Source organism: Rhipicephalus sanguineus, chromosome 5 (genome assembly GCF_013339695.2).
Source record: "Rhipicephalus sanguineus isolate Rsan-2018 chromosome 5, BIME_Rsan_1.4, whole genome shotgun sequence".
Lineage (NCBI taxonomy): Eukaryota > Metazoa > Arthropoda > Arachnida > Ixodida > Ixodidae > Rhipicephalus > Rhipicephalus sanguineus.
Window position 1 is genome coordinate 118,780,061 of NC_051180.1, and position 72,089 is coordinate 118,852,149.

The 72,089-nt window shown below is 46.7% G+C and overlaps 1 protein-coding gene across 1 annotated transcript; it reads left to right on the forward strand.

The window, feature by feature from the left end:
* Positions 1 to 966: 966 nt before the first annotated feature.
* LOC119394937 (uncharacterized) lies at positions 967 to 44,874 on the forward strand. The gene is made up of 4 exons (XM_049416022.1): positions 967 to 1,033; positions 1,181 to 1,436; positions 40,142 to 41,102; positions 41,242 to 44,874. Exons 1-4 carry the CDS (start codon positions 967 to 969, stop codon positions 44,872 to 44,874), a joined length of 4,917 nt encoding a protein of 1,638 aa, XP_049271979.1.
* The last annotated feature ends 27,215 nt before the right edge of the window (positions 44,875 to 72,089 follow it).

The window sequence follows — 72,089 nt, forward strand, 5'->3', positions numbered from 1 at the left end:
GAGATTGCAATGGAGGACAATGATCAACGTAAAGGGGAAGAAATGGAGGTGCACGGTACCGAACCCAGGCAATCTTACAAAGTTCAAAGAAATGCAGCATTTGTGTTCTAGCCAGGCGCGAAGATTTTCGAGTCGTTGAAAGAAAAGAGAGCGTGAACCTTAAAGGCAAGGTGATCAGTACAGTCCACAATATCGCTCCTTCTAAAGAGAGACGGAGTCGATGCGCATCTTTTCGAGTAGTACTTCACTCTGCCGTCACCTGCTGGCGTTGCTCTCGAGCTAACCTGTGCCTCCACGACTACCTCGGCTGCACGGCTCCACGTCTACCTTGTTGATTACTTCATCACCCACGGCATCCCGTTTGTAGACGTGATGGACCTCCACGACGCTGCCGGAAAGAATTCTCCGCCTGGAGCGAATGTGCAGCGAGCCGGAGCTGATGTCAAGGAAATCACGGAAGGCGCAGGCGACGCGGTGGGATTGTGCAACGAGCTGTCCGGGGTAGAGGCGGCCGTGGAGAACGTGAGTGCTGAGCAACATGCTCATATGGACGAGGAAATCGTCGGGGAAAGCGTCGACGAGCTGGAGGAAGGCGAAGCGGAGGTCAGTGAGTCTCCGGATGGTGAAAAAGAGATCGCCGAGGTCGTTCAGGTAGATGGAGCGAAGGAGGACGTCGTAGGTGAGAATGGCGCGAGAGAAGACGGCGTGCTGGACTGGGAGGGAGCAGCGGACGGCGTGGACGGTGACGGTGATATTCAGGAGAAACAGAAGAAAATTGTGGATAAGGGAAGGAAGAAGAAAAAGCAGAAAATGAAAAAGAAAAACTAGGCTGATGACGAGCTTGAGAAGCTGCTGAACGGGATTGTATCGGAAATTGAGGTGATCCATGTGGAGCAACTGAAGAGAGCCGTGGAGGCAGTGGCACGCGTTCGCGAAAACACGTCGAAAAACAATCCGGGCGGTGCGATGGCGCATGGCACCGAGCAACACACTAAGAAGGCCAAGGCTGAACCGGCCAGGACACATCCCCAACGTGGGAAGTCGCGCAGGTGGGCGCTGTGTGGGTAACATGGAGGCGGCGCGTGGTAAGAAGGCAACTGTCTCCAAGTGAAGAAGGACGAGAGTGAAGAGTAGGAGGAAGACGAAGAGGCAGCCTCTGCTGTGGAGGCCTCAACGGCAGCCGCCAACGAGGATGAGTCAGCTGATAGCGAGAACAAGAAAGACGAGAAGGACGAGGCAAACAGTGACGGGGATGCAGGCAAGGCTCGGCAAGCAGATTCCGAGGATGCCACGACTGATAACAAGGAGGAACCAGAGGTCAACAGCAAGGCGACCACAGACAGCGGCAGCAAGGTGGCTGCCACGTCGACAGCCGACACCAAAATGGATGCTGGACCCCCAGTTGCCAAGGACAACGCCAGGACCATGGTGAAATGGTGTAGGAACTGTGCCGGCGTCTGGTTACGTACACCACGTGCGGTCCGCCGTGGCCAAGGGTAATGGATACCGCGTATTCCTTCCCAGTTTCATCGGAGGGGAAGGGCACTACGGAAGCGGTGGCTGCGAGTGTGCCGATAGTAGAAGAGAACGATGGACATGGGTACGCTCGCGGCTCGTGCTCAACGGCCGCTGACGGTCTGTTGCTGCCGGGCTATTGAGGCATAAAGAGGCATAAAGAGGATAAAGGAGGGCGCAAAATTATAAAATCTCTCTTAGTGACACTACCCCCAACTGCCGGTGCTGTGGCACTCACCCGGCGACGCTTTCGCATATGCTGTGGGAGTGCCCGGCACAGTACACACACACTAACACCACGACCCTTTCGTCGAGGCTGCGCGAGGCTCTGCGGAGCTCCGCTCTTGACGAACGAACCTGGGCGACCCAGCACGCCCGTGAGGCGGCGTTGAGGCAAGCCCTTGACGTCCCCTCATGGGAGGCCTAGGCCCGGCCACTTAAACCTTCCGGTTCCCCTTAATAAAGTTTATTCTCCTCTTCCTCCTCTTAGTGACAAAAATATGATGGGATCTATTAAAACATGATTAATTCAAAAGTATGATATCCGTAATGTAATCTCCACTCGACTTGTGTCTGCTGACGTTGAGATGTTTTGTGCACTTGCTGTAATAATGGTGTGTGGGTATATGCATGTTGTTGAAGACGACGCATGCGTATACGGTCACGCATCCTTGTATTTCTCATTCTACGCTCCATCCAAACACGAACACTCTTCTTGCGAATGTCGCACGTTTTACGCGTGTTTCCACTTGTACGTATTGGGTCCCAGTATATTTTGAACATATGGGCTACTATGGGCGCTAAAGTGTGATACGTATATATGCGTTGTTATCGCACCGCACCTGTCGCCTGCTGTCAAGCACGCACAAACGCACATACTGGGTTCAAACTGCGCATTCAACCGTTGTATCAGGAAGCAGGTCAATACCGGGCAGCCGGTACGCCCGGCTGATTCATGAGGATTTAATGAAGAAGACGTCAGCCGATTCGTTGGTACTTCAGTTCAGAGCGGCCTCTTATATCACCTTTTATGCACAGTGGGAGGTCACTGGCACCACCCACCTTGCAAAACCAGACATGCTCCTAGGAGCGATGTATAAAACTTCTCTAGATCTGCCCCCACACAGTGCCACACACAGCCTCCTCCAATAGGACGTGCAAAACACCATTGGCAGTTCTAGGTGCTCAAACACTACTGGGGGTTTGCACTGAAGTAAAATGCTCAAATGACTTTTTTAATATGGGCGCGCTACAGGCAGGTGTGAATGGCATGCGGTTTATATGCAGTCAATGGACATTCATTTCGGTTTCTCGGCTCCCATTGTATTTTTGAGTGGCAAGGGCGCGACCTTGGTAACGCTTCGTTAACGCAATTAGGGTGTTGTGTAGTGGAGTTGCGGAGACGGGGCACGCGTTTTGTGGCAGAATTTGTCGGCATGCCTGTGGAAACAAAATCCGCCAAAGGTCAATGAAACATGTGGTTGGCCCTCTTCCTTCAGCTGTATTTTTTTAGAAAGGGTACATTTTTTGCTTTTATCTATTCTATTTATTTGAGCTTCCCTGCTCTTCGCCCCAAAAAGGCAGAAAATTCCGATCGCGGAAAATGTCTGGCGAGGAGATACATTTTATAGAATGTTGTTCATTGCATGCTTAGAAGTATTCAAATGACATGATTCGGAATAAGCAGGAATAAAGATTAACGCGGGATATCTCAGTAACTTACGATTTGTATATGACACCGTGCTCTTCAGCAGTGATGGTGATGTCCGAAAAATGACTGAAGGCTTAAACCGACAAAGCGATAAAGCAAGCACGGAGGTCAGCGAAAGGAGAGAGTTCGCGGTTGTCGACCAGAGCCCAACTGAGCTTGACTACATACACTGAGGTCTACCTCTACCGACCTTTAATCTTAGCGCTGGAAGAGCTCTCCGAAAGAGTATAAAGTTCGTTCCACAGGATCTGTTTTCATCCATCTTCTCGCAAAGCAGCGTCAATGAATGGTTGTGGCATCCCATCTTGTTTTTCAGGCATTCATGTTCACTTTTGTTTTTGCTGGCCTTTCAAAAAACCGCTACGTTCTGTTCGTGGGCTTCGTGCGCACCTACTCTATTTTTCAGGGCCTGTCCGCCTGACGTTACGTTCACACACTTTGATGGCGCCATTGTAATTCCGTCCGCAGAGGTGAACGTTGGGGGAACGGAGAGAGGAAGCTACGCGATGGGAACGCTACAAGCGCGCTGAGCGAGTAGCAGCCCCTGAAAAAGAAATAAGATGGAAGACGCCGGCGCTTTTGTGGGGTGTCAAAGACATTCGACGAAGATCGGAGTAGCTTTGAGCGGTCATGCTTGCTTCGCGATTCTATTTCACGCTTGGCGGGAGAATGAAAACGAGTGCAGAAAAAGAGCCATCGCAGATTTAGCCCTAAGAGCGAAACAGTAACGGCGAGTAGGAGGAGTGCTATAACGTGCAGGACGTTTCGCATGCCTTCCGTTCCTTCGTCGCTAGAGGAAACGCCTGTGGAGGCGCGAGTGCAAACTGCACGTAACTGTCATTTTGAAGTTGGGATTTTGTATGCGACATCATCGAGGAATACGGGGTGAACTTTGGTACGGTACCGTATATCGAGTAAGGCAGGAAAAAGAGCCGGGTTACTGAGTTGAGAAGAGGCAGGGGGTTTTCGGGTCAGCCTTAATCTTGTGAGAGGCCTCGCATGAGACACTGCGAGAGAAAAAAAAGCAGGACCAATTTACGGTGGCGCTGTCGTAAAAGAGGGCGCAGTCGTAATTTTTCTGTGGAGAAGTGCGCGCGTAAAAAGAGTAAATATGATAACTTTTGACGGCTACGGTGTCCATGCATGCAGGCAGTAAGAGTTGGGCACCTTCAAATGCCTATAAGACACGTACATATTTTTATTCCGCGTATATAGACCTTTTTGTTTAATTTTCAGTCGTATTTCTTATTTACTTTGGGAAATTGATCAACACAATACCGTCAGACGTAAAAGAAGAAGAAGAGACATAGGAAGATGCCTTTCTCCTGCCAGTCATGTAAGAAACGTGCGGCGTTTTTTCATATACCACAATATAATGTTTCCGATGAATCCCTTATGGATATCCTATTAGTATCATTTTTAAAATTTGTCAGCTCTTCTACGGCGACTGAAGAAGAAACCTGTGAGTCCATCCTTCCGTCTGTCCGGTTCAGCATGCGACGTCACACCGAAATCATTACTCGCTGCTGCATGTGCCGGAAAATCGTACCATTAACATGGCAACAATGAAAATTCAGAGCCTTCTATAAAACACGAGAACACCGATAATCCACTTTCTATGAAGCTAAATAAATGCAAGCGCTACCGATATGCAGTTTGGAAAAGCCTCCGTACATGCTCTGATTTATGGGCGAATTTCTTCCACATATTTCATCAGAATTACAGGCAAGTGCAACGTAATCAGTTCGGAAGGCGACTTTCTAAGCGTCCGTGCCGTCCTTTAACTAATGCCTCTGAACTATGCAAAAACGCAAAAACCTTTCTATGAATGCTTGATACATACAAATACGTTTATTGCAAGAATAATATTAATATGAACACTATGAACACTGTGTGTGTTCGCATCGTCGGCATGATACCAATAAAGTGCTCCGAAACCATTGCTATATGTTTCCCTTGCGAGTGATGTGTAACAACAGCCAATGAGCTTTTAGATGCGATAGTATCTTATGGCGGAGTTCAATCCAGTGGTGGTGGTGGTGGTGGTGGTGGTGGTGGTGGTGGTGTGCGGCGTGACCGCCCTTACTGCGCATGCGCATACCCTCTCCACTCACCCTCTCCCCCCTCTCCACTTTCTCTCTCCCCTCCCCCTTTCCACTCTTCCTCTGAAACGCGGGCTAAACATGCCGAAATTGCCCCGCCATGGTGGTCTAGTGGTTATGGCGCTCGACTGCTGACCCGAAGGTCGCGGGATCGAATCCCGGCCGCGGCGGCTGCATTTTCGATGGAGGCGAAAATGTTTGAGGCCCGTGTACTTAGATTTAAGTGCACGTAAAAGAACCCCAGGTGGTCGAAATTTCCGGAGCCCTTCACTATGGCGTCTCTCATAATTATATCGTGGTTTTGGGACGTTAAACCCCAGATATTATTATTAAACATGCCGAAATTCTCCTGCGCAACGCCGCGATGAGCACCAGCGCATGCGCGTCCCCTCCCCCTCTCTCTCTTCTCCTACGCTGCCCCCTCTCGCACGCCTGCCGACTGCGTTCCCCATAGAGTTTCCTACAATACTTACTAGAGGGAACTCTGGCGCTAGTGTCTATGGGAGCTGCAATGCATCGCGCTTCAGCCAGCATGGGAATCATGGGTAGCACACGGATTTGTCTAAACTTCGTTCTTTCGGCTCCGTTTGGCTCCGCGTCGCCTGCATCCGCTTTGTCGCAAAACGAAGTTCAGCAAAAATCAGCAGTTTCACTTCACCACTTTAACTTCTTTAGGCTCACCGATTCGAATCTGGTCACGAAGTTCACAACGATCCATTCTTTTTTTTCCGAAAGAAAACCAAAAACATAGCAATAAAACAAAGCCACAAGTGCGTTCGAAGCCCACAAGCACGAAGACTAGGCAAATCCGTGTACTACCCAAGGAGGTCCTCCTTGGTACTACCCATCATTCCCATGGTGGCTGAACGATCGCAGCGCCAGAGTTCCCTCTAGGTCATTTTAGGAAACTTTATGGCGTTCCCCGCTGGCCCTGTGAGAATTAACGGCCAGGCTAAGGGAAGACAAAACGCGCGTAGCGTTCCTCTTCGCGTTCCACGACGCGAGGTCGATAGCATGCCCAAAGAACGCCAACGGAACGCGATCGTGCAAGTGCTCCGGCTTCGCATCGCCTCATGGTCCCCTTTAGCGGGAAATGGTGTAATTTTTATTGCGAAATCCAGATATGGATGCTCTCGGCGGATTTTTGCCGTCGCCGTCATATGCCGGATATGTATATGTATGTATATTATATAAAAGCCACAAATAAAAATAATTCAGAAGAAAAATTTTCCGAAGCGTGCGACCGGGGATTCGAACGTGACACCCCTCGCTCCGCAGCGCTAGACAATTCCGCCACGCGCCATTCGTCATCCAGCATACAAACGGCGAGCTATTTATATACACCAGTTACCACTGACAGTACGCAGATCTCGGAGGCGCTTGAGCGTGTTCATTCTCATTCGCGGGATGGCGTGAAGGGCGCGCTTCAAAGGCCAACCCAACGCAGCTAGTAGCAGCGTCGGGTAGGCTGCTGGCTGCTTTTATGGTCGGAGGAGCAGCAGCAGTGGCGGGAGGGGGGGGGGGGGGGGCTCGCAAGTCAATAATATATATATATATATATATCTATAAAATGGAATGCGTAGTTTTTTTATCGCATCGTTCGCAGCACCTCTCCGGCGAACTGTGCCCGCTTACCATTGCAGAGGCAGATAAGAGACTTTTATGTAAATCAGCCCAACTGAGTGAACGAAAGTCTAGGCAACTCTGGAAACCAAATACAACGTGTGGGACTCATTCGGAAAAGTGCACTTTGTCTAAATGGCATTCTATTCCTACCGAAATTTTAAATTTCGCTCTCACTTTTAGTGACAATGCGTTGCTGCATAACACGTTGCCTGAGAAGTGGGCTCTCATAATTTTGCTCTCCAGCAGTTCACCTCCAACATTAGTTCTTCCAGGATCTGGTTTGCGGCCGCAATCGCTATGCAAGCTTTATATAATTATTGGAAATAAGTCTTACTACGACTTTCGAAAAGGAAAGCTTTATTATGAAATCTCGTATATTTACGTTAGCATCACTGCATCATTTCTGTTCTGTCACGTCGGGAAGTCATTTAGAAAACATCAATTTATTACTGTAGATATAAAATACAGAAACTAATGCAGGAAATATACACATGGCTACATTTTACTACGTGCATGGGTGCTCCTTTTTTTCCTCGCGTGTTCGGAGCTCCATCTACATAATCGGTGGAGCAGAATCCACGTCAAACGTTATAACTTTCCTATTCCCAAGATACGCTCATTGATTAAAATCCGTAGAAATGGAGATACAATCAAAATTACATCGCGTACGCACATTTTTCTTGCGTGCTATACTTCTCATTGTTGGAGCAACCTCGCCCGCAAAATGTGCCAGCTCACTATTGCAGAAACAGAGTAGCGTTACGTGAAACAGACCTACATGTATTAGCTGTGTTATAGAGAAAGTAATCAAGTTTATGGTCTGTGAGTGCGCGCTGCAGCGCAGGAATACGTACGTAATTTTGTTTACCCACCAGGCAGGCCCGTAGCCAGGAAGTTTTTTTTTTCTTTGGGGGGGGGGGGGCACTTGGTGAAAACTGACTATTTGAGAAAAAAAACCTATTTCCATTATTTAGTTTTGGTAAAACACCTACTTCAACAAAATTTCGGGGGGGGGGGGGGGGCTAGGCTACGGGCCTGCCACCAGGTAGTTTCGCCCACCTTTCTGCCAGGCGTTCCACTAAAAAGCCTCTGTTACGCCTTCGTAATACTACTAATGAGACTTATTTACAAGAAAATCTAACATGCGCTCGGATTGGGAACCTAATAACGCGTGGCGCATGTAATTAATGTTAGGATGAACTGTCCGTGAGGGAATTTATGAGGTGCTATCTTGACCGTAAGCCAGTGACTAGAACAGTCAATTAAGTGTAAAATTTCGGTTTGACTGTAGGATGCCACCTGATGCTGCTTAGGCGACGCGAAGTTTTGCGAATGAGCCCCTAATGCATTTGTTTATGAAGGAGGGTGAAATAACCCCGCCAGCCTTTAGATGGGCGAAGGAGCGTGAAGGGATGCCATTGGGGGTGGGGGGGGGGGATGCGTCGCACGAGCAGCAAGTGCGAACTCTGATCATTAGGGTGCGATCGCGAGCGATGGCGCGCAAGCTACCTCCACAGACATCAGTAGAAGGAGAAGGAAGAAACAAGCGGAAAGACAGGGAGGTTAGCCAGTTCTTAGACCGGCTGGCTACCCTGTGCTGGGGGAAGGGGTAAGGGGGATAAAAGATGATAGAAGAGAGATGTTAGAAAAAAGGAGAGCCAGAAAAGGAAAAAGAAAAAAAAAAAGATGGGGAAAAAAAAGGAAACGAGAATATGTCACTTCTTAGAGTCTGTCTCTAAGACCAGTTGTCCGCAAGAAGCGCAATAATGCTTTTAAAGCCTTCTGTGCTGACGATGGACTCGGCCAGGGTCCCAAAACCCTTTGTTCCGACAAAGGGCGATTATCAAGTTTATCTAGCGCATTGGAAAGTTCTTGTCTTGGCGCACTGAAACGGGGACACTCACACAGAAGATGGGAGATCGTTTCTTCGCAGCTGCAGTAATTGCATGTGGAGTTGTTGGCCATTCCAATCAGATAGGAGTAGGCATTCGTGAAGGCCACGCCAAGCCACAGGCGGCACAGAAGCGTCTCCTCAGCTCGCGATATTCCTGACGGAAGACGGAGCTGGAGATTGGGATCCAAGCTGTGTAGACGAGCGTTGGAGAATTCAGCCGAGTTCCACTGGGCAAGTGTGAGTTCACGTGCCAGCGAACGAAGTCTTGTAGCTGCGTCGGTTCTGGAGAACGGTATATCTGCGTAGTGGTCACTGTCATGTGCAGATCGGGCGGCCTCATCCGCACGGTCGTTACCGTATATACCACAATGACCCGGTATCCACTGATACGCTATGTTGTGTTGTTTCTCGACTGCATGGTGGTGGAGAAGCCTTATAGCAGCGACTAACTGCTCATTAGGTCCATAACGAAATGGCGACATAAGACATTGAAAAGTAGATGACTCCTATAGGTGCTGTGCTGTCAACGCAGGCTTCGTGTTGAGACTACAGACGGCACGAGAACAGCCTATTCTTTCTGCGGTTGAGCAGACGCTGTACACGCATGTGTGTTTAGGAGAAGGCTTAGCTAGAGACCAAATTCGTCATTTTAAAACATTAAAAATTCTTGGCGTGGCTTTACTACTGCACACACCAACGGATAGCGGAGTTGAAGGAAAGCCTCAGCGACTAAAGTCCCACGCCGCTTTACCATGCTTTACTCTCTCCCTCCCTAGCTACCCAACCGTCGATTCCCTTTCTTGTACAGATCCCCCCTTTTCCCCCTCGTCTTACTAATTCCTTGCCTTGACACTCCATCGTCTTAGCATGCTTTACTCTCTCCCTTCCTCCTCGCCCTCACCCTCACTTCCCTTTCCCAATTCTGCTATGCTAAGCTTTGATTCTCACCTGTGCTTAGCTTATGATATGCTTTACCTCTCGCTATGCGCTTGCCCCTCTCTGTCGGCTTGGTTTTGGTGTAAACGACATCGCTCTACACTGACTTAGCTCAACTATTACAGCTCCGCTATATGTGACGTGCCAAATTTGCCTTAGCACACAATCATTGCGCCGATCTGGACGAAGCTAGTTGGAACTTTGAAGAAAAAGCTAAGTTAAATTCTGTTGACGGTATCGAGGAGAATCCCAAATTCAGACACAATTTCAACAAACATTGACGCAAAACCATAAAATTCATTGGAAAAGAGTACGATGCAATATATATTTGCTATTATTAGATATCAATGTTTTGCTAATTCTCCTTGTGGAACATCACGAGGAAAAAATGTGAAACCCCATTTTTCCCCTTTCTTGTCGTCACTGCGTCCTTTACGACGAAGCTGAAGTACATTGCTTACGAGATCGGTACCACTGCACCTATGGTAGCGACGGCATGGGGAGTTAGAAACGCCTGCCGGCATATGAGTTCAATTAAATAACTGCTACTGTTCATGGGGAGATCTGGATGAAGCGTTTCGTATCTCTTGGAATATGCTGATATGTTGATAAACTCAGGTATCTGAACAACTGTTCAAAACAGTGCATTCTTAATCTTGCCCGTGATGACAAGCCCGTCACGACCTCCATCATTCGGTTCATTCGTCCGTAGTAATTGATGCCTATTTATTGATTTTGTTAAAGCATTTGATAAACTTCCCCACACTCGTTAGTAATCAAGCTAGACAGCCCTAACACAAACCGAAGCGTTACCAACTCGATAACATTTTTTTTTGTGTGAGTGTTATCAATTTCTGACTGCACATGCTTGTTGATCTTCACTAATTTAAGTTAAATGCGGTTTACCGCAATGCTCAGTACTTGTACCGATAATGTTTCTGATCTACAATAAGAACAATACTAACAACCTGACATCTACGAATCGCTTATTTGCCGACGACAGTGCGATTTTTAGTCAGCTTACCAACAGCAAGGACCACACCGCTTTCAAAAATACCTTAACAGCTTTTCCACTTGTTGTAATCAATGGCAAATGAAACTTAAATCTTATAAAACAAAAGTTATAACTTGGCGACTATCACCCCCCTCCCCCTCTTTGAATTCCTGCGTGATTAACGTAATGCCTAGAGAACACATTTTTTTTTTCTATAAAGTATGCAGGCGTGCAACTTTCCGCCGACCTGCTATGGAATGCCCACATTCACGCAATAATATCTAAAGCATCTAGAAGATTTTGATTCATCAGACGCCACTTACATCAAGCTAACAGGAAGACAAAACTCGCAGCGTACAGCTCACTGGTTCGCTCTAAAATGGAACATACCTCATTCATTTAGAATCCACATAAAATACACTTAGTTAATATACTAGAGCCTATCGAAAATAAAGACGCCCGATTTTTAGCTAGAAACTACTTACGTCATTCGAGCATCACTGAACCTCGCATCACTAGAGAAAAGAAGATTGCCGGCACTGCAACCTCATTTTCACAAGCTTTATCATAATCATTCGTCATTTGGTACCTCTTTCATATTCCCTGCCCACCGCATTTTCTCGCGCCTACATGATCCCGTCAATGCTTTAGTGCCGTATGCGCGTACTAACCTCTTAATTAAGTCGCCCCTGTTGTGTGGAATCCTTCATTGAAATAATCTGCCCTAAGATGTGTCGATAATGAGCGACGACGCATTTGTATAAATGTTAAACAGTTCGCTTAACATTGCTTAATAATTTTCAGTTAACCAGTATGTCTAAAACCTTGTAACATATTTTGTATGCGTTAGTGTTATTTATTGTCTGCTTTATTTATGCTGCTGTTAACGAGCGCACAAATGTTTTCGCTATAACCTCCACCCATGTTCACTGTACCCCCCCACCCCCCAATGTAATGCGCGTCAAGAGCCTTTAGAGTATGTGAATCAAAAAGGAAACTGCACTGAGCTCATAAAACAAAGACGGAAAGACATATCGTGGTAAAAAAAAGTCGACGAATTCCACGTCCACGTTAGTTGAACGCAGCTTATTACATCTGCCGCACTGTTCGTGTTCCCGCTGCCAAAAATAAAAAGCGTCCTATTAATGAATAATGTTATAACAATCAATGTAGAGTATACTTTAGCTGAAATCCTGAGCACTGTCTTCTTAACTGGGCTTTCACTCTGACTGGCTCGAACCTCGATTTTCAACTTTCAACTAATATAAAATAAATTTACTCTGCAATAGCACAAGTTATGAACGTAACAATCTCCTTGTGTTCGAAGAATAACGCGCATAACACTACACTCGTTTGTGTTTGCTACAGGCAGGGCTGGGCAAAGATACTTTGAAATTGTATCGCGATACGATACAAGATACTCAAGCAAGAAGTAGTTGAGATACAGATACAAGATACTGCCGCAATAATTGTATCTGATACGATACTTGGCAACTGTATCTTGAGATACTTCGATACATTCTCAAATTTGTTATTACAGATCCGTATAATGTAGTAGTAAACGCCTATACACGAAAATGTATGCTTGAAAATTTCCTAACTGTAACCTATCTTGTTTCACTTGAATGAAATGTCTGTTAGTATCTCAAAAGTTTTGCCCTTCTTGCTCAAAGTACATTAGTTTCCTTTCAAAACAACTTACTGAGACTTGTTTTAGCTTCTTCAGAGGACAACTCTTTATACACTTCGCTGACAGCGGTTCTTGCTTGTCATTTTTGCAATTGATGGGAGTCGCTGCTCACCTTGCCGACCAGCTAGCGGGTTGCCATATAATCACAATAACGTCAGTAAGAAGCCTTCGCACGACGGCGCAAATACCGGATTGGACTTTTCGCTTGTCCGTAAAAGACAGTTTGCACAATATATATCCGGACAGGTGTACAACAGCAACAACGCTGGTAGTGACCTTTTTTTCGTTTGTAGGAGGGGGGGTGGGAACGCATGGTGTATACAGGGTTTGAGACCGTCCACTAGCGGCCCGGCCGGCATACATGACCGTCTCCGTCCCGTTTGTTTTTATTTTCTAAATAAGTGTGTTCGTGAGCTACACAGACATGACTGGTCTCAAGCCTTTCTTTCGTGAGGAACATGTGGTCACAAAAACTCTATATTTCAGTCGGCGTCCAGATTTCACTCGTTGTGTAAATCAGTATCGATGTTTCTCGAATCCTGACTCCAAATTCCCTTCAGAAATGACCTATATATGAGATATGGGAAAGGCTTCCTCTCAAATGGCGACGTCATTTTGTTCAAAATCTCTCCGACCCCACCATCTTCACTGCCCGGCCCTTGGAGCAAAATTTCACGACTGAGGCCCGCTGGCTATAAGCTGAGTTTGAGACCCCTGGTGTATACGTAGATGACGTAAAACTGCAATGAATTGCCATGTTCTACTTAGCTGCTGGCGTAAGGGATTCTTTGTTGATATACTCACGTACAACGCTAACGTGCAATCGCTAACGTACAAACAGAAATATCTCAGACGCATTGTGTAGTTGCACAAAGCGTCGCAGGACACCGCCGCTATTCGCGCTATTGCCACTTATAGCTCCCATTACGTGGCGATTAGTAATACGAAAAATATTTAGGAAGGCCTAAAACAGGAAAACAAATATAAGTAAAATAGACATGTGGTTGTGTGTCAAACATTCACATTGAGTGAGTACAGAAACATAATACAGACGGCATCCTTAATAGCTGTGAGCATGAAGTATCGTCAGCTTACCTGTTGAGACAATAGAGAGAGAGAGAGCTCTTTATTAAAAAGCAGAGAATTTAGCCGGTGTGTGTAAATTCGCTGACTTGCTACTCTGCGTGGGGAAGGGGACTGAAAGACACAAAGAGAGAGAGAGAGATAGAAAAAAATATAAAAAGTTCAAATAGAATAAAAAAGTTGTAAAAACACAAATTGAGTTTTTTTTTTCTCTTGGGCGGGGACGTGCGCTGACAGTGACTTATTACGTGCTCTCAAGGTGCCATTAAAGTCTGTCGAGCTGACCGATGCTCTCTAAATATATGAATAGCAGTTTCATCGCTTGCCTCTGTTGCGTGGCGCAGGATAAAGGGCCCAAGACACAGTCAATTGATAAAGTTCTGTTGGTTAGCATATGCATGCAATGTTCATAGAGCGCACGCTCTTCGGCATACGCTCGGCACTCAAACAAAATATGCTCGACAGTTTCTATGGAGCCACAGTTATTACAGTACGGACTTTCGGTTTGACCGAAGCGGTACCGTAAGCTGTTTCCATAAGCACTGTTTAGTCGAAGACGATGGTACAGAGTTTCGAGATGTCGAGGAATTCTGCATGGGAATGTTGTTCTTAGATGTGGGTCGATAGAGTAGAGGAAAGCATAGTGATGTGTCGAAAGGTTCCAAAGCCTCTTGTTTTCTTCGGAAGCAAGTCTCTTAGCCAGTTGGGAAGCATCAGATTTAGTGAAATAGGTTCGCCTATAATTTCGGGTTTGAAGTCCTTTGCGTGCCGCTTCATCCGCTTTTTCGTTGACCAGAATACCGCAATGAGCTGGTATCCACTGAAATGTGATAAAGTTACCTGTGGTAACAGCCAAGTGGTGTAAGTACGCTATATCAAATGAAATCGGGTGATGATTTGTTTTCTTTAAGAGGTTGAACAGTATCTGTAGAGCTCCCTTGGAGTAGGTGAAGACCACCCATCGGTTCGGCGTTTGACGTAGGATATATAGGACAGCTTCTTTGATGCCATGAAGTTCTGCTGTCGTCGAGGATGTCCTCCTCTGTGGCCGATAAGATAGCATTCGTCTTGTGGAGGGGACATAGAGGCCATAGGATGAAGTCTCCTGAGTGGTGGAGGCGTCAGTGTAAATATGAGTATGCTGGGTGTAGTGCTCGGCTAAGTAGAGGAGAGTAGTCTGCAGCAGTGTGGTCTGTGAGATGCGTCTCTTTGCTCCATTGATGCCTGGTACAAATGGTTTTATATCAAGAGGCGAAAGTGTCCAAGGAGGAAATCTCGGAGGCATTGTTTGCAGTGGCTGTCGAATAGCAGTAAGTTGCAGCATTTGCACGGCTTGTACAGAAAATTCTTCTTCCCTTGTAGGAGATGTCGAAAATGAGTGCGCATGGTTTCTTGAGTAGAGATGACTTCTAGCGGTAGACATCCTGCTTCCGCTACAGTTCCAGAATTTGATGAGCTCTTCGGGAGGCCTAGACAGATTCGTAGGCAGTTGTTTCGTCCGGCTTCTAAAGTTCTCTTGTTTGCTGGTGATAATCGGTGAAGCACCGGTAGGCAATAGCGTAAGGTTCCTTCAATATACGCTTTCTCAACTAGTACCAAAACTGAGTGCCTATGGAAAATTGCCTGAAACGGCGCGTTGGGACGCTCATGAGCAAAACGGAGCAATCAGTAAAACAACGTTTCTCGAATACCCTTCCTAACATCTTTAAGGTGGCTCCTAATGATTTCCACTATAATAATGCAAACTCAATTTCGCTATTTTCTTAAGCTGTAAGCAGTATATTTTGTACTGTATACACAAGGCACGCCCACATAATAATATACTTGTTTTCCAAATCACCTAGGCAACGTGTAAATGCGTAAACAGTAGCGGAAATAAAGCAGACAGAAGAATAACGCAGAAATCTTATATTGGGAACGCGTTACAAAAGACATACAGCAGTGCCCAGACCGGAAAAACAGTGCAGAGACCTAGGTAATGTAAATGATGCAGAATGACAGCTAAGAAAGCCCTTGTGTTAATAATCAAATTATGATTTCATAAATTCTTTGAATAAATGTAGATGGAAGTGATACATACGGTACGCCAAGATATTTTCAGCTAGGTAAACGCTTGCTCTATTTCATCTAGCATCGGTACCAGTGGTGCTGAAGTTGTTAGAATCTTATTTGCAAATAAGTCAATTCAATGCATGCAAGTCAAATTTACATCCACGAGATCCTTCAAATCGCTGATATGTAAAATCCACGCGACGCAAAGCAACACTATTCTTGCACGCATCACATTTCGTTACGGAGCAAGACGCAAGAGAATCATTAACAACGACACTGTAACAACATCAGAATTTGCGCGATAGACACCGCACGTAGTGGAGTACGCGGCGCAGGACAGTGGCTAAGAGCAAGTGCCGCGGCATTGGCGCAACTAAAAAGAAAAGAAATCGAGAAAACAAAAGGTACGTGGGCTGAGCGTAGACGTCCGCGTGCTTGTCTTCCTGATCTTCTACCCCCACTGGATGACTCTGGCGTAAAAATAAAATAACGTCACTGCCCTTAGACTTATTCAGATGGCTTAGTGGCACCAGTACCAGCTTGAGAAGCAGAGCTTGGCCAGCAATTATTGTTTCGCATGGTTGGGTTGCGATAGAAGAATCTTGTATTTTAAGATACACGATACATTATTGAATGTATCGGAAATACAGATACAGATACTCGTCTTGCGAGACGTATCGCGATGCAGATACAAGATACCCAAAGAGTATCTAAGATAGTATCTAAGGTACATGTATCTTCGATACTGCCCAGCACTGGCTACAGGCCCGCACTATTGTACGAGTTTTAAACAGCTAATCATCACCTACTGGGCTTTCTAACTAGATACTGTACAGTGAAGACTGGCGTATCATATTACGTTAAGTCTTAAGATAAATATGTCACTGCGATAAGAAACCACAAACCACTGCGATAAGAATTCTAAAAAGTAGGGGTGTGCGAATATGAAATTTTTCGAATACGAATCGAATACGAATACCCACCTTCGAATATCGAATCGAATATCGAATATCAAAGGAAAAATGCCTCCACAGTAACAATATTTTATTTAACATGTAGCTATTTGAAAAAATTGGCCGCGTATCTGCGTGCTTCGCTGCAAATGTCGTCTAAAGACGATAGAAGAGGCGCTGCGTGAGATATGGACGCCATCTGGCAATACGTCGGGAAACATGAGTGCTGTGTTGCGGGCTGGTAGTCCCGGCGCAGTAGCAGGCGAAGACCGGCGGTGACCAACGCGACCGGTGGGGACGCCGGCCAGCCCGAACACGCTGTTTGGCGCGATGCGCCGAAGGAGAAGAAACGTCCGCACTCAACGAGCACTCTCCACAAACTCTTACTTACATGTCGCCTGGGTAAAACAGGAATGCCAGAGCGGCGCCCCCTGTCATTCGTACAATGCAATACTGAACCGAAACCGAAACACAACATGAGCTTGTGCAGAGGGCACGGAGGAAGACAAGTTTCAGCGCAGTCGCATTTTCAGCGCACATTAAGAAACTAGGGTTGTAACATTGTAGGGCGAGTAGGGCCAGAGGGACCGTCACGACGAAAACCTGCCTCCTCAGTCGTATTCGCCTGGAACGTTGGTGTGGCTTCGCGTTCCCTCCTCCGCTCCTGGCCTTTCCTCAAAGCTACTGCCTAAGTACGAAGGCCCCTACAAGTATGAACAGCCGTACCAGTTCAAGATGGGTGGGCGGTAAGCAAGTGGTTCAACTTTGGCCGAGTGGCTGAATCGGGTGACGTGCCGACAAACAGAAAGACAGACAGACAGAAAGACAGACCAAAATTTCTGCGTTTAAGTTCCCCAAGAAAGACTATCGTCTTTAAAAAAAAACGTTAACAGCCTGACTGGCAACAAAACATACACTGCTATCTCCAGAACACAATGTCCAGGCTAGCACAATGCACATCACAACACAAGCAAATATCACGGCAGAATGAAAGTAATGACTAGATGTTATCAAGAAGAAATATGAATTGCTCCACATGATCAGGCAGCAGGCGCTCCCTTCTAACAGAGACAACCCCCCCCCCTGCCACTGAAAAGGCACGCTCGCTTGGAGGTACATGGGGCACAGCTTTGCCAGACTGGGGTATCTGAAGGTGCCTACAGTCCGCCACCAGTCACGTGGGTCGCTGTCTTTCTTCAGAAGTGTTCCCGCATAGTGAACGAGTGGTAGTGCGGCACGTTACGGCCGCATAATATTGAAAATGTACGGTTACATGATCGCCAACAGCGCTGCACGTTGGAGATGCACCAGCAATAAATCATACGTATTGGGGCGCTCGTCGCAGGCAGATATCGTGCCTCCGTGTACTTACGATGTTTATCGCTCCTCTCGGCAATGTTTTTAGCTATACGAACGCAGAAGAAATGTGGAAGACGAGTTATTTTATGCACGATAATCGAATCGCATATTCGACTTTTTCGAATGTTCGAAGTTATCAAATATTCGAAACTTTTCGAATCACGATTTTCGAATCGAATACGAATATTTCGAATGTAATATTCGACGAATATTCGAAACTTTCGAATATTCGCACAACCCTACTAAAAAGCACTCATGTTATGCCCTCAGAGAAAGAAATTCCCTGTAAAAAGAATGAGATTTTTTCTCCGCGAACACCTTTATATCCGACAAAATGGTAGCCTTGCTCAAAAAGAACTAGCTATTTTAACAGCGAAGCTCTCAAAATAGCTAGTTTCATGTTAAATAGCAAATCGTGTTAAATAAGACATTGTCATGTTAAATAGCAAACCGTTCCTTGTGAGTCAATCGCAGAAAACTATCATCTTAACGTGTATGTGTCACAGAATTTGGGCAGATCCCATTACTCCCCGCTATGGCGTGGCCTGTAATAACCCTGAGAACGAGTAAAGAGAGAAAGAGAGAAAGAAAGAGAAAGAAATAGAGGAACGAACAGAAAGATGGAAAGAAAGATATAAGGAAAGAGACAGAACAGTTCTTGCCGAAAGAAAATTCTTCTTGAGGTGGTATTCGAACACGCGTACCCTCAATCCGAAAATGAGCGTCCTGACCACTCGGCTATCCAAGCACGCTAGCAGAGCTTAACATAGCCTTGTATAGTGTAGTGTAGCAAGGGGGTTGGAAAGGGAAGTGAACGTGAGGAGGAGAGATGCGATGGTGAGGACGGAATGGAGTAGCGGAGAGAAGTGAAGCGTAGCGCAGAAAGAATGAGAAAGAGAGAAATAGAGAGCAAGAAATGCAGAAAAAAAAGAGAGAGGCAGAGAGAACATCAACGTTTGAGGAGAAAAGTCATAGAACAGAACACACACTTACAAACACTTTATTGCTCAGATGGCGGGTGTATGGGTACAACCAATTGTACATCGTTATGCTCTTGCTTTACTCTCTCCCCTTTTCCTTCCCGTCGTCGTCCCCTTCACTTCTCTTTCGTGCACCTTTACTATAGCATACTTACATGACTATGCTACGCATGGTTTTGCCTGAATGATGCCATACATAGCTATGATGTGCTATAACCTCTCCCTTCCTCCTTTCCCTCCTCCCCATCCTCACATCACTCCTCTTCACCCTCACTCTCCATTCGTGCCCCTTTAATAATCTATGAAGGAAAGAAGTGTTCATTTTAACGGCTCGTTTTCTTTGTTATACACAATATTAATGAGAACCAACAGACAATAATGCCAAGGAAAGTATAGGGGATGTTTTTAGTAATAAATGTAAGGTAATTGTGAAGAAAGAAAAGTGGACGAAAAGATAGCTTGCCGCGGGCAGGGACCGAACCTGCGACCTTCGAATAACGCGTCCGATGCTCTACCAACTGAGCTACCGCGGCGGCCATCCCCCCGTCCACTTTATAGGGTATATGTGTGCATTTAAACGTGGTAGCGTCAGTCAGCGCCGCCAGTAGCCATGACGGCGAGTGTGGAACACTCTTTTTCTGCCTGTTGGCGTCCCGTCGCACGTGAGCTTATACCAGCTGGCAGCTGACCAATAATCCCTCGCATACTACCTGAAAGCATCAAGTCTGCCAGAACGAGACCCTCGCTATGAATGAAGGAAAGAAGTGTTAATTTCAAGGGCTCGTTTTCTTTGTTATACACAATCTTAATGAGAACCAACAGACAATAATGACAAGGAAAGTATAGGGGATGTTTTTAGTAATAAATGTAAGGTAATTGTGAAGAAAGAAAAGTGGACGAAAAGATAGCTTGCCGCGGGCAGGGACCAAACCTGCGACCTTCGAATAACGCGTCCGATGCTCTACCAACTGAGCTACCGCGGCGGCCATCCCCGTGACCATCCCCCTGTAAGGAAACGAACGACTGTGTGCGTAGCATTGTCCGTTTCGAACTATCCTAGAACGCCTACTGCAGGTACAGTTGCGAAGTGCCCACTACGCCATAGGTCTTCCTTTTGCTAATCAGCGAAGCGCCACTACGCGTTCGTAAGGCAACACGTGAACCTATGCAGCTGCTCACTTTCTTGAGGCTTTTGTAGCTGATGATGATTAGCTGAAACATGTCTGAGCGCTTTGTAATGGGAGGGCCTTTGAAACACCAACTCGTTGCGCAACTCGCATGTTTTTACGCCTGGCGCGGTTCTACGCTTCTGCCACGCAATATTACATGCATTAAGGAGATTCCTTCCACTACATGTTATTCATATAGCGTTTTTTTTCCCAAGCAGTTTCAAGCAATAGCGGGGCTCTGTGGTAGAACACCTGCTTGCCACCAACCTAGGATTTTTATTATTCAATTAATTTGAATGTTATTTAATTTTTCAGCGCCATACAAGATAATGATTTGTCGCTCAATACCAACGACTCCGACACCGACACAGGAATTTCTGCGAGACGAGCTCTTTAACGCTATCGCGTTACAGTAAAGAGAAACAAAGAAGGCCGCGCAGCTTCGCACTTCCTTCGTGCTTGGCACTACTAGTGCGAACCTACCTTAATTTTTAGTAGTAGTAGTAGTAGTAGTAGTAGTAGTAGTAGTAGTAGTAGTAGTAGTAGTAGTAGTAGTAGTAGTAGTAGTAGTAGTAGTAGTAGTAGTAGTAGTAGTAGTAGTAGTAGTAGTAGATGGAGGGGCTGAGAATACAAAGTTGATGGAGGGGCTGAGAATAAATGTGACTATCCGCTTGACTACGTTCTCACGCCCCCATATATACATGAGGCAGAGGCGGTGACGGCAACGGAACACAAGATCTGGCGAAGATACACAACATAAAAAAAAATAGTAATTACAAAATTTCAAACACACTGCAGGTTGCGGTGCTTGCATAAAAAAACACAATGCAATGGACGTATAGGGAGCTTGCACGAACGGCGGCGACGCTATGCACTCTGGGTAGGCAGCCATTTTTTGTCAGAGCCGACCGCGGAGTGCAGTGGCGCAGTCGTGTTTGCGAACGTTGGCGTAGCTTGCAGGTGTGATCAAGAGCGAGCGCGACGCTAATTCAACTCCAAGGAGCGTCGTGCACGATGCCAGCTACACTGGAAGACTACACCGCAACGTTGTGCCAAAAAGACCGCGAGCGGTAGGAAGAAAAGACGAGACTCTGCGGGCTGCACTGATACACGCTCCGTCGGACGACTGTGTAAGCGATGTGAACTTGTGGCCGCGCGTCGACATCTCCAATGTTCACGAGTTTCTCGTTTTGAGGACGAGATTTATTACCGGGGAACAGCTGAAGTCGAGAAAGGCCCTCGAGGGCCACTTTACGAGCCGCTGGGAGCCGTGGGCGAAGAAAGGCGCCGCTGACACCGTGATCGTCGTCACTCAAGTAAGACGTGTTAATTATTTGACTTTTTCGTAGGTGCTAATGCTGTTATTGGACCAGTTCAATAAGCGTACCATTTTACACACATGTTTTGCTTCCTTGTTCTTGCCTCGATGCTCCTCTGAGCTTTCTCATTTACGCCAAGTGTAGCGTAAATTTTACGGCACCTTCCCGTAAGCTCTTGGTGAGTAGGGGTTAATGCGGATCTGTCGTAAAGCCGACGCAAGTCAGCGCAGAGAAATAAACATCAGCACCTACGAAAAAGTCAAATAATTAACACGTCTTACTTGAGTGACGACGATCACGGTGTCGGCGGCGACTTTCTTCGCCCACGGCTCCCAGCCACTCGTAACGGCCCTCGAGGGCCTTTCTCGACTTCAGCTGTTCCCTGGTAATAAAACTCGTCCTCAAACGAGAAATTCGTGAATATCGGCGATGTCGACGCGCGGCCACAAGTCCACATCGCTTACACAGTCGTCCGACGGAGCGTGAATGGGTGCAGCCCGTAGAGTCTCGTCTTTTCTTCGTACCGCTCGCGGTCTTTTCGGCACAGCGTTGGGGTGTAGTCTTCCAGTGTAGCTGACGACGCTTCTTGGAGTTGAATTTGCGTCGCGTTCGCTCTTGATCACACCTGCTAGCTACGCCAACGCTCGGAAACACGACTGCGCCACTGCACTCCGCGGTCCGCTCTGACAAAAAAATGGCTGCCTACCCAGAGTGCATAGCGTCGCCGCCGTTCGTGCAAGCTCCCTATACACAAGCTTAGATCAAAAGTCTGTATACATAAGCTACAAATACACTAAACACAAAATTTACGAGTAGCAGTGGTGGTGTTTTCATTTTGTTTATAACCTTCTTTTTTAATTTTTAGGCATGCAATTTGAAGAAGTTTCAAATGTCAGGAGTGTTAAAGTATTGGCGAAGTTGAGAAAGGGTGATATCTGCTATATCAATACCTGCAGAATATAGTCTGTTTAATTGATTTTAAGTATTCCACGTGAAGATTACTATGAGTTAACAGTGCGTAGACAACGCGCAGAGCCATATGCAGCTGTCCCTACGAACACGTTTATTGTGTTAGGAAGAATGTTTGACGATGAAGGCACTACTAAATGAATGTGCACTGCTACGGATGAGGAGTGAGGCCTCCCTAAATGTGGAAAGTGGCACCTAAAACCATATCATCCACGATGGAGCACGGTGTGTCTGGAGCCGTATAGTTCCAGGCGCCTAGGAAATGGTATCCTGCAAAGCCTCCGTGCTTATTCTGGCCTGGGGGCGAAACTAGCGCGCATAATATCTTAGCATTTCTGGAAACGGCAACATAAAGCTTCCATAACAAGTCTTTTTAAACTTCCGTCACGCCTTTCAGCTTATGTCTTGTAAGTGAAAGCAGGTCTGCCTGAAAGTTGTTCAATATATGTCATTGGCACCAACCTAATATTTATTAGCAGACCAATACGAACACAATATGTGCGCTTGCGCCATAGGCATGCTATCCAACAAGAGCTCCCTGTTCACCATTATACTCCGTTTCGCAAGTTTTGGCATCACTGCCAAAGGTAGAGGTTACATGATGTGATTTTAGACACGTGACTAGTTGTTACGTGGTGTAACTGGATTTTAGTCCCGTGATTAGTTACGTTATATTAGGCGATCTTTAGTCACGTGACTACTTGTTACGTGATGTTACGCGATTTTAGTGACGTGACTAGACGTTACGTTAGTTCAGTCACTTGACCAGATGTTACGTGGTTTTTGGCGGGAACAAGTCACGTGACTAGCTGTTACGTTGTTTTGACGGGAACATGTACCGTGACCAGCTGTTACGTGATGCTACGCGATTTTGGTCACGTGAGCAGCTACGATATGTTACGTGATTTTTAGTCACGTGAGGTGTGCTTACGTGATATTTAGTCACGTTATAAACTGGCCCACCACAATTATTGAGTTCCATGCCGGACAAACTGGCGCACGCGTTGTTGGAAGGTGGAGACGCTGACCGAGGGAGCGCGTGCCGGTTCATGGTGATCATTTCTGTTCGCACTACCCGGCGCAACGGAAAGCTTAGGCCGCTCCGCTAATAAAAAAAACAAAATCGAAATTAATTTGGCGACTGCCTACACAGTAGGTATCTTCCACCCGTGCGATCGTTGAGCAACCTCGGCTTATTAGTTGGATTGATCCACCGGCGAAATAATATAACAGAAGCAGCGCCCGCCACCACATGCGAGCTCAGTGAAGAGGTCGCAACAACCAACTCGCCCATTTTGTTAGTGGAGGTCCCCTCTTCACAATTTCAGCACCAAGTCACGTTTCTCTGGAATTCGAAGAAGAAAGGGTCAAGGGGAATTGCACGCCTTGAGGCGATAGGCAAGGGCCCATGAAGAGTGAGTTCGAATTCGCCATCTCCTGCCGCCCACCGATACATGCTTGATAGAAAACTTGGGACGAAGGAAAAATAAATATCGAAGGAACGCTAGACGTCCCCTGTTTGGCAAACAGGTGCACCGGAAAAAAAGGGCGTATGGCAATAGAATTAGGTATAATTCTATCAAGCGCATCACGCTTGTACGAAGTGAACGCCGTTGTGAATCACGGGACAATCCCCATTCGGTTTCAAGTTCCACCAGCGTTGCTTAGGTTGGTGCAGTGAAAGGACATTGCACCAAATCTAGCCTTGAACGGTCGAAATCGTCATGTACACAACGTCTAAACACTGATCGCATGTCAAAGTTAGCAATAAAATTCACTAACATGCCTAGCGAGCTCGTTAATATCTCCCATACCGAGGCAGGCGGGCAGCCAAGGGATGTGTGAATATGACATTTTCAAGTGCGAAGCGAATTCGAAAAATTCAAATCGAGTGCGAATCGAATCAATCATTTTCGAATACGAATAGTACTACTACTAACTTCCGAAAAAGAAACATTATTTGTCGACCAGTTAGGCACGGAAAAGTGAGTTTGTCATAAAGCAAATTATATAAAAGAAATTTATTATTTGTGCAAGACTATTGCTTGACACTACCGCATATGCTGCCACACATTGTTGTCATGAAGAATGGATAGCTTTCTGGTATGTTCGGGAAGCAGCAACACCGTTATCCATGTCATCACTCCTCCAGACAACGAAAACAGCCGCTCACTAGACATAGTGGTGCTGATGAGTTAATACCGCAGTGACAGTTTAATCCTCTAGGTATGTTTTCTCACTTGGTATGGGCAACGAGATCTGATCGGCACGATGTACACTCCAGGTGCTTCATCTTAGGATAATCAAGAATAATGCTGGGTTTCCTTATTTTTTAACACGAAAGTGTTTTATACCGGGGTCCACCAAAACTTTCATGACGTATTTCCGTCACAGAAATACGTCAGCAAAATAAATGCCATCAAATAGCAAAGAAAAAAAAACTATAAGAAAAAGTTCCGTTGGTAGGAGTCACACCCATGACCTCCCGGCCCGCGACGATGGCTGGCGGGCGTTTAGCCCACTGAGCTACCGTCTATTTTTTTTTCTTTATTGAAACTGAGCTACCGTCTAACACATAACGGAGGCTACATGAACGCGTCTTTTACCTTTCACACTTTCCTGGATAGACGCTATGAGCGTCCCCTTTAAACGGGGGGGGGGGGGCGTGTCTGCCACCAGGCTCGAAAAAAAAAGAAAAGACGCGCCGTTGCTACGACCCTCCCATTCGGCGCGTTTCCAATAAAGTGTAATTTCGTCAACGCTTAAACACATCGAGAGGTGGTTCGCTTAAGCCTCGCTCATAGCATCGATCCATATCGAGAAATAGCTCTCCAACGCTAGCCTGGCCGTCGCACCGGGTTCCCCGCTCGCCCTGAGAAAATTAACGGCCAGGCTAGAGGGAAGATACGACGCGCGTAGCGTTTCTCTTCGCGTTTCGCGACGCTTTGAAGGAGTGCATATCGAGTATCAGTGTTTATTATGTGCTTGTTGCTGTCATATTTGCGCGGGGTCCACCATATGCGGTGTCCACGTATACGTTAAGAAATTCAGCTATCGTAAGGGTTCAATCATGATCATGGGCGTTAGTCGTCGGTACGGAGATATGCCACTAGGCGTCAACGTGAGTGCGTCCACATCAAGCCGTGCTATATCTGCAAAACAACAGTAGACATTGTACAAGCTCTCATATACCAATGCATTATAAACACTAAACTACTACTGTGACGACAATTTTCACTTTCGTGCTATACCGATTCCTAGGACGGAGAGATCAGCCATCTTTTTACATTTCTTCTTATTTTTGCAGTGCCTCTCGAATTATTTCGGCGCTTTTGTTCGGTATAATTTTGGTACCCTAAAAAAACAACGTGCTCAGCCGCATACACAATGTCATGTTTTGGCCACTACACTTCAGTAGTGGCCCAGCGATTGCAAAAACGCATAGCAAAAAGCCACTATTGCATTGGCCGAATTATGATGTATATCAACGAAATTTATTGGCCAAGTGTTCCCACTTCAATAATAACCGCATTCCTCAACTTTGGCCACCAAACGTTCTTTTTCTTCTAATAATCATCGTTGCCTCAGATACTTTTGCAGCAGGCGTCTTTTTTATTCGTTTGTTTCGATAATTGAGTGTAGACAGCAGCTCTGAATAGGTCGTGCGACAGTATCCTTATTTACCCTTTTAGCAAATTTAAGCTCAGGTAGTGTCTCCAAATAATGGTCTTTTATATTCCTTGAATGCGCAAAACCTCTGGTATCATAAAAAGTGGGCGCGGTGGACCGGGAGCGAGTATGTGGTCTAACAGGCCATTCTTCTGTCTTGTTCAGGTGCTTGTTCTTGGATCCGCCGGCTTAACACATCGACGGGAACGTGCGCCTTCCGGAATAAAGCCGCAGTTCGAACCAACCGAATTTGGCAAGCTTCATCGGTGTTCACTGTCATCGGAGGAGCCACATCGTGATATTGCCAGCAGTGTGATATCCGTGCTTCTTGACACCCGTGCGCAGACGCAGTCGGCACCCCATGTGACTGCCGCAGAGCACCTTATAAGGCAGCATCGACACTACTCTTTCAGTGGGCGCGGTGGACCGGGAGCGAGTATGTGGTCTAACAGGCCATTCTTCTGTCTTGTTCAGGTTGGTGATTACTTCAGCTCAATTAAGAGCGACCATCGTGGTCTATTGGTCCTACCGTGCCCACAACGCTTAGTTAGCTGTGCAAATGATGTCTTTTGTGTGTGCTTGCTCTTTATTTGTGGTGACGTGGAGTCAAACCCCGGTCCTTCAACTGAGGCCTTGCTAAGTGAATTGTTAGCTGGTCAAAATAAGTTAGCTGATGAAGTGGCAGCCATTAGAGCTCAGCAGAATAATATGGAAAAGCTCATGGCTGACTGGGTCGCTCGTTTTTCGGAATTAGAAAAGCGAGTGGCACGTGTTGGTATTCTAGAAAATACAGTCAAGTCCTTGGAGGCGAAGTTGACAGATATAGAAGACAAAAGTAGGCGTTCTAACTTGGTGGTTTTCGGCATACCGGAAGAAGCAAAAGAGACCGATTCTATGTTAAAATCTAAAATCTTAGACGATGTATTTTCGAAGAAACTTGACGTTCAGTGTAAATCAATCGGCAGAATTCACCGTCTTGGTAGATCCGGTAAACAACGTCCTGTAATAATTTACTTTCAAGACTATAACGAAAAACAACAAATTCTAAAGAATGCCTACAAACTCAAAGGGACTGTCATTTCTTTGCAAAATGATTACTCGCACACCATAAGGAAGCGCAAGCTCCTGTGGGACAGTGCAAAATCGGAAAAACAGCAGGGAAATAAAGTCAGTCTAAAGGATGACAAGCTACGTGTCAATGATGACACATTTATCTGGGACGACACCCAAAACGAGAGAATTAACATTCGGACCCACGGGTCTTCTAAACAGAAATGACTTGCCCCTGAAATCTGCAAGGAACTACGACTACTTAATATTAACGCGCGCAGTATTGTAAATAAAAGTGACCAACTCGAGGCAATTATTTTAGGATACGCCCCTCACATAGTGGTGATAACCGAGACATGGTTACATGAAGATATTGACGATACGGTTGTTTTCCCCCCTTCTTATCGGGCTTTTCGTCGTGACAGGAATACGAGAGGAGGAGGGGTAACTATTTTGATCAAAGAAGATATTCCAGTCGTACATTTACGTCAGCCTGAAAATATAGAATGCGTTACTTTAAAGATTACATGCTGGAATATGTCATTGTTGGTGTTTGGCGTGTACCGCCCTCCTGATTCATCCCCTCAGTTCTTACATGACCTCTGCGAACACATGTCTTCATTTTCTCATGACAAAATTTTTCTTGTTGGAGATTTCAACCTGCCAGAAATAGATTGGGTAAATGAATACCTTTGTCCCGACCTAAATTTAAATTCTAATTACTTAAGTAATATCATGTTGTACCCCAACTTGAGGCAGGTTGTCAATCAACCGACACGTGTTCATGGCAAGTCAGCAACGGTACTTGATCTTGTCTTTGTCAGTCAAACAATCAGTGATTTTTCTGTATCGGTTGAACCAGGTATATCTGATCACTACATGGTGTATTTTTCCTGTCTAATACAGTCTTGTAGCACCAATCCATGCAAAAGGGTGACTGTTAAAGATTTCTCGCGCGCCAGAGACGAGAGTGTGTCGGACTTCCTTGATTTTAGTCTCAACAGTTTTCATGGTGACGATGTTATCAGTCTTTGGAAAAAGTTTATAAACATGTGCATGTACTGTATTAATAATTTTATTCCTGAAAAAACAAAGAAAATGGCAAAGAAAAATCCCTGGATGACGCGAGAAGCGCTGCAACTAAAAAGAAAGATTAAACGCTTAAGACGACAAGGTGCCTCTCGTGATACTATTCAAAATATCCAACCTAAATTAAATGAAATAGTGAAAAACGCAAAAGAAAGGTACTTCCAGCATACGCTGCCAGGTTTTATGCGAAATGCCCCGGAAAAGTTTTGGAGGTACTTAAAAGAAAAAACAAGGTCAGTTGACCAAATTGTACACGAGGGATCCCTGGTCGTCGAGAAGCAAAGCATTGCTGATCATTTTAACAAATATTTTCATAGTGTTTTTTCCCGTTCTTGTGATCTGCCGTTAATAAAACATATGCCTCACATTGTTCTACCCGATATAGTATCGCAACCAGGGGTAGTTTCTATGCTGGTCAATCTGAAAACTAAGTCATCACCTGGTCCGGATGCCTTACCGAATGCTTTTCTGCGCAGATATGCAGAAAAGTTGTCCCATTTTCTAGTTGTCATTTTTCATGCATCTTTATCTTCTGCAGTTCTTCCTAGCGATTGGTTGAGGGCACGTGTCGTACCTGTGCCTAAGAAAGGAGATGCAACACTTTTAACTAACTATCGTCCGATTTCACTAACATCGTCTTCGTGCAAGCTGCTTGAACATATCATAGCAAACGAGATTAACAAATTCCTTTCTGATAGAAATATTCTCTCTAACTACCAACATGGCTTTCGTAAAGGCTTTTCTACGGTTACCCAACTGACTTCCATCGTTCACAATTTTGCGTCTGTCCTTGACAAATCTGGGCAAATTGATGTAGTTTTTTTAGATTTTAGGAAAGCGTTTGACCTTGTATCGCACTGTAACCTTATAAAAAAACTCGAAATAATTAACTTGCCAGCATATTTAATTAATTGGATTTCTGCCTACCTGACTAACCGTAAGCAATTTGTTGTTATCGATGATAACTTTTCGGGTGAACTTCCGGTAACTTCAGGAGTCCCACAGGGCAGTATTTTAGGACCTTTGTTATTTTTAATTTACATTAATGACATCACTAACACAATTACAGAGCCCGTTCAAATCAGATTGTTCGCCGATGATTGTGTGGTGTTCAATGAAATAACTTGCAGTGACGACCAAGTTGCACTTAATTCTAACCTTCAAAACATCGTATCCTGGTGTGGTAAATGGAATATGGAATTAAATGCAGAAAAGTCTGTCTATATGAAAATCACCAAAAAGGTTAAAAAGTTATCCTTTCCCTATAATATCGCTTCCAAACCCCTGATTGAAGTTAATCAATTTAAGTACCTAGGTGTAACTGTTACTAACAATTTATCCTGGAATACGCATGTCTCTAACATCTGCAAGTCTTCTTTCCGTAAGCTCTGCTTTTTAAGGCATAAATTAAAACAGGCTCCCCACAACACTCGTCTAACAGCTTATTACTCGCTAATCCGTCCAAAATTAGAATATGCATGCACTGTGTGGGACCCTTACACCAAACGTAACACTGACGCATTAGAAATGATACAACGCAAAGCAGTAAGATTCATTTTCTCCAAATACCGTTCAACTGATTACCCATCAACCCTAATGCTAACTAATAGCATTCCAACATTGCAACTACGGCGTAAAATTCTCAGACTAAAGTTCATGTTTTTGCTGAAAAATAACAGTTTATCCCTTAACCCGCAGCCTTTCATAACTCCGCTCGAAGCACGCCGGACAAGGCATCGCCATGCTGAATCCCTAACGCCTTATAGCATTAAAACCAACCTATTTAAGTATTCATTTTTTCCGCGTACAATAACAGACTGGAACAACTTGCCTTGTGAACAGCTGTCCAATATTGACGCTATTGCACAGTTAAGTTGTTAAGTTTTCTGTTTTTTTTATATATATATGCTTTGTATATGCCTTTTTGTACATGCCTTGTATATGCTTTGTATATGCTTAGTTTATATGCCAAGTTTTGTATTGTTTCCTTTTTTTTTCGCTCCATACTTACAATGTTGTTTCCCTCTTGTTATCATTATTTGTATTTACCATGCCCCTCCTGCTTGGGCCCTTACCTGGGCCTGCAGTATGTCATAAATAAATAAATAAATGACTGCTGACTGGAAGTAATATCTTGTTTCAGTTTACAATTTCTGGCGTGAGCGAAGTTCGAAGAGCGAAGGTTGAAGAAAGAGGTTTTCAAGCCGGATCTAGATGGGAAGCTGGACGGAAATGGCCGTTTTTTACCGTGTGAAGCCGTATAAAATGAAAGACTTCGTACAGCCTTTTCATGAACAAGCCTATTCACATATTTGACACCTGTGCACCGCATATAACACGGAAGGATTACATCCAGTGCCCGATCACATTGCACTTTAGAAGAGTAGAAGCTTGGGCCAGCTGGTTATGCATACTTGGCAAAATGAAGCGCAATAAACTGGACAAAAACGATCAGAGAGAAAGACTAAGTGCTGCTAACAAATGTCAACATTTATTCGAAAGTATCGCCACAGCTCCACAATATGCGCATGAGCACAATACATCTGATGGTCAGCAAGAAAAAAAAAGGCAAGGCGCAAAACAAAAACAAACTTGATAACACTAACATGTGGCAAATGAATGCGCAAGAATGTCTGATAGAAATGTGGCACGTAAGTACGCCTAGGTACGCAGTTGACTGCGTAAAACCTTTGAACCTAAAGGCGCACTTCAACACTCTAAGTAATCGTCGAATGGCTTCAATAAAAGAGGTTATTGCCTCACGATTCAACTGCGGCAAAAATGTTTAGACTCTGTCTAGTACGAGCGGAGTTACCGGGGTTTATCTCAGGCTGCAAGCGCTTTCTCAGTTCGTTCGTACTAGCGAGCGCGCTGAATTCTAGACAGGAAGGGAATGACAAAGGGGCAAGAGGATACGCCCGTTCGTCAGCGCGCGTTAGGACCTTGAGCACTTTCTCACCTTTTTTTCTTCGAAAGCACGGCTAACTTTCAGTGCGATTGCCAGCACGCGCGCGGGCACGTGGCGGCATCTTCCTGCGGCCGTTATAGCTTTTTTTTTATTTGCGACATAGACTTGCCCTTAAGGGCATAATATTTGTTGTGTATATTTATATTAAATGTGTGCCGTTAGGCTGCTGTAGCGAAGGCCAGCTTGCAGGAGATGACGGGAGCATTCCGACTGTAACCCTTGGCATGTCCATATAAGGTGGTACGCAACTGCTTGCATCACCGGAACAGAACAGTACGGACATTTAGCATCCACTGGTAAATGCGACCAGTTCCATGTTGACATAACAGCCGGGGTAAGGGTCACCCGTGCCCGAAGCCTCCTAAGCACGACATCCTCCGCCCTAGTGAGGTGAAGGGGAAGAGAGCAGACGCACGGTGGGATAAGAGCGCGTGTATCCTGCCGGAGAACATTTTTACGGGCACGGAGTGTATTTAGGGGTTGAGGTAGAAGGGGAATAGATGGGAGGTCTGTATTAGGAGGGCAGTGTGCCTGTTGGTCAGCAGCAATATTGTGAGGGTTCACAGCATGGCCTTGAATCCAGTGCACCCTGATGCAAGTGGCTGTATTACGGTTCACCTTATGTATCGCCTCGCAGATTTCCATCGCCTTGTGAACTTTCTTGAGTTCCTGAATAGCCGCTAAAGAATCAGTGGATACGTCAAGTTGCTTAATTGTAGGCAGCTTAGAGGTGACAGGCATCCCGCACTGCGTCATGGATGGCTTGAAGTTCCATTACAAGAGGACTGGCTTCCGTAGATAGATAATGCTGGTGACCACTGATGAAATTATGCGTGGTACTTAGGAATGATGTCCTCCCGCCGTCTTGCAGGATAGCAGCATCTGTATAGACTTTGCAGGTATTAGCGTATGGTGCTTCGATGATAGAGCGTTCGTCAATAATACCTGATGTATCGCTGCGCCGTAACTTGGTTGTTTACTTAGATGTGATGGTGGTGAATTCGCAGGGACACATTGTATCGGACTGGTTATCAGTGCGAGACCCGCGTTGAAAGTGAGCATGCAACGCAGCAACAACCCGAACAAATTGTTTTTTTTCTTATTTCCCGCGCGTTTTCCCTTTGCGAAATTAGCTCTGCAATTGTGTTCAGCTGGGCGTGCTCCTGTAAAGTTGGTATCAGAGTGATGCGGGGTAACGCTGTTATTGTGTGCATGGCATCACGGTTAATATTCTCTAACTGTGTCAGCTGTGCCAAAGTTAAACGTTGAAATTGCGCCTGGTATAAAATTCTTGGATGCAAAACTGTGCGTACGAGCCGTCGAGCTACATCAGTATGATAGATAGATAACTTTATTGTACACCGAGGGAGGAGAGCCGGGTTTTACCCCGACGCCCCTGCGGGCCGCTCCCACGTTGGAACAGGCAGGGAGTACCTGCCTGCGGCATCGTGGGCCCCTTGGATTGCCCGAAGCTGACGGTGACGATCCGTACTTTTGATGGCGGAATAATCCCTTGTCTTGGGATGATTTGCGCCTTGAGTTCCTTGGGTATGTGGGGGCAGTCCCACATCATATGCTCAAATGTACACACACACCCACAGTCCGGGCAGTCAGGAGATATATTCATATAAATAGATACATTAGCTGGGCAAGGGTAAACCCCTGTCTGTAGTAGTCTGAGCGTAACTTCTTGTCCTCTGGTAAGATGCGAATGGGGTGGAGGAAAGACCCTACGACTCAGACGATAATGTGAAGTGACTTCGTTAAATGTCGCTAGAACGTCCCGCGACCCTCGATCAGCCGCACCCCCATCCAGAGGATCGGCCCCGGGCGGGGCGGAGCGGTCCAACGTGCCAGGGCCGTGAAGCCCAGCTCCACCTGCTTTTGATGCAATGCGGTGAATGAAATGAAGCGTTTTTTCAATTTCAATTAAATAACATTATTTTTTCAAAAAACATAAGCTTTTAAGGGGGAAAAATGGTGGCCGGGAAGAAAGCTGTCCAATGACAGCTTGACAAAGCCCCAGCCACCCATCGGCGGTTGTGGAACTATGCCTGACTTTGCGGAACCAGTACGCACCACTGCAGGACCGGTGAATGTCAAGACCCAGTATGCGGACTTCCGAAGCCGCAGGAATTGTCATTGTATCAAGTGTAAATGTTAAGGGGCACTGTGTGATTTTTCTGCGTCCTGCCTTGTTAGCCACCAAAACAGAGCTTGATTTTTGGACGGAAATGTCCAACCCTGCGTTCCGAGTGTAGTTCTCAAGTGCATCAAGGGCTTGCTGAAGCTGTTGAGCTTGTCTGGAGACGTCTTTTGCACAGATCACAAAGTCACATCTTCAGCATACATTAGAAACTTGACGTCTGGAATTTGGGTGTAGTTGCCAAGCTAGAGGTATTAGCGCAACGTTGAACAGGAAAAGCCAAAACGGAACGTTGTGCGACACCTCTGTTGGACGTGAAGCAACCTTCTGGCTTTCCATCTACTCTTATCCCTTTCAGTCACGGTGTGTACATATGTACACATAAACTTCGAAGTCGCATCACGCACCGTGTGTTTCTTCAAATGACCTGAAACTTAGTGTGCACATTCGTGCAGGCTTTCTGAGTGGACAACTAGCGCTTATTTAACTTCATTATGCTGTATATTGCTGCAGATTCTCACTTTGCTAGAGACACTACCATGTTCGACGATCGTTCGACGTGCGACGTTCCAGGGCCAACGTCAAGAATATTTTTTTCTTCGCTCGAGAAGCATACAACCAAAAAAACAAACCGTGCATGCATTTTGGGCCTAATAGCTGATTCCTTTTATGCAAGGATTGAAGCTGACTGATTGCAGAATAATTAGATATTTAATTACACGCTAATTAGCATTAATTACTGGAACTCACGCAAAACAACACATTCCTTCATTTTATTTCTTGGAATGTAATACTGAGTGCCTTGAAATCATGCCATGGACGTTTGATGCATTTGCAGACAGTGCATCATAATTCGTGACTGAAAGGGTTATAGGAAATGTGCGGTTGTGAATAAATGAGTAGATTAATCTTACGACCCGCGGTGGAAGTCCCAGCTCAATGAGGTTGGAAATAATGACTTCATGGTCTATATTGTCATAAGCTTTCGTTATGTCGGTTGCTACAACCGTGCGTCCTGCGTGGCTCTGTGGTGAAACCTGTAAAATGTCGTCCGACAAGATAGAAAGTTCATCATCAGTTGCCGAATGAGAACGGAATCCAATTTGAGCCGGATGGTATTTATTCTGTCGTCCAAGCCACCAGGAAATACGTGTGGCTAGTATCGTTTCAGCTAGCCTGTAGACGGTCGCAGTCAGTGAAATTGGGCGTAAAGCTTGCAGGTTATTTGGAGACTTTCCTGGTTTTGGAATCAGGACAACTGAATGTTTCCAATCAGATGAGACGTCCCCAGCCTCCCATACTTTATTGATAGCGTGCAGAAGTGCGCCAAGAGCTTCACCCTCCATGTTCTTGAAAACTTCGTAAGGAATACCGTCGGGACCAGGTGTTGTTCTGTTCTGCGAAGTGTCAATCGCCACTGCCACTCATTATAACTATGCGGCTGACGATGCTCAAATGAGCCAATGGCCGTGGAATTTGGTGTTATGGCGCGGTCATTTTGGTTTATGGCATCATTTGTCGAAAAAGAGAGAATGATTTCAAGCTGATTTTGATAATTAATTGTAAATTTCAGGCCGCTTGCGGCGCCGTAATGTTTGGCTTGCGTGTTCTTAGAAGCCTCAGCTACCGATCGGCGTGTTTTGTGACCACATTGAAAAAGTACTGCAGGGCCCCTTTTAAGCTAAAAAAAGAACTTTACGTCATAGACGCCGCAGATGTCGAATGTCGTGCTCGTTGAAAGAAAGCCTACGAGATAGCGCGATTTGATAAACTATTACAACCACGATGAGTGCGAGAAAATAATAGGCTACTATGCTTATATCGAAATGGCAAATTGGTTAACTACATAAAGGCAGACTGCCTTACTGAATGGCAAGAAACTATTTCACATAAGTGACTGTTTTGGTGTGTTCGTTCTGAAACTGATCGTCTCATCAATAACACAGATATACCTGAATTACTTCTAGATGAGCCTAGCTTTGAAACAGCCTCTCTCTGTACACTGCAACAGATGTCGCTTATATTTGGAACACCTTTATTTCAAATCGATAAACTATATTCTCTTTTCGGTTCAAGTTCGGTTCGTGTTCAGAAAAGCTTCCAGAATATCTGTACCGTTCAGTTCCGTTGAAAGTTCTGGTTTCGGTACAGTTTTTCGGACCGGGTTCAAGTTCGGTTCGGATCACCGCCCTCGATTCAGACTAGGGCTAATATTATCTAATAACCGTAGTAATCTTTCCCAGCTTCGATTTCATGCAGAGCACCGACTACATTGGTAAACTGGTAGTACGACGTAATTCAGCCAACTCAGGATGCTTTCGTTACTAGTTTTCGGCGTATATTTAACTCGGAATGTGTATTACGGTAAAACGACTCCGCGAAGCACATCTTTGGACCTTTGTTAATTTCGGTTGACGGTAAGTTCAATGCATATACATACTTGTCGTATGTATGTACTTTCTCCTCATTTCCCACATCATCAGCGCATGAGGTGTCAGCGATGCACGTGCAAGGCAAGTACGGTGTACTCAACAGGCCTATATTTTCTCTGTAATCGTATCTACCGGTTTTACGGTTAATTGTTTATTTTGTATATGTTTACCTTTGAACTTTCCACCAGCGCCTTCATACAATAATGTGCCATGAGTTAAAGTGAGCTGTATTACTATAACTTAAAATGAGATAGAGAGCACTTCAATATTGTAGGATTACTCATGGAGTGTCACAAAATCATGTACGATAAATACAGTAACAAGGTGTAATGTTTTTGTATCATTATTCCAGTATTTCGCGGTGAGGGGCCCTTTATTGTGTAAGGACTGCCTTGGAGTCCTCTGATATTCACAGACACCTCAGTACCGCATCTAAAGAAACAGTCGCGCACGACTCACTAGAAATCAGAGCCAGCGAATCGAGCACGATGCCTGGCTAGCTTTGATGTGCGCAAAGTGAAACCGACACGCCGGCGGTGCCCGGGTGACAGAGCGGAAAGGTTTCGATTTCTCCGTTGCGCAAAAAGCGAACACCGACCACCGCGGCACGTGGACTGAATCGAGCGCGATCATGTTCGTATCTACTTTTCCACCAAAATGCTCGCGCTCCAACTCAATTTCATCGTCCGGTCACGTTTCTTGCAATCCGGAGAAAACGTCGCCACGAAATGTTTGCCTCGGGGTAAGAGGCCGAGACCTCGGCAATGTCGGTACCACTCCCACATCTGTTGTTACGTTTACATCTTAGAAGAGTGTGCGTCTTAGAAAGAAAGAATAATCTACACTCAGAAGGAAAGGCGTAGACTAGCAAACTGTTGTAAGGGGCTACGGATCGAAATTGCACAGGAATGAACATATTTGAAAAGAATATGACTTGCAAAGAAGCCCAGCATGTGCTTCAAATTTGGTCTGTACGTGGAATCAGCGGCCGAATACAGGGACTTAGATTTTTGAAAAACTACTCGTACAATTCAAGCTCCCCCGCAGTTCAAAACGTCACCTTGTAAGTAAGCAGAAGGACATTACTTGAATGAATGTATAAAGAAGTGCTTGCTATGCTCGCAACATATGTGCAAGATATGAAAGCATTCTAGCACTCTTTTATGGTTCCGGGAAGGGCCTCGTTTTGCATTTGACATACTTGTGACACGTGCCTAACGCTTTGCACGTTGTTTATTGCATTTCATTCAAACTTCGAGAGCTCTAGGGTACAACTTCCACTTCGATCTTTACTGAATACCAAGGAGAAAGCTTGTTCAAAGCAGACGACTACTTTTTGATATTTCACAGCGCTTGCCTTTTTGCTAAACGATGAAAAGCTTCCACTTACCTGCAAGCTGAAAACTTGCGCGCTCCACGTGTGCGGCTTGAAAGGTTGCTTTCAACCCACTTTCAATCATATTCTCCAGTTTAGCCATTTTAGAAACAAAAATAAAAGATCCCAGTGAAGCCGTAAAGCTTGAGGACGTGTTTGCCAGCCATTATGTGATGAAAACAGAAAAAAAAATAATGAAGGGATAAGGTTCATATATGCTTCAGAACCCCCCCCCCCCTTTCCTGTTTCCCATGCTGAGGTAACGACGTGTAGCTTACAGGATGGAAAATGGAGCTAGTGTACGTTGAAGGTAGCGTCTTTGTATTGACTGTGCCTGTAAAGCAAACTACCGTTTCATATGTTAAAGATGTTTAGTTTACACACTAACGCTGTGCGCCGGCGCGTATGGTTATCATATTGAGGTCTTTAAAAGGATGAGTTCGCTCGAGGCGAGCTGTAATTTTTCTATTCTAATGAGCCACGCATATAAGGCACGTGTTCTGTCTTTTACATCAGCCTCATTACGGTGTGACATGTACATACTACGATAATATTATATTCTTTGTTTTCCTTCTCCTTTCGTGCCCTCCTCCTCCTAGGGCCTTTCTGTCCGCAGTACCCTTCCCTTATACAGAGTACCTTGTAGGCACCATACATATACGCCGGCAGAATTCTCTGTTCTTCATTAAAGAAGCACGACCTGGGTACGGGTTAGCTCGTAATCCATTTCAAATTGTGATCACAGCGCAAAGTAAGACACGAGACAGAGAGCAACGAATGCTCGTTTCTCGTGTCTTACTTTGCGCTGTGATCACAACTTCATTAAAGAACTCTCTCTTTCTCTCTGTCTCTAGCTGCCTTTTACAAACAATCGACCGATGTTAGCGCATTTTCCCATTAGAGAGAGTAAAATTCTGGCAACTGTAACATGTACAATCAAGGTTTATTACATGACACATTAAGAAATATTCCTCAAGTACACCACGCTTTAAAACACTATAGCGTCAGGTTAAGAAAGTTGTGATTCAACGTAAAACCTGGATCTGCAAGCTGCACATGTTACAGCACCCAGCGTGATGAAATTGAATACGCGAATTTGCAGCTTACATGCAATCCTAATAGTGCTTTCTGCTCTTCTACAGAATTTTTATAGTTTGGGCTAAGCGACATATTTCAAAGTAATATACCATACTTCATGCGTTTCCGCTGTAAGTGGATTACTGCAAGCCAATTGCGGAATTATTAGGACACCAATTATTTCATATTTACAGAGATGTAAATTTTGGACTTGAGTGTTTTAAAGCAATTGATATCTTTGCGCTGCATCTTCAAAATAACGAAATATATGGTCTTGGTATGAAAGAGAGTTCTGTTCGGCTCCTAAATATGTCTTAAGTAAATACTGTTACATCCTATATATTAATAAAAGATTGGTTTATTTAATGACGCTGTGAAGTGTACCATAATGTTGTAGCGCGATATTTGACAAACCCTTGCCAGCAGTATAAGAGTTTTACGGAAGCTGCAGAGTACCAAATCGGAATACTCCATGCTATAAGCTAGAGTATACGCAGTCTGTGGACTTGATTTGCGAGCACCGTCAAATATTGTTCGAATGACCACGGCAAAAAGCTCAATACGCCTTCACTACACGACGAATCGTTTTGGCCTGAGGTTTCGCCTTACTGCATAACCAATGTTTCCGGTATCCTTCCATGCCGCCAAATCATATAGGCTTTTCTTCAGTGTGTCTGCGATAAAGTAATTTCAGTGGCCAGGTCGTGCTATCCGATATTCACCAGCCGACGGAGCAGTACTTTAAGGACGGCCGCTCTGTTCTGTGCACTGAAAATGAATGTACGTTAGTACGTTAGCTCGATTCCCCATTTTGTGGCCGACGGTACCTTGGCGGAATTTGTCAGAGGGGGAAATGATTGTCCACTTTTCCAGCGCACTTCGGGGCAGGCGTGCCGATATCCATTTCGACTGACGGGTTGGGTGAACTTGGTGAGCGCTGCAAATGAAAGTCGTTTATTTAGGACAGCGGGCTAACGAGTGTTCGCTTGGCGGGAAAACTGCGCCAACTCTTTAAGCCTTCCCTATCGATCTCGACGGAATTAGAAACGGTGGGCAATCCGATTGTCGTGAAACGATATACGAGAGGCCTGGGAGTAGCGGAGCGAGTAAAATGCTTAAGAGGAATGATAATGAGAACTAACAGACAATAATGCCAAGGAAAGTATAGGGGATGTTTTTAGTAATAAATGTAAGGTAATTGTGAAGAAAGAAAAGTGGACGAAAAGAGAGCTTGCCGCGCGCAGGGACCGAACCTGCGACCTTCGAATAACGCGTCCGATGCTCTACCAACTGAGCTACCGCGGCGGCCATCCCCCCGTCCACTTTATAGGGTATATGTGTGCATTTAAACGTGGGAGCGTCAGTCAGCGCCGCCAGTAGCCATGACGGCGAGTGTGGAACACTCTTTTTCTGCCTTGTTGGCGTCACGTAGCACGTGAACTTATTACGAGCTGGCAGCTGACTAATAATCCTTCGCATACTACCTGAAAGCATCAAGTCTGCCAGAACGAGACCCTCGCTATGAATGAAGGAAAGAAGTGTTAATTTCAAGGGCTCGTTTTCTTTGTTATACACAATATTAATGAGAACTAACAGACAATAACGCCAAGGAAAGTATAGGGGATGTTTTTAGTAATAAATGTAAGGTAATTGTGAAGAAAGAAAAGTGGACGAAAAGATAGCTTGCCGCGGGCAGGGACCGAACCTGCGACCTTCGAATAACGCGTCCGATGCTCTACCAACTGAGCTACCGCGGCGGCCATCCCCCCGTCCACTTCATAGGGTATATGTGTGCATTTAAACGTGGGAGCGTCAGTCAGCGCCGCCAGTAGCCATGACGGCGAGTGTGGAACACTCTTTTTCTGCCTTGTTGGCGTCACGTAGCACGTGAACTTATTACGAGCTGGCAGCTGACTAATAATCCCTCGCATACTACCTGAAAGCATCAAGTCTGCCAGAACGAGACCCTCGCTATGAATGAAGGAAAGAAGTGGTCGCGAATGTGCCCCATGGCACCTCTGCCACCATCCTCTACCGCCCCAAGGGCAGGAAGAACAACTTCCTCTCCCTCAGCCGAGACGCAATTGCAGCACAGCTCTCGAAGGTGCCCGGCACGAAGCGTGTGCGCGTAAACTTCCGTGGCAATGTTGTTGCGATTGACACCACACCCGGAGCTGACACCTCCAGTCTCCTGGCAGTGGAAAGCATCGGGGAAGTGGCTGTCAACGCCAAGACCGCCAACAAAGGGACATGTACCGGCGTCCTTCATGGTGTTGACGCTGCTTTTGACGAGGAGGTCCTCAAAAAGAACATTGAGAGCTCCGCTCCCATCCTCTCTTGTGCCCGTACCGGACGCAATGTCCTTCTCCGATTCGCGGGTAACGCACCGCCAGCTGAGGTGGCGTTATTTAAGCAGACCCGCCCTGTGCGTGCTCGTCGTCGCCGCCGTCTCCAGTGCGTTGGCTGCGGCGCTTTCGGACACACTCATGCGACGTGCACCAGCTCCCCACGCTGTTCGCGCTGTGGCGACGACCACGCCCGCGCCGACTGCGTTGCAACCTCCCCCAAGTGCCTACACTGCGGCGGCCCCCATCCCGCTACCGAGCCCCGATGCCCTCGCTGGCAACACGAGAGGAAGGTGCTAGAAATCATGGCCTCTGCGGACCCGCCCCTCTCTCGTCGTGAGGCCGAGAGGAACCTTAAGAGCGACGGAAAAGCCGCGCCTGCTCGAGCACCGTACACTGGCATTTCCTCGGCGGTGCAACCGGGCCGATCGTACAGTGCGGTTCTTTCGCCCCCTGCCGCCGAACCCTCGGCCCCCGACAGCGAGGTGCAAAAGGACATGGTGATTGGTGCCCTGGTCGCTGCCGTGCAGGCCCTCATCGGAACAATACCGCAATCCAGCCCTGTGTTCGAGCTGTGCAACGCGGCCCTGGCCGCACACGCTGCCCTCAACCAACATGGCTAGCAACAAGGTGTTTCGGCCGCGGATTCTTCAATGGAACGTTCGTTCTCTCCGCTGCCGTCACGCCGAGCTGTCTACCCAACTCCTCCGACGCGAGTACGACGTCTTGCTGCTGCAGGAAACCTATGCCCGCGTCGGAACACTCAACCTGCCCGGCTTTGTCGGCTATCACAGCACCACGCAGTGCGAACTTGAAGAGTGTCGCGCCGTTCGGTGCAGCACTGCCTCGCATCCTCCCGGCACGTCGCGGGCTTCGGTGTATGTGCGCGCCGACCTTCCTCACGCTGTGGTGGACATCGAGGACATTCTCTGTGACACCCTTGAAGCCGTCGCCCTGACTGTGCGCATCGGGAGCACGGACACCAGTGTCGCGAGCGTGTACGTGCGCACATCGAACTACTCGGCACGCTGGGACACCAATTTCGTGTGCCGCCTCGCAGACAGCCTAAACCGCGACGCGGTCATCGGTGGCGACTTTAACTCTCACCACACCTCGTGGGGCAGTGGCGTGACGAACCATCGTGGGCGCGACCTCCTCAGTGCCGTGCAACGAGCCGGACTGCTCGTTATAAACACGGGTAGTTGTACTCTCGCGCGCCGTGGTGTGTCCGACAGTGCCATCGACCTGACTCTCGTGGGTGGTATGTGTAATTATGAGTGGCAACGTGCACCGGACTCCCAGGGCTCCGACCACTACCCCATCGTGGTCAGACCCCCCACAGCTAACATCAGGTGCACTCGGACCTACAGTGTTGTGAAGTGGCCGCGCTTCAGAGAACTGTGTGCTACAGCGCCAGTCTCTGCAGACTTCTTCACCGCGCTGGCCGAGTGCCACAACGCAGCTACCACCCGCTGCACCGTGCCTGCGGGCACCCCCGCACCGGACATCTGCCTCCTCAACCTTCGTGCTGCGCGACGCAGGGCGCAGATTGTGGCGGTGCGATCGCAAAGTGAGGAACATTGGCGGGTGTACAACTGCATTGACGCGGTATGTCGCAGGCACGCCAGACGTCGCCGCAACCAGAGCTGGGGGAGCCTCTGCTCTTCTCTGGACGACCCACGGAACCACGCTCGCGCATGGCGAATCTTTGCAGCCGTAGTCCGCATCAGAGAGCCACGCTGCCCGGTCCTCTGCGTTGCGGTTGCCATGAAAATCACCACACCGGAGCTGGCTGAATTGCTGGCGGACAATTTCGCACCTCCGGCCTGCCCAGTTCCACCCCAAGGGCTGCCCCCTCTCCCCGCAAACAACAGGCCGGCGCTGTTTAATCCTGAGCGGTTTTTCCCCACCGAGGGCATCCTCCTCGAGATCCGTGCACTGTGCACTGAGGATTTCACACTTAGCGAGCTGACGGTGGTGCTCAACAGCCGCAGGAAGCGATCTGCCCCGGGAGCGGACGGCATCACTTACCAGGCGCTGCGGAATATTGATCATTCCATGTTGCCCCGACTGCTGGACGCCTACAACGTGGTATGGCGCACTGGACAGCTCCCTCCTGGTTGGAAAGAAGCACTCGTGGTGCCGATTCAGAAGCCGCGGAAGCCGGCGACGGAACTCTCTTCCTACCGACCGGTTTCACTCACTTCGGCTGCAGGAAAAGCCATGGAGGCCATGGCACTACGGCGCCTTCGTTGGATAACCACCGGGACCAACGCCTTTCCACGCGAGCAGAGTGGATTCCGCCCAAGTCGCTGCACTTTTGACTCGCTCGCCGACGTGGTTTCCAGCCTTGAGGAGGCCAAATTCCGCGGGGAGTACGGCATTCTAGTGCTCCTCGATGTGAAGAGCGCTTTCGACAGCCTGCCCCACGCATCGATTTTGGACGCTCTTCGCGACCTCGGTGTGGGTGGGCGGATGCTATCCTACGTTGAGGGATTTTTGGGCGACCGTTCCCTTCGTGTTCGTGTGAGTTCCGTATTTAGCGGCCCTCGTCCCGTCACTGCTGGCGTCCCTCAGGGAAGCATACTCAGTCCCTTCCTGTTTAACCTGGTGCTGGCCAAGCTGCCGGATTTTATCCCGTGCGACACGCCCTGTGAAGTGCGTTCGGCGATTTACGCTGATGACATTGCGCTGTTTGCCTGCGGCCCCGGCTACCATCGTTCTGCTCTGCTCAGGTCACTCCAGGTCGCCATCGACGCGGTCGACGCATTTCTCAGTGGAATTGGACTGACGCTCGCCGCCTCCAAAACGGAGGCTCTGCTCGTACACCCGCGAGCGTCGACACGCTTCAGCACACCACGGCTCTCGCTCCGGGGACTTCCTATCGAATGGAGCAAGAAGGTGCGCTACCTCGGAGTGACAATCGACAACCGTCTTAGCTGGCGGCCCGCTGTCGACGACCTGAGGAAGGGAAACCGCAAGGTACTCATCGCAGCTCGTAGTCTCCTTGCGCGCGGCCGCGGCTGCACCCCGGCTCTTGCCCTACGCGTCTACAACGCCGTCGCTTCAGCCCGGGTTCTATACCACGCACCGATGGCTTCGCTGAGTGCCTGCCAGCTGGCTGCCTTGGACACCGATCATCGGAACGCCGTACGGGAGTACTACGCACTCCCTCACAACTCCCAAGTGGGCCATACCCTCGCTGAGGCAGGGGAAACGCCCATCTCTCTGCAGATCACCAAGACAGCTCTCAACCACGTGTGGCGCCTGAACAACACGGCGCAAGGGGGTCGCCTGGTCGACCGGCTCCACTCTCTCCCTCACTCATCTCTGGGGCAGCGGGTGAGGGAGTACATGTCGATCGTACCGGACACGCCTTACCGCAGCTGGCCGGCCATCCCTTCGTACCGCCACACCCCCCTGGTCATACACAAGACCCTCGCGGGCATCAAGGCAAAGGCGCGCACCCCCCTAGCAGCAATGCAGCAGGAGTGTTCCGCCCTCTTGCACGATCAGCTGGCCGGGCGGCTGCTTGTTTACGTCGACGGCTCGGTGCTCCCCGACGGCTCCGCCGCCGCTGCCTGTGTTGCGCCGTCGGTTGGCGCGGTTCGCAAGTGCCGCCTGCCCTGCCTGGCCTCCTCCACGGCGGCGGAGCTCGCCGCCATCAACCTGGCAGCCGATTTCCTGCTGGAGCAGTCATCGATCAGTGCGGCAGCCATCATCTGCGACTCCCGCGCGGCCTTGGCTGCCATCTCTCGCGAGGAGGACGGTAGTCTTCTGGCGCAGAGGGTAGCCAGGCAACTGCACGCCGTGAAGCAATGCGGATGCGACCTCTCGCTGCACTGGGTCCCTTCACATGTGGGTATACCAGGGAACGAGGCAGCCGACCGAGCTGCAAAGGACGCGCACGACCCCAGCACCGCGGTCACCGACTGCGTGAGCTTCTCGGACGTCGGTCGTCTCCTAATAGCCTGCTACGTGCGCGAGCGACATCCAGATCTTCGCGTGGCAGCCGGCACGCCGCCGCGGCGGCTCCCTCTCAAGGGACTCTCGCGAAGGGACCGCGGGTTCCTTCTACGTCTCCGCACTGGGGACAACTACACCGCCGAGCGCAAGCATCGGCACTCCGGGCGTGGCAGTCCATACTGCATCGACTGTGGCGACTTGGAGACACTCGACCACCTGCTGCTCGAATGCCCTGCTGGTGACGCGAGCAGGCAAGTGATGCTCGCCGTGTACAGCCAGCTTGGACTTCCTCGGGCAACAGCACAGCACCTTCTCTTTCCGGTGTGCCGCCGCGAGCACGTCAAGCGTGCTCTCTCTGCCCTGCTGGACTTTGTTGACGGCAGCGGACTGCGTGAGCGCCTCTAATTAGTTCTCGTTGTGTTTTTCCTTACCGGTAGACAGCCTAGTGAAGCCCCATCCCACTTTTTTTTTCTCTACTCTCGTTCCGTCCTCTCCCTTTCGTACCTCCACTCTCTTCTTTTACCTCCCCATACCCCTCCCCCTGTGCACTACTGCTGAGGTGTCCCACTTTGATGGAGACAGTTGCGGGGTGCACTTTTCTCTTCAGTTCTTTCTTACTTAAAAACCACTCCCCCCCCCCCCCCCCCCAATTTCAAGGGCTCGTTTTCTTTGTTATACACAATATTAATGAGAACTAACAGACAATAATGCCAAGGAAAGTATAGGGGATGTTTTTAGTAATAAATGTAAGGTAATTGTGAAGAAAGAAAAGTGGACGAAAAGATAGCTTGCCGCGGGCAGGGACCGAACCTGCGACCTTCGAATAACGCGTCCGATGCTCTACCAACTGAGCTACCGCGGCGGCCATCCCCCCGTCCACTTTATAGGGTATATGTGTGCATTTAAACGTGGGAGCGTCAGTCAGCGCCGCCAGTAGCCATGACGGCGAGTGTCGAACACTCTTTTTCTGCCTTGTTGGCGTCACGTAGCATGTGAACTTATTACGAGCTGGCAGCTGACTAATAATCCCTCGCATACTACCTGAAAGCATCAAGTCTGCCAGATCGAGACCCTCGCTATGAATGAAGGAAAGAAGTGTTAATTTCAAGGGCTCGTTTTCTTTGTTATACACAATATTAATGAGAACTAACAGACAATAATGCTAAGGAAAGTATAGGGGATGTTTTTAGTAATAAATGTAAGGTAATTGTGAAGAAAGAAAAGTGGACGAAAAGATAGCTTGCCGCGGGCAGGGACCGAACCTGCGACCTTCGAATAACGCGTCCGATGCTCTACCAACTGAGCTACCGCGGCGGCCATCCTGCCGTCCACTTTATAGGGTATATGTGTGCATTTAAACGTGGGAGCGTCAGTCAGCGCCGCCAGTAGCCATGACGGCGAGTGTGGAACACTCTTTTTCTGCCTTGTTGGCGTCACGTAGCACGTGAACTTATTACGAGCTGGCAGCTGACTAATAATCCCTCGCATACTACCTGAAAGCATCAAGTCTGCCAGATCGAGACCCTCGCTATGAATGAAGGAAAGAAGTGTTAATTTCAAGGGCTCGTTTTCTTTGTTATACACAATATTAATGAGAACTAACAGACAATAATGCCAAGGAAAATATAGGGGATGTTTTTAGTAATAAATGGAAGGCAATTGTGAAGAAAGAAAAGTGGACGAAAAGATAGCTTGAAGCGGGCAGGGACCGAACCTGCGACCTTCGAATAACGCGTCCGATGCTCTACCAACTGAGCTACCGCGGCGGCCATCCTCCCGTCCACTTTATAGGGTATATGTGTGCATTTAAACGTGGGAGCGTCAGTCAGCGCCGCCAGTAGCCATGACGGCGAGTGTGGAACACTCTTTTTCTGCCTTGTTGGCGTCACGTAGCACGTGAACTTATTACGAGCTGGCAGCTGACTAATAATCCCTCGCATACTACCTGAAAGCATCAAGTCTGCCAGAACGAGACCCTCGCTATGAATGAAGGAAAGAAGTGTTAATTTCAAGGGCTCGTTTTCTTTGTTATACACAATATTAATGAGAACTAACAGACAATAATGCCAAGGAAAGTATAGGGGATGTTTTTAGTAATAAATGTAAGGCAATTGTGAAGAAAGAAAAGTGGACGAAAAGATAGCTTGAAGCGGGCAGGGACCGAACCTGCGACCTTCGAATAACGCGTCCGATGCTCTACCAACTGAGCTACCGCGGCGGCCATCCCCCCGTCCACTTTATAGGGTATATGTGTGCATTTAAACGTGGGAGCGTCAGTCAGCGCCGCCAGTAGCCATGACGGCGAGTGTGGAACACTCTTTTTCTGCCTTGTTGGCGTCAAGTAGCACGTGAACTTATTACGAGCTGGCAGCTGACTAATAATCCCTCGCATACTACCGAGGGTCTCGTTCTGGCAGACTTGATGCTTTCAGGTAGTATGCGAGGGATTATTAGTCAGCTGCCAGCTCGTAATAAGTTCACGTGCTACGTGACGCCAACAAGGCAGAAAAAGAGTGTTCCACACTCGCCGTCATGGCTACTGGCGGCGCTGACTGACGCTCCCACGTTTAAATGCACACATATACCCTATAAAGTGGACGGGGGGATGGCCGCCGCGGTAGCTCAGTTGGTAGAGCATCGGACGCGTTATTCGAAGGTCGCAGGTTCGGTCCCTGCCCGCGGCAAGCTATCTTTTCGTCCACTTTTCTTTCTTCACAATTACCTTACATTTATTACTAAATACATCCCCTATACTTTCCTTGGCATTATTGTCTGTTAGTTCTCATTAATATTGTGTATAACAAAGAAAACGAGCCCTTGAAATTAACAAGAGGAATGATATCACTCAGCAGGAACACCAATTAGGAGAAAGCTTTAAAAATTTGGCGTGATAGTGTGCGTATTATATAGGGAAAAAAATACGGCAGATCCCACGTCTTGTGGGAATCGATGTAATGCGAAGAAGCCGGCAAACAGCTGCTACATGTCCTTGTTTGTCTTTGAGGCAAATGAAGTCATTCATGCCATGGCATCTAGTTCACTATATATCGCATGTTTGCCATGCATGCATACATGTCCAATCCGGTTTATACCAGGCTAATGAAACGTGTATTCTTGAATATACGATGCATGCCCTGCCAGTTATGTTCAGCACGCACTCGTGTCATTCCATACCAATTTTGGTATATATCCAGATAACAAAACGGCCAGAAGCGAACTATGAGCGTGGCATGTATATCATGTTGTACCTTACATCCGTGTCTTGGTTTTCATGTTGCCACATCTCATTTACGTTCGTCATACAGCCGCGTCGCGCAGTACCAGTTTTGGTGTATATCAAGTGAGCGAAACAGCAGCGATTGGACAATGAGCGTGGCATGTAATATCATGCCGTAAATTAAATGCATATCATGATTTTCAAGTTACGGCCACTGATTTACGTTCATCATACAGTATCGTCGCACAATACCAATATTGGTGTAAATCAAGCGAGCGAAATGGCCGCGAGGGCACCATGAGCGTGGCATGTAAATCATGTCGTACATGACTTGCATATCATGATTTTCACGTTACCACGTCTGACTTACGTTCATCATACAGTCTCGTCGGGCAATACCGATTTTGAGGTATATCAAGCGAGCGAAATGGCAGCGACCGGACAATGAGCGTGGTATGTAAATCATGTCGCACATCACTTGCATGTCATGATTTTCCCGTTACCACCACTGATTTACGTGTATCACACAGTATCGTCGCGCAATGCCAATTTTGAGATATATCAAGCGAGCGAAACGGCAGCGACCGGAGAATGAGCGTGGCATGTAAATCATGCCGTAAATTATATGCATGTCATGATTTTCACCTTAACACTTCTGAGTGACGCTCATCATACAGACTCGTCGCGCAATACCAATTTTGGTGTATATTAAGCGAGCCAAGTGGCCACGAGGGCTCCATGACCGTGGCATGTAAATCATGTCGTATATGACCATGTCATGATTTTCACGTTACCACCACTGATTTACGTTCATCACACAGCATCGTCACGCAATGCCAATTTTGGTGTATATCAAGCGAGCCAAATGGCCGCGAAGGCACCATGAGCGCGGCAGGTAAATCATGTCGCACATGACATGCTTGTCATGATTTTCATGTTATCATGTGTCAGTTATGTTTGTCACACAGAACTGTCTCATCTTACCAGTTTTGGTATGTATACATTCATTTAAACGGCCGTGAGCGCCCCGCGACCATGTAATGTAAATCATGCTGTATATGACATGCGTGTCATGATTTGCACTTTAGGACCTGTCATTATGTTTGTCATGCACTCCTCTCACGCCATACCAATTTTGGTATATATCAAATTAACGAGACGGCAGCAAGAGCCCCAAGACCGTGACATGTACATCATGCTGTTCATGACATGCATGTCATGATTTTCATGTTATGACCTGTCATTTATGTTCGTAATACGGTCATGTTGTGTCATACCAATTTTGGTATACATCCCATTAACGAAACGGCCACGAGAACACAAAGTCGTAGGCGGCTAGATAGATAGATAGATAGATAGATAGATAGATAGATACGCTCAAAGTCGCAGAAGTTCGCTAAGAAATGCTTCGCATTTACATATTTGTAGCATGCGACATTCAAACGAAAATTAATAATGAGCCGGTTGACACTGCACCCATAACCTGGCATAAATAGTAAGTTTATCGAATTAAAAAGATATCCACAAACGCGTGAAATAATTTACAAAAGGAGTGTTATGTTTCTCGATAATTCCATGTACAGTTCCGCCCCGGTGGCGTAGCCGGGAGTGACACACCGAACCCGTGTCCCCTCCCTCCCTGGCGAAATTTTTTGTGACGTGGGATACAGAGCATACAATGGAATTAGACCACACTTACCTGCCCCTGACCCACGTTGCATAAAGAACGTCTCCCCCCCCCCCCCCCCCGAAACAAATTCCTGCCTATGGAATTGCTCCGCCCCTCTCAAAGCCCTTGCCTGACGAGATTAAGGACTAAATATTGCAATCAGTCAATAAATAAATGTTTATTTTCGATAAAATAAAATACGGGATAGACGTACAAAAATCAGAGGTCGCGTAGTAACAGTCGGGGGAAGGAAGCTCACAACAAGACACAAAAGAGTGTCAGTAGGTTCTTCGTCAGGCGTGGGTTAGCGGCAAATACAGTAACGCGGTAGCTTTTACGTGTCGCCGCGCTACAATTTTCGAAGGACCGATATATTCGCTTCTCGATTCGACGAACTTTAATATTTAACGAAATTATTCGAGCGCCGTCATCACTTTGTTAAACTGAGTTTCATCTGCAACTTTTCTTGCGATACGCCTAAGGTAATAAAGAGTAACGTTACGGGTATGAGTAACACTCGCTTAATTGGCGGTTCATTCTAGGCAGTACGGATGCGTACCAATGTTTGAGAAGTGCATGTTTTTAAAAGAACTGCTGCTTGTGGCAGGTGCACTTCAGGCTGGACCGTAGATTTCAAGCGAACGATGGGCTTTATTTGACGTTGACGCTGTTTAGATTACGCTGTTTAGACGTGTGTTTAGATTACGTGGCTGCGCCCCGGCAGGCTCCGCGGTAACCGGAGCCTGCCCGCGCGTACGCATCCTTCTCTTGTGGCCCATCGGCGCTCCGGCATCCCTACCTCTCCGAGAGAAGAGGAAATAAAAGACAGTTATCGTTTGGGATTCACGGCTTTCGGGTGAATCAATCCTCGCCTGCGAGCGTCCCACAACGCAAACTGTGACCGATACTCCGCATGCCTTTCATATACATCCCTCCTGACGACTCATCAGTATTAACAAATAGAAGGAAATTTTCCGTTGCCTAGTGTCGTCTAATGCCAAAATATGTCGTATGAAGGCAAAATGATTGATGTGCTGATATCAGCGACAAAGGTAGCGCGGAGAGCGAGAAGACTAATAATAATATTTGGGGTTTAACGTCCCAAAACCACCATATGATTATGAGAGACGCCGTAGTGGAGGGCGCCGGAAATTTCGACCACCAGGGGTTCTTTACCGCGCACCTAAATCTAAGTACACGGGCCTCAAACTTTTTCGCCTCCATCAAAAATGCAGCCGCCACGGACGGGATTCGATCCCGCGACCTTCGGGTCAGCAGTCGAGCGCCTTACCACTAGACCACCTTGGTGTGGCAGCAAGAAGACAGGCGAAGATTAGTTGCGTTGCGTTGGGCTCCAATTTGTCCTTATCAACAGCGAGCTTCGTACTTCCTCTTCTACGCTGGCAGGTCCACAGCAACTAAACATAGTCACAGCAGAAACGACCTGAGCCTGCGTACTGTGGCGACTTCATAGCAACAAAACTGGGAACGACAGGCCACGCTGACTGCAGAGTGCTACAAGTCCGCTCTGTGGCAGGGCGATACCGCCAAGCGTAAGGCGATGAACCGAAGAAAAAAAAAGCAAAGCTAGGTTTCTCTGGTTTCGTGTTCGTATACCCACGATCGGTTCTTTCATTTCACCTTTCTCTCTGAGCCTGTTGTAACGGTGAGGCGCAATAATACCGCTACTCTTGTGTTACTTTTTACCTTCTCCCCTCTGTTTCCCTGAGGAGCCAACGCACGCTCGGCGTTGCATCGATCAGAGATCGGTAAGCATTGCCAGACACACAAGAGCGAAGTGCCACCGAGGCAGCTGAAGACTTGAAGAACGGGAACAGCGCGGAGATAAGCTGGCAGATTGATGTTTGCGCCTGCCTGAAACTTTCTTGTCCCGACTATTCTGTCGAGCGAAGCGTATTTGTCTTTGTTAAGGGCATCGCCTAAGGGACACTGGGCAGCTGGCATAGAGCACTTGCAGGATTCCGCACAATGATTTGACTCGCCAAGAACGAACTGAAAGTGCTGCCAGAGAGAGCTTAATAGAAAAAAAAAAGAAAATAATAGCGTGATGGTCACTGCAGAGACGAGCGATGAGAGCTTCCTGTACAGACCGACTATGTCAAGACGAATGATTCTCTTTATACCAACGAAAGCTGTGAACACTAAAGCCCCTAGTGGTTTTCATGATTTACTCCTATAGGAAGTTTTGTTGGCATCAAAACAGTGATGCCTTTCGGCTGGTGTTCTTGCGTGATATCTGTAATTTGCACAACGAGGCACTCTAGAATATGGGCAAAATAATGCGAATTGTATATTTGGGCCTCAAGATGAGGGCACGTAAGGTTTTTGCCCGTGCGCTGCTTCAATTCATGGTACAAATGTGGTCCAGAATGCACCCATAACATGTCCTTAAACGAGGACCTAATCAAGTACATCTTGCTAACTATAGCAGAACATGTGGCGCCGTAACAAAAAAACTTGTTTGCCGTCTTCTCAAAATCAAAGTTAATTATGGAAAGGCAGAAAAGTGCTCGCTAAAAAATACATAATAACCAGCACAAGAAAATCACAAAGAAAGATGGAGCCTTTCTTCGTGATTTCGTTTTGATGCGAATACACGTAGCTTGATTTTTATGCTCTTCTGCAGACAGAATATGACGGTTTTTTTTGAAGTGTTTAATACTATTGTAGCAAGTTGGGTATGCGCACCCAATGGTCAAACATTGCCGTTGTTTGAAAGTCTAAGACAAAAGTATAGCTCAATAACAGCTTGCTGGCCCACAATGAACACGGTGCATTAGAAAAGGAAAAAAGCCTTCATTCTCAGTTCTTTATCTTATTTGCCCTATTTGCCCTATTTGCCATTTCCTGAGTTTGGGGAAAGAACTGGGTTCATTTGGCCACATTTAACACACTTCTCCCTCCACCTTTCTCTCCGCGGTGTGCTTCGCATTTCGAGGTGCTCTCTTCGCGCTGCAATAATAGCAGTCCCCATGCGCCCACGAAGGAAACACAGCACTAAATTTCACTGTTCTAGACACAGCGGCGCGCAGTGAGCAAAGCGTAGCGAGGACAGTCGTTTTAATGTTCGGGTTTACCTCCACATCGTCTTTGCCGAAGCTTGCTACAAAAGGCGCGGAGGGAGGCTTTTCTTGAACCTTAGACGAGGGATTTCCGACCACAGTAAGCGCAGCTTATCTCATTTGTATTGCCTCGAGACAACCAGGTGACACCGCAGTTTAGTATGTTATGGCGGAAGGGAACAGATGGCGCAAGACGTAAAACTCTCAGCAAACGATACGATCTTGGCTGAAGTGCTGGGGGTCAGGATGCCGATTTACGCTGAAAATGAAAGAAACGCGTTAACCTATTTCGTTAGCCGGTGCTTTCAGTGGTGAGAAGAAAGACACGGTCTTAATTGTTACAGCCTTGGAAAGTACATTTTGTTAAGATATCTTTCTAAACATCTTCATATACGTGCATGCCAGCCGACAATTCCAAAGGTTATTGTCAAGAGAAATTTATTTGGGACATAGATTCGAATATAGGGCAAGGCGCTCGCCGCACAAATTAAGTGCGTGATTTACACAGCAGACATCTGCTGTGAAATCACGTAGGAGTATCAGCAGACATGACGCGCTGTTTTCTCAATATATTGCAGAAGGAAAGCTTCCCAGTAAAAAAAAAAAGAAAAGATCGGCGTGGTGCTGCTCTTTTCAAGATGGTAGTTCTATAATCTTAACTAACGGGGAGGTGTGAAAATTGCTAACTGTAGGAGAACACGTCCACAACTCATACACACTTGGCGATACTAGAGCCATCATCCTGGAAAGGCGTCGTGGATTGAAGTCCAGGTATACAGAATGAATTTTATTGCGATAGCAGTTATATACACTCGAGGCGCATTTCTGCCACCGCCGTCATGTTCTGTATGGAGATCAGACTCTGGATTTTGCAAGACGCGTGGCGCCACCTGTCCGAGCAGTATTGGGTAGTACAAAGACCGACTCCCTCGCACAGTCTGCTGTGAGACCAGGTCCAACAAGCGAGTGCAAACAACGAGTGAGCTCAATATTGGGCCTGTTTGCGCATTTAACACTAAGAAAATGAGCTGTAAATTTCTCTCCGTTTCTCGGACGTGCCACCGAACCGCCACGAAGTGCTTGCTGGATCGACGGCGAAAACAACAGCAGATGAGAGCGCTCCGCACGCTACGAAGAAACGCCGCAGTCGACGCTACTGTTGCGTTTTGAATTGCCATGGACGTGAAGGACTGAATAACAACGATTAGTTTTACCGATTTCCATAGTTGTACGACGCAGAAAGGCCACAGCGCCGGATACGGGCCGTTGCGAAGGAAGGAAGGAAAACGGGAGAGAGGAAAGACAGGGATGTTAACCAGTTTGGCATAACCGGTATGCTACCCTGTACAGGGGGAAGGGATGCGGGAGATCGAGCGTGTCGGGTAAGTATAGACCTGCTGTGGAGAACGCGCATATTCGCGCGTTCTCCACAGCCGGTCGCATGAAAAAGTGTGCTAATGAAAAAGTGTGCTCTGCAGTTGTTTTGCGTAGCCCTGATGGGGAACCCTGGTAACCATGGCTATGAAGCTCATCAGAGGCTGTGAGCGCGGTGTGTGCCGTGTAACACGGAGTCAGCTGCTAGAGGCGGATAGTAGACGCGTGATACTTCACCACACAGCCTCGCGCACGTACGTTTTGAAGGCTCAGAGTTCCGGTTCTAACTAGGTAACGCGTGCGTCGTGCAAGTAAATCACAAAATGTTAGGCGTGACCACCTCTTGGTTTTTGCCCGCGGCTTCCGCGAGTGCCGTAGCTATCTCGGAGACCACGGCTTTGCCTTTGGTTGTGCCCTGCGAAAGTGGAGACGCACGTGTCCCCATTTGCAGTATATACAACCGAAGACAACCATCAAGAGGCCATTTGAGGATGCGTAATAAAACGGTCCTATGTACAGGAAGCGAGAGATGACGGCAGAATGCAAGTGAAAAGGAAAACAATCGCCGGGGCCATTCGTCTCTGTCAGAGCAAACTTTGAGCAACTGATCGTAAGATACATAGCTAAGTAAATTGATCGTGTATGTACTTCATCGCTTTGGCATTACGTATCTACATGAATTGAACGCATTTAGGCTCTAGTGAACGGACGTTGGAAGGCTTCCTTCGAACTCGATGTCGTGCGATGCTCGCTTGTACTTGCGAGTTGCAGCATGCCGAAACAACTGAAACTTCTTTTGCATTGTACCCGCAGTTCGCTTTGATGAGCTTCCTACTTTTTTCAAGCGTGGATTGGCGGACGGCTCTCTTTGTGTACTACCCAGTTATCGCCAGCACTGCGCTGAGGGCGCTGGTGGCGGTGTTTTTCGCAGCGCCACCTGGGTAGAGTCTGACGTCTATAAAGCCCACATCAACAACATGGTCCTGTACGGAGTATGTTCTGTCAACTTGCATGTGCGAGTTAAAGCGTGTGATGGGTGCCACCAGTCGCGGCTTCAGCAAAAACTTGCCGGCCTTCTCCGTCGCGCGAAGACGCATGGAGGGATGCCGGAGCGGGAGCTACGTCGCTTCGGCGGGAACTGTGAGCTTTGATCGAACAGGCATGGTCGCATACCGTCGAGCATGTGCTATCTAGACAGGGATCAACAGATGGCCCATGCCTTAGTACGCGCTCTGCTCTCACTAATTAGTTTGCGTTGAAAGGAGAGACAGCACGAAGGTCGCTTCGCTCGCAGGATCAGGATCGGCCGTGTTCCATTACGCCTGCGAGTTGTAGGGCAGCACCATATTAGATCCCAAACGAGTTAGCTGCTAATCTGGTAGCCGTTGCTGTAGCATTCACGATAAAAGAGGGCAGGCGTGCAAACACGTACACAAGAAAACACAAACGCCGACTGTCAACTGAAATGGAGCTCGGCGGCTTGAATGAAAAAAAGGCTAAGAAAATCGAAAGACAAAAATAGAAAAAGACAATAGGCATATATAATAGACAGACAGTAGATAAAGAAAATAGAAAGAGGATATGATATCAGGCTCAAAGCTAGAAACATTTTAAGAGATCAGTGCTTAAGGAAAAGATAACAGTAAAGGAATTTGAAAGGAGGAAACTTTTTCAGTGATTCTGCTGTTAAGATGCATTTTTGACAATCAGGCGAGAAGTATATAATTTAGCTTTTGTAATACAATAGAACATAGGAAAACAAACAACAAGGCACTGCACGGCAGAACTGATACTGACCACCAGTCGGGTGTGCCACTCCCAGACCCGAGCTCGGCCCGAACTCAATGTGAAAAATTTTCCCTTAAGGGTTATTTGGGTAGATACTATATAAAGGGGAGCGTTGTAGCCTCCCGTTCCAGAAATGTACGAAGGCAGCCTCCTTTAAAACGACTCCCATATGTGAACTCGATAAGCAAAACTTAAGTCGCAAGAATTTTCAAGATTTCGTCCTTGTCGAGACAGTATGCGTGAAAAGCTTGAAGGCACGGACGCAGGCCAACCTCCCACGGGATCAGTGGCTCTTGAAAGCGTCACAACCCTGGGACAACGAAGTTTTGAGCGTCTCAAATACGTGCAGTGATATTGACCACAAAACTCGGCCAACCACTTGTCTTTCTGTATGGCCTCCCTTGCATGCTTAGCAGCCTTAAATGCATCTAAAGATAATTGACCATATTGACAATATAAATCGACTTATAAAAGACACGGTTCGTAACCCGCGTTATGCAGGTATATTGCTACAGTATTATTGCTAGATAACTGTTTTATCTTTTATGCTAAGATCATTGTCTGCGTCACTGTATGCAGTGAAATTTTATATACATGCGTCCATAAAACTCTTTCAATCACTTTCTTTGCAAAAGTGCTTCGTTTAACCTAAAACAGAGCAGAAATTTAAAGACAGTGGTTTTGAACCAAGCAGCGGAAATATTACTAAGTGCGACGGTTTAACGAGTCGTGAACTCCCGTTCGTGGGCAGCAGGGATGCTTTTCTGTAATATGTTTTGCACACGATCTGTACGTTTTCAATGCGTAACCGCGGCGCTTGAAACATTTTGGAATTCGATTTACGGTGATGTAGTCATCTAATTCCAGCTAGTAGCAAGCCTCGAGTAAAGAGCAAGGTCGTTTGTGACACTGGAGATAATCTGATTGAATCTATAATTGATGCAAAATCACAACGCATGCTGTCAATCTGCCTTTTCACGCAAACATGGATTTTGGAATGCGGGTATAGCAGTCGACTCTACACAGAGTAACATGCAAGATTTAGCACCTCAGGAGTTATATATGTGACCAGAAATCACGACGTTGTTGGCCGCAATACCATTGAATCGTGTAGGTGGGCCGCGGGCTGAGTATTATTTATACTTTGCGCGTTTTCTTTTATTTTGTAAAGGAAGAAAACGAACTAAAGAAGACTGGTCACCGTAAAAAAGTTAGAGTGAGCTTTACTTACTTGTTTTAAAATGTTTTCAGATGTATATACCACAAATGCCGTAATCGATAGCTAAAAATTAATAAATTGTGGGCCGCAGAAAAGAATACACGGGTGTTTTCGCGGAATGCGATTCGTTGTTCAATTGACATATAAATATCGCATTCTTTTCAACTTTTGGAATGATAGTTAAGACACCACATATGAATGTGCTGTCTTGTTAGTACGGGCGCCATGATTATAAAGATTTTGCTACTACGATCAATAACACGTTATATCTCTTACGAAGCATCTCAACAAAAATGTACTGGTCAACATATCGTCTAACTTATGGCTGGATGTTCTGCTACTAACGTGCTATTTTAAGTACATCTATTAGCATTGTTATGTATGTTTATGCAGAGGCTGCCTGTTTGTATTTACATCATCAGTCGACAAGCGTTTCGTAACCAACGCTGCCACAAAATTTAGGCCAGGTTCCCACAAGGGAAAGTGGAGTCTTTTCAAGGGGCCTACTCTTTGCATTGTTAAGGCAAATAACGATGACATGATTTCAGCAGAAGAAATCATGTTTGCCCCGAGGCTTTCGTGCTCCTTAGAGGCCCTCAAGGTATACATTTCCTTTTAGCCTTTGAACTCCGGCCCCATTAGAAAGAAAATATATAAGATAGATTTCAATATAGAAGAATCAAAATGCGTCAACAATGTCGAACCATCTATGACCAAGTACAAACACACGAAAGCAGGACTGGAGTACGTTGGTCTTGTCTCTGTGCGCAGAACCGCGACCGTTACACTTCGTATTTGAAACCTCTCGCGTCGGCTTCCTGTTGATGTAAGTGTGTGGCTATAGCGAAAGAAACGAAAACAAGAAGTGGGTTCTAGTGTTGTGAACTTCCTATTGTATTCGGAGGCCGCTGTATTTCCGTTTTCGTCCACAATGTGTCCTCACTGACCTGGCCGACCTAAGTTACAGATGATAGTATAATATAAAGACAAGCAAAGTAATAAAAAAGGGGCAAACGCCTAAATAACCGAGACGCCCGTTCTTCAAGACGTGGCTATGTTTTTTTTCTTACACGGCTTCAGGATCCTCATTGGAAACCGCCTGAGTCCAGAAGCGTGCGGCGCAGGAAATGCGTGTGTGAGTATGAGTAGGTTTGTGCATCGTGTGTTCAAGTGAGCGGGAGAAAGCGCAGTTGATTGAAGTAAAGTTGGTTGAAGTAAAGGAAAGTGACTAAGGGCAAGATGAACAGGACTTGCCAATGGCGGATAGAGACACATACTCTGTGAGCTGAACCCAATTAGGCCATGGACTGAGACTGTGATTCAAGCACCTTCTTTGACCCCCCCCCCCTTTTTTTTTACTGTGAGGCTGCCTTGTGTACCTTGCGTCGTTGTAGCAGTGGGCGTCCGCCGAAAACACCTAGCGGGTATGTGCCATTGGCTTAGCCGGCAGGTCCTGTGATCTGGCTTCGACCAATCACGTGTAAACGCGCGTACTTGAAATACATCGGCGGATTCACGACCTCACGTGTTCTCGATATCTAATCGTATAAAATGACGCGTATAGACGTCCTCGTGCCGAAGACGCAGCGTTGTGAGATCGCGAAGCGAAGGCCAAGCGCCAGCGGAGAGCCACCGACTACGAACTGTGAGCTTGCGAAGCCGAGAAAACACGGTAACAAAGAGTTGTAGCCACTGCTGAGCGCAGCAAGGGCCACTGCAAGGAATGCCGCGAAGGGGATCATCGCACATAGACAGCTTGAATGTATGACCATTTTGGCGGAGGATATGGGCCGTACATTTTCACTCATCTCACCTCCTCCGGGAGAAAGGTCAGCACAGCATCGATACGAGGCCATGAAGGCCGAGTTTCGATGAGGGCAAAATGCAAGAACGCCGGTGCACTTAGATGCAGAAGGACCTCAGGTAGTAAAAATTATTCCGGAGCCCCCACTACGAACATGCACGCCTCAAGATAGTATCCTGGTTAAGCAGTAAACCTGCAGACCCTGATTACTTTCAATTTATTGTATGTTTTTCTTCATTTTGGTTGACGTGATATCTCAAGCATGTTGCGAGTTGGTATGAAATCAGTGCATACAAAGTTTTCGTTTTATTAACTTGCAATTGAACAGAGTATTCAATTGCAAGTGTTTTGGTGAGATGAGCTTTCCAACATGACCCTTGCGTGGCAAGTTATGTACAGGCTGTTTCATACTTAGGGGAAATCTCGGAGCGCCTGGCATCGCGATGCGACTAGCGCGGCAATCGCGCGCCGGCAGGAGCTCGCGCGTGCGCAGACGCTTCAAGGGTGTAGAGTTGTACATCTGCGCAAGCGCGAGCTGCTGACGGCGTGTGGTTGCAGCGCTGGCCGCATCACGATGCCACGCGCTCCGAGATTTCCCCTAAGTATGAAACAGCCTGTACATGTTTTCGAAATCGCACCTGCCCAGATCAATGTATCCATATTAGAACTTTGAAACAAGAGCATTGGTTTTGATCTAATCACATATGTGATGCGTGCGTACAATTTAAAAACAGAAATATCATCAGTATTTACTTCTCGAGGCCGGTGCTCGGACACTTAAATTACGACGAATGAAACCGCGGGGAAGGGCTTGGAACATTCCGGATCAACCTAGGCGTGCATACGCCATATTAACAATATTCGCTGCATGCCGTATTCTTTGGGAAAACTAGTCATTCCAAGTGAATATTCGGTGTTCTGAAACACTGAGTTACTGATGCCTATCCACTAAATAACAGCGAAGTTTTCTGTATTGTTGAACTCGCAGACTATATTTAGGACGCTGCGGAGTTTGCTAGCTTGAAAAGGTAGATGATAAGAAAACATCATTTTCAGCAAGGACAACTTTTTGGCTATATATGAAACTACACCCACAGGCCTAGGAAATCTGAGAATATACTTGTTCGTAAAGTGGCACTTCAAGATCGAATCCAAGCAGGTGAGCTTTCACACGGACTTGAAACGGTAAAAATGATGCTGGCCAAAAAATGAACAATGAAATCAAGTGCAGAATTTATAAAAATTGCTCAGAAGCCCAGGCAAATCATGCACTCAAGGCAAAAGCAAAATAATGATTTTTCAGTGAGATTTAGCGCTGAGCGTCTTCAATTGATTTCAGAAGAAAGCCGAGTCTTTTCAAGTTAGTGCTTGTCGGCCGAAAATGCGCTTATCAAAAAAAAAAACATGAAAGATCAACACCGGACAACTTACAGAGAGAACCTTATCTCTCTCTGCAGGCGGTACTTCTACAAAAGTGATCATTTGGACAAAAAAAAAAAACTAACTTTTATCAAGCGCAGCAAAAGGTCTCGGAAGGTGAATCGAGGAAAGATCGTTTGCAAGATGGCAAAATAAACAAATATAGCATAACAGAGTGCCTAAGTTATAGCAGTACGTCTGATCCATTTCGTACGCCATAATATCTAGGTTTACTGCAGGCAGATGCCACGGGAAGTAGAATGGCGGCATGGGAATCTTGAAAAATTTGACTGAAAAAAAAAAGTTTCAATCTTTGTGATCGTAAAGCTGTCCAAAAATTCATTGCCTCCCGAAAATGCTTGTTTATTTATATTCACATTGCGCTCACTGGTGGAAGCAGGCCGAAATCCGGAAAGATCGTTTCAAATGACCGGCCCCGAAAATGGGAGTTCCTTTTACGTTAATAGATATTTGGTAGTAAGCTAAAAAACTAGGCTATGACCACCGCCTCTTCAATGCGTGAAGATGGCGAGGCTTTTCTATGGCTATAGCGTCAGAGAGACAGACAAAAAATGGCTGAGGCTGTACTCCTCTAAACCAGTTACAACGGGCGAAAGGTATGCTTTGCTTGGTTTCGCAAATACGATGCACACAGTGGTTAATTAAAGTTAGGCTTCTTCTTCTCCTTATTGTTGTTCGTGTTGCTGGACAATGGCGGTGGCTGAAATAGCTTCGATCCTGGCACGCTCCCGCGGTTGGTAGACTTCTTTATAACGTGCTAATTTGATCTCCCTCTGGACCGGGGTTTCAGCATTAGGTTTGCTTTTTGCTTGAGATTTCGCAGCCTTCCGTTCAGTTATATCTACTAGATGATTGGATTGAGATTGTCGCTTGCGCTTGCACGCACAGATAGGCCAGCTTTTTTTTTTTTTATTGACATGATGTAAGAAGATGTTCGCGGACAAATAAGGCGCCGGCTACTCCTTAGCTCTTGGAGTACATAGGGTCCATAAACATAAAGTACATAGGTAATGTTTACAATACAAGCTTGTGTTTGCCACTGGAGAGTCCAGTATGTCGTGCGCCCGCACCGAAGATAACGGAATCCAAGGGGAATACAGGAGGGAAACGCGCGCGGTTAATTGCTGCTGCTTCCTCAAACTTAAGGGGAGGTAAGCGCAGTCAGCTGCACCGCCTCTATTTTCCTGTCTCTATTCTTTTTGTCCATAGTGTCTACATAAGGTGTGTACATATGCACCTATATGGGCCAAATCTTCCTCCTTTTCCCTTGGGAACGCGTGGGTGAGCGGCAAACAGCTTCACCATAGAAACTCAATTATGCAGATTCTTTATGTCCACGACAGCACATAGATGGCTGAAGAAGCTCGCTGATATGAATCGTGAATTAAACGCGAAGCAATGCTGAGCTAACCAAACGCGCTTTCACCGCTTTTATATATCTGTTATTGCATTAGCATTCATATGGACACTTTAGGCGCATTTTTCCCGTCGCTGTGTGTGCCGCCGTCATATTCCGTATGAAGTCCAAATCGATAACACTGCCCCGCGCGTTGTATGTTCTATGTTCGAGTGGCTAAAGTGGACGAAAGACGAAGGCCGCTGTAGCTCAATTGGTAGAGCATCGTGCGCGTTATGCGAAGGTTGCAGGTTCGTTCCCTGCCGGGACAAGTTGCCGTTTCGTCCACTTTCATTTCCTCACGCTGATATCGTAATTACTACAATATAGTTCAATGCTAAAAAGGTCTCGTACCCCGTCTGTTGGTGTTCAGTAAAAGTTTTGTAAGACAATAATATTAGTCATTCATGTGGTTTTACATACCAAAAGCACAATATATGGGAAACCGTAGCGAGGGACTCCGAATGCATTTCGACCGTCTGCTGTTTTTGAACGTGCACCGAAGCTTAAGCACAGTGGTATCCTTTCTCTTTCGTCCCCATCGAAATGAAACCGCTCTGGCTGGGAACCGAACCCGCGCCCTCTAGTTTAGCACTTCAAAGCTAATACGGCGGGTAATTACACAATGCACTTTTCACGGTTTAGACGAGAAAAAGAAATTGTTTCTTGTAGTTGGCCTTTTAAACGTACCACACATATGAATGTAGCAGACACGTAAAAAAAAAAAAAAACGTTCTAAAACGGTCCTCAGCCAGCAACCGCGCGGTACGGACCGTAAATGACTGCAATCCGTGAAAACTTGCGCTGTCGGATACCCATCAGCAGCTGTGGTTGCTTGTCTACCGTCCATTGCGATATCAGGGTTACCTATGCGCTCTGATAATGCAATAAACATTACGTATGTACTGCTACGGTCAACAAAACATTTGTAGCGCAAATTGTGCACCATGATTTTCCGTTTTCGCCCGAATATTTCGTTAAGCTATGCCCAACTAGCCCAACATAATATCCTGCTCAAGTACTCCTATTACTCAGCATGCTATAGTCAGCAACGTTGCTCGTCCCCTCAGGAATACGTCAAGGAAAGCGGCTTACGACATGCACAGCAGTGTCGTGTAGCATCAACTTCTTTTCGCTAAGTATGACGCCTGTGCTGTCGTTAGGCCGACATTACACCGAATCATATGCTACCCCGTAGGCGACAATGTAGTCCACGTGTCTGCTAGGCCCACGCTATGTGCCAAACTACACAATTTACGCAAAGGCCTCGACAGGGGCGTAGCCAAGGGGGGGGGGGTTGGGGAGTGCAACCCCCCCCCTCGAAATTTTTCAGTTTTGCTTGCGTGTATATACACGCACACATACAAACGCACGCACGAACATACAAAAAGTATGGTGGAACCTCCCCCCCCCCCCCCCGAAAAAATTTCAGGCTACGCCCCAGGACCTTGATCCACTTCTCGTAACGCTTCGCTTCACGCCACAATTTGCGGAATACGCAGCTATTCGCTTAACGCTTTGCATGAAATAGGTTCCTAGAATTCGCTGGATCTGTCGGATTTATTTTTCAGATCACTATGTGTCAGCGAAAGACACGTACAAGTCGAGAATTTGCACAGCAGAAACAGCAACAGGTGTAGGCAACAACGTTTTCAAAACAGCGTCGATGGAGAAACGTAATGCCCACAAGACAAGCACATTGTAGCCAAGGACACTAAGAACTTTGTTGCATAGGTCGGCAAACTAATGAGTCGACTCACTCAGATTCACTCAGACTCTGATCGGGCCGTGAGTCTGACGTGAACAGCGCGTGAAACGCAGAAGGACGAGTAACCGACGAGGACAGCGCTAGTCCTCGTCGGTTACTCGCCCTTGTGTGTTTCACGCGCTGTTCACGTCACTATGGAATACCAACTAGCCCGGTCACACACCTTGCGTGAGTCTGAATCTGAGTAAGTCCGGGTGAGTAATATTTTGGTGAGTTTGAGTGCGAGAGTGTCCGGTTTGAGGCAAATTTTAGCGAGTGTGAGTCCAAGTGAGTCCGTTTGAGGAAAACATTGGTGAATCTGTGTCTGAGTGAGCCCTAACCTCAAAATAAATTATTGAGTGAGTCTGAGTGGGCTCCACCATTTATTGCTGATGTATGGTCCTATGTACTCATCTTCAGAATTATTATCAGCCTTAAATTGACTTACATTTATACTCAAGTCTATTGGCACACATCTCAACGCAAAAATATTCATGCGCTACCTCATACTTATTGTGCGGAGGCGTGAGTTGGGAAGGGAAGGGGGGGGGGGCATGACCTCGCCTTGCAGACTCTTTTACGGAAGTTGGCAATACAAATATATGCCGTGAGTCGTGCATTTTATAAAAATGTCCTCACTGGATTAAAACCACGGAAATTCATACTAGTAGATACACGGTCAAAAGGGGTATCGTAGAGCACCATATATTGGCGTTAAAGACCATTGACACCATGATCGAAGAAGCTAATTATTGCGAAAGCATTATTTGGACACTCTCAACGGGGTTTTGCCGTCGGCGCCGCAGCCGCCGTTATGTTCTATATAAAGTCCACATTGATAACATCCTCCCGCGCATCGTATGTTCTACCCGCGCGTAAACGCGCGCGAGTGGGGGCGATGAACGGCGCTGAAGCAGAGGTCAAACGAGCCGATCAATCTCTGTGGCTCGGAGGGCACATGAACAAAGCCCATATGAACAACGCCCGTATGAACAACGCCCATTGATAGTAACCTGCAATCCACATTTAAGAAAACTTTCAAGGTTACGCTTCGGCATGGTAAACCTTAGAAAGCAGGAGTGATTTATATAAAGAAGTTGTGAGCTTAATGAAGTAAAGATGTTGCACTTGAAATCTGTAGGTGTCCTTTGTTGTACCTTACTGTAATTCTGTAAGAAACAGGGTGTGTATCCAGCATAGCTCTGGAGGCATTAAAGATAATAGTTCTGGCATTTGTGCTGAACACCGTGGCGTCGAAAAAAGCTGTGATGTTAGAACGGAGTTCTCATCGCAGGCGCTTACATAGGTATAGCTTACTGCTTTTCCGTCGTAGAGTAGATCGAATACTTTAAATTGTCGGCCTTTTATTGTAAACGAAATACTGATGGCGCGTAAACTTCGCTGTTTTTTCCCCTAGACGAGCCAAGTGCCCTTGAAATGAAACTGAAAAAAAAAAACGCAGTTTTTTGCCTAGTGACAAGATGGTACGGCCTACTCCAAGAATTCTTTGCCAGTGTGCTTGTGTCACAAAAGGACGTCAAACGTATGTTGCGGCTAAAATCTACATAGCCCACTTTCCTCGTTATTCGGGTATAAAATTTCTTATAGATTGGAACGTTTCATTTGGGCTTGAATTACCTCGTAAAAAAGCCTAATCGCAGCTAATGAACGATATGGCAATACTTTGCGTCAAATGAAACACCATTCTTGTGCTTCCGTCGGTGCCATCCTGTGCTTCATGGGCGTAATGGCGATTACTAGATTTGTAGAGCAAGTCGTCCTTCCAGTCAAAAGGCACACCAGTCTTTTCAATTCATTTCCGGTAATTACCGCGGCATTTTGATGGGCGTGACATGAAAAGGACCCGTGTACTTCGATTTCGGTGGCGCTCAAGGAAGGCCAGACGGTCCTAATTAACCCGTTATACCTGACGCTATTGTATCTGTGTACAAATATTGGCAACTGCAATATTATGGTACGTTTGGAAAACTAGCGGTAACTTAACTGTGTGCGATATTTCTTTCTTTGTATAGTTGAAATAGTATACGAATTTTCAGAAACTTATGCCTCGACTTCACTAATGAACAAAATATACGTTCCAAATTTCTAATACAGTATATGGCTTCCGCTTCGAACTATCTCATAGATGAAAATACTATTCTGTCCTTTGAAGCTGTTTAAGCTGACAGAAAAAGTAGAAAAAAATAACTTGAAACCTCTTTGCATCTCTCGCGGGTACCAGAGATACTGCCTTCTTTCAAATGTTACCGCCAGTAGTTTGACGTGCGGTGATACTGTCGCACGAATGGCTGAGTGTCATTAAGATAGGCAAAACGAGTGAGAATCCCCTGTTCTTTGGAAATGGCTTTCATTGCATTTTATCCCTAGAGCCTAGCGGCAGTCCCGGGTGTCATAGGTGTTGCACCTTTCTTTGAACAATATTGAAGTGATTGCGATTGCGTGGTAAGCTGGTGGATGAATGTGGAAAGATTTGAAAAAAGGAGACAAATATCGTCCACGGAAAACAAGGGCACAGCTTGGGAAAAACAATTGCTTCCGCGGAATAAAAGACACTCAAAAGCTATAGCAGTTATATGGGAGTTCTGTTGTAACATTTCTTCCACTAATAATTGATGAAAAATTGCACATACTGTGCTTCGCATGAAAAGAAATTTGCATGAACGCAGGGTACATTTGTAGCACTTACACTGTAGCCTACATTCGTTGAGGTCGAAGCCAGGAGCAAAACGAACGTCATTTGACAGAAAATAATTGAGCAACCATTATGCCACATGTTTTGTATATTCATTACAGTGCTTTCATATAAGACCACTTATCACTTTGGAAGGACTACTCTGTATAACAAAAAGACGGGTCTTTATAAACAAATGTTAAGGTTTTCTCTTCACCAGCTTAAATTTTTATCGCCCGTCCATCGTCCAGTGTGCGATTTCGAAGTTTTGGACACTCTGTCCCTAATATCGGGAACATCGAACAGCGATGACATGTCTGTGACGGTTCGAAATGTTATAGTGACGCGAAATCGATAAGCGCTCGAGTGGTTGGCGAGGTACGTCCATCAGACAAACGGTCATTAAAGCGCTGTCTAATAAGCACTTCTAAACTGGGCCTAATGTCAACATTACCCCCCCCCCCCCTTGACACTTTGGGATTTTGTCACTTGGCTATTGCACAACAGGAGAAGAAGTGGGCTGCCATTCCGCCTTACGATAATTCCTCGCATGTAGCAGGGGACCCAATTAGTTGGGACACTGTGGTAAACACTCGATGTTCGTCAATGCTAATAAGCGGCTGTGATGTTAAGGTGGCCTGGATAGTTCCTACACGAGATGATGTCCTTTGGTGCAGTTTGCGAGGCGGCTGTTCACTGTATTTGTGGGGCACAGTATCTGGGTGTTGTTTCGCTGACAATACAGCTCCCAAAAGTCACCTGTTATCGATAACATCATTGATGTCCTCTAAGTAGTTGATTACTCGAAGCGGGCGACCATACTTACATAAGAATAGTCAAACCATATGATTGACTCGTTCACTCATTAGCCACTTAATATCAATTTTCCGTAAATAATTGCAGATAAAGAATTGTAGCGGCTCAGCATACAAGACACACCACTTGGGATGAAATCTGAGGTTGTGCGGACCTTAACATACGCTCCATCGAACATGCAGTGAGAATGCACAGTTACTCCAGCAATCTTGTTTTTTTTTTGGGGGGGGGAAGCTCTGTTTTCTTGCTTGGAGGCACTAAAATAACAAGAATGCTCGTATATGTCATCGCGTGCTTTACGAATGGTAAAACATCTAAAGTAACTGCTACAATGACAATAACACTCAGTGCCAACACAAAACGCAAAGAACTTGACAATAGCGACGTGCTAACGTTGAGATCTACTGACTGTCATGAATACAACCCGTCAGTCCAATTTGCTCCCTAAATGTTAGAATAAAATGTACTATCCTGTAAGAAGACCATTTGGCTGGTGCTATCCGGCGAACTCTTTCACTAATCTAATTACTTTTTATAGGCAACAGGGAAAATGCGCTCATACAGATTAGTCATCACGTGGAATATCTGTTGGAGAGGGTAAAAGGAGCAGATTTTTGCCAACACCAGGCAACCACAGTGCTGTCGGATACCCATCAGCAGCTGTGGTTGCTTGTCTAACGTTCATTGTGATATCACTGTTGGCTCTGCGTTCTAAGAATATAATAAACATTGCGTATGTACTCCTACGGTCAACAAAAGATTCGTAGCGCAAATTGAGAACCGAGGAAAGACAAGATAAATACAAAGATTTCCTTGGTTCTCCGTTATCGCCACGAATATTTCACTAAGTTATGCCCAACTCGCCTAACATAATACTCTGCTAAAGTACTCCTATTACTCAGCAAGCTATAGTCAGCACCCTTGCTCGTACCCTCGGGAACACGTCAAGGAAAGCTGCTTACGACATGCACATAAGTGCTGTGTAGCATCCACTTCTTTTCGGTAAGTACGACACCTAGGCTGTCGTTACGCCGACATTACTTCGAAGCATATGCTACCCTTTAGCTGACAATGTAGTCGACGTGTCTGTTGGGTCCCCGCTATGTGCCTAACTACACAATTTACGCAAAGACCTATTTCTCGTAACGCTTCGCTTAAAGGGACCCTGAAACGGTTTTGACGATTTTGTACGAACACATTGGGCCGGTAGAGCAAGTCCTAAGGATCATTTACAGACCAATTTAAGCTATGTGCGTAAACTGTGTAATTTATTACAAGGCTTTAAAGCTGCGAATCGCCACCGATCACATCAGCTCAGCTGTGAAGCCCACCCACTTCCAGTGCGTGTCTCACTGGAAGCGCGACGTCACGCAGGCGGCTGATCTGATTGGATATGTCCAGTCCACATCACTGAACCTCCTGTGGGCAACGAGTGTCGTCTGCCTGTGTTACAACGTGCTCTGTGTTGACGTGAGCTGAACGACAGTGTTTATCTCGAGGTTTCTTTTCTTGGACAAAATCAATTGCCCTAGCCTTGTTGTGTAGCACATATCTAGCAATTGGTGACTTGTAGCTGCGATATCATGCAATGTGGGTGAGGCATCTGGCGAGCGGAATCCCTTCAGCTCGTCGCTGCAATGAGCGTCGTGCTCTCGCTATCCGTTCATCGCCACGATCCACATGTCTGCGACCCTAACTTCACCCCTGAAGACACAACCACATTGCCCGTTGTTTACGCTTGTCGGTGATCGTTCTCGAATTCTTTTTGTTTGTCCGCATGCTTTTGCAGGTTGTCGCCGTACAGGAGAATAAAATAAGATTGACTGCTGGTGTAGGGGCACCTTTCGGAGCAAATATTAACCACTCTGAGAGCGGTGTGCTGCCGGGCACACTGGGCCTCCGAGATTGCGCGCAACCTGTCAGCGCGCAATATCGGAGGCCATGACTAGGCGAAGCTCAAACCGTCGACTGCGCTCATGACAGCGCTGCAATCACCGGCGATGCCAGCGTGTCTGTGAGTTGGGTGCAAGGCAGGGCGAGGAGGAGGGCATATATAATTATCCGTAATGGCCTTGGTATACGGTGCGTCGCTTAATTTCTGGTGCGAATGATTTAGGGATGCTCTTGCCTAAGCGCTGACAAAACTTCAAAAAACCGTTTCAGGGTCCCTTTAGAGGGACACTAAAGGCAAATAACAATTTATGTCAGAGTGAAAGCTCAATGTATGACAACTTCTAAAACGGCAATATTATCAACAGCAGTGCCCTGCTTACCGAGAAATTAAGATAAATGTATTACCTAATGAGCGCCACGAGCGGAGCATTTTCGAAGTGATCCCGATGACGTATGAGAGTCTACCTACAATAAATGACTAGTAATCACTCTAGCAGCAATAAAAAAAGAACCTTCCGGACATCAAAAGACGTAATAAAATGCTGTTTGTTCGTTTCCGTTTGATTCATGGAAAAAAGAACCTCTGTGGCGTTGCCATGGGGAACGGCGCGCGTGGTTCAAAGGTTCCGTTTTCGCCGAACTGCGCTTCGCTCACGCGGTCGCGTCTCAGTGGTAGTATCGGGATCGCGTACTGCCGCATGTGTTTTGCGCAGTCGTGAAAGTCGCAGGTCCACCACAGCTTCGTCACCCGACACCGCACTGCTGGTTTCCTCGCTGCTTTCGGGCTCGGGCTCGGGAGAGTTGCTGCCGAGGCTGCTATCGTAGTACGCAACGACGCCGGCACTACGAGCCCTCAGCAGCATACCGCATTCATCGGGGTTCAAGTCGCTGAATTGGAGCCCAGCGTCGCGAGCCAATGTCTCGTTGTCAAGTTCTCCGTCCACATCCATGGTGGCGCTTGCGACAAGCTTCGATGGCTTCGATCGCCGTCGTTGCTGCTGTGGGTCCCGTTACTTTCGCTCTGCTGCTAGTGTCGGCGGCCGCGTAGTAATGGCGGGCAACGTTGGGCACGGCAGCAGTGACGTATGAAAGTCTGATTTCAGGCGGGTGATTTGAAGTGCGCTAACGCGATGCGAACTTCTAAAACGTGATTTTATTTCAAAATAAGCACTTCCTTGGCATAAAAGTAGCACCACGAGGTTTCTGGAGGGCTATTTCAACAATCAACGTCGACTTAATATTTGCATTTAGTGTCCCTTTAAAGAAACAATTTGCGAAATACGCAGCTATTCGCTTAACGACTTGCATGATATCGATTCCTAGAATGCACTGGATCTGTCGGATTTATTTTTCAGATCACTATCAGTGAGCCAAAGACATGTACAAGTCGATCATTTGCACAGCAGAAACAGCAACAGCTGTAGGCAACAACGTTTTCAAAACAGTGTAGCTGGAGAAAGATAATTTCCACAAGACAAACACATTGTAGCCAAGGACACTAAGAACTTTGTTGCATAGGTCGGCGAACTCATGAGTCGACTCACTCAGATTCACTGAGACTCCAATCGGGCTGTGAGTCTGAATCTGAGTGAGTCCGGGTGAGTAATATGGTGAGTTTGAGTGCGAAAGTGTCCGCTTGAGGCAAATTTTAGCGAGTTTGAGTCCGAGTGAGTCCGGTTGAGGAAAACATTGGTGAATCTAAGTCTGAGTGAGCCCTCAGCGCCAAATTAATTATTCAGTGAGTCTGAGTGGGCTCCACTATTCATTTCTATCTATGGTCCTATGTACTCATCTTCAGAATTATTATTAGCCTTGCAGCAGAACTTCTATGCAGACTAGTTGGTTCATACTTGTAAAGTCGAGTCTGCGCTCTTTCCTGTCTCCCTCCTTCTTTCCTGCTGGTTGCGCAGCAAGTCGACTTTATCAGCCTTAAAGTGGCTTACATTTATACTCAAGTCTATTCACACAGATCTCAACGCAAAAGCGTTCTTGCGCTACCTCAATGCTTAGTGCAATACGTATTGTGTCATGACCTCGCCTTGCAGACTCTTTTGCGAGAAGTTCGCGAAAAAAATATCTCCCGTGAGTAGTGCATTTCATAAAAATGTCCTCACTGTATTGAAACCATGGAAGCTCGTATTAGTAGATACATGCACATATATACCCGACTTTGAGTGCACATATGAGTGCACATATATACCCTATAAAGTGGACGGGGGGATGACCGCCTCCGTAGCTCAGTGGTAGAGCATCGGACGCGTTATTCGAAGGTCGAAAGTTCGGTCCCTGCCGGTGGCAAGTCATCTTTTCGTCCACTTTACTTTCTTCACATTTATATCCCAATTATTACAAATAACATCTCCTATACTTTCCTTGGCGTTATTGTCTGTTAGCTCTCATAAATATTGCCTAACAAAAAAAAAACGCGCCCTTAAAAGCCATCTTACTTCCTTACGGTCAAAAGGGTTATCGTAGAGCACCAATTAATGGCGTTAAAGAGCATTGACACGATGGTCGAAGGAGTTAATTATTGCGCGAGCATTATTTGGACAATCTCGACGGGTTTTTGCCATCGGCGTCGCAGTCGTCGTTATGTTCCCTATAAAGTCCATATTGATAACATCCCCCCGCGCATCGTATGTTCTACGCGCGGGTAAACGCGCGCGAGCGGAGGCGATGAACGCCTCTCAAGCAGAGATCAAACCAGCCGGCCCATCTCTGTGGCCCGGAGGGCTCATGCGATAGCATCCCCCCGCTTGTTAGACCTGCCGTCGAAGGCGGAAGCAGAGAGGAAACGCCCCGGCCGTCTTTAACGATCATGAAAGGAAGCGGGGAGGAGGTCTCACTCGAGCAGCAGCTCTGAACTTTGATTCTTAGGGCGCGGGCGCGATCGCTGGCACGTGCGCTGTCTCGGCAGGCATCAGCGGTCGGCTCGTATACCCTTCTACGCTCTGCGCTCTCACCGCGAAGGGACTGTGCGAAAAGACCATCGCTCCCTGGAGCGGCCGTATGCGCTTACACCCGCTTTTTTTAGAGTTACGCGATACCGGACCCAAAGAGTTACCTACCTGCCATAATTGTGTAATATTACAATTTCTTGCTACATCATTCATTGGTTTGCCCTTTCAGGGAAACTGATATTTATTTTTACGCTAACGGGCTGATGAGTCGACTCACTCAAGCTCACTTAGACTCAATCCAAGCCGCGAGTGAGTCTCACCGAGTCCAGCTCCGTACTATGTTGGTGAGTTGGAGTCCGAGTGAGTAAAATTTTGATTAGTCTGAGTCCAAGTGAGCTCTCAGAGCAAAACATATTCTTTAAGTGAGTCTGAGTGATGATGATGATGAAATAAACTTTTAATTTGCCAAAACAGTGTCCCCGAGCTCTTAAGCTTGGGGTCACTCTAGGTGAGTTCCAATTTTTTTACCGACCTATGCGTGTGATCCACTACGTGTATATATAGCAAATGGACGCTGAGGTA

What these genes read in the sequence shown, in the direction of transcription:
- LOC119394937 (XM_049416022.1), top strand. Translation starts at nt 967, where the DNA reads ATGGCGCATGGCACCGAGCAACACACTAAGAAGGCCAAGGCTGAACCG. An exon ending in GGCCAGGACACATCCCCAAC is followed by an intron (nt 1,034 to 1,180) that starts GTGGGAAGTCGC and finishes CCTCAACGGCAG; the next exon opens with CCGCCAACGAGGATGAGTCA. An exon ending in ACGCGGCCCTGGCCGCACAC is followed by an intron (nt 41,103 to 41,241) that starts GCTGCCCTCAAC and finishes TTGCTGCTGCAG; the next exon opens with GAAACCTATGCCCGCGTCGG.